A 72089-nucleotide genomic window follows, 5' to 3' on the forward strand; every position below is an offset into this window, starting at 1 on the left:
GTAGCTCATGGAGATATCAGTGCAAAGGAAGTGCGATGGGAGCGTGTCATGGAAGGATGGTGGGGTGCTCCCGGATACCGGGTTCCCACATGTCGACGACGGTGCCAAGCGGGGGAAACAACTAACGTTTGGAAATATGCCCTAGAGGCAATAATAAAAGGATTATTATTATATTTCCTTGTTCATGATAATTGTCTTTTATTCATGCTATAATTGTGTTATCCGGAAATCGTAATACATGTGTGAATACATAGACACCAACATGTCCCTAGTAAGCCTCTAGTTGACTAGCTCGTTGATCAACAGATAGTCATGGTTTCCTGACTATGGACATTGGATGTCATTGATAACGAGATCACATCATTAGGAGAATGATGTGATGGACAAGACCCAATCCTAAACATAGCACAAGATCGTATATTTCGTTTGCTAGAGCTTTTCCAATGTCAAGTATCTTTTCCTTAGACCATGAGATCGTGTAACTCCCGGATGCCGTAGGAGTGCTTTGGGTGTACCAAACGTCACAACGTAACTGGGTGACTATAAATGTATACTACGGGTATCTCCGAAAGTGTCTGTTGGGTTGACACGGATCAAGACTGGGATTTGTCACTCCGTATAACGGAGAGGTATCTCTGGGCCCACTCGGTAATGCATCATCATAATGAGCTCAAAGTGACCAAGTGTCTGGTCACGGGATCATGCATTACGGTACGAGTAAAGTGACTTGCCGGTAACGAGATTGAATGAGGTATTGGGATACCGACGATCGAATCTCGGGCAAGTAACATACCGATTGACAAAGGGAATTGTATACGGGGTTGCTTGAATCCTCGACATCGTGGTTCATCCAATGAGATCATCGAGGAGCATGTGGGAGCCAACATGGGTATCCAGATCCCGTTGTTGGTTATTGACCGGAGAGCCATCTCGGTCATGTCTACATGTCTCCCGAACCCGTAGGGTCTACACACTTAAGGTTCGGTGACGCTAGGGTTGTAGAGATATGAATATCCAGTAACCCGAAAGTTGTTCGGAGTCCCGGATGAGATCCCGGACGTCACGAGGAATTCCGAAATGGTCCAGAGGTGAAGAATTATATATAGGAAGTGCAGTTTCGGCCATCGGGAGAGTTTCGGGGGTCACCGGTATTGTACCGGGACAACCGGAAGGGTCCCGGGGGTCCACCGGGTGGGGCCACCCATCCCGGAGGGCCCCATGGGCAAAAGTGGGGAGGGGAACCAGCCCATAGTGGGCTGGTGCGCCTAGGGTTGGGAACCCTAGGGTGGGGGGGTGCCCCACCTAGCTTGGGGGGCACTCCACCCCTTGGCCGCCGCCCCCCCTAGGAGATCCCATCTCCTAGGGCCGGCGCCCCCCTAGGGGAGCCTATATAAAGGGGGGAGGGAGGGGCAGCCGCACCCTTGAGTCTTGGCGCCTCCCTCTCCCCTGCTACACCTCTCCCTCTCGTAGTAGAACGGCGAAGCCCTGCTGCGGTGACCCCTGCATCCACCGCCACGCCGTCGTGCTGCTGGATCTTCATCAACCTCTCCTCCCCCCCTTGTTGGATCAAGAAGGAGGAGACGTCACGCTGACCGTACGTGTGTTGAACACGGAGGTGCCGTCCGTTCGGTGCTAGGATCTCCGGTGATTTGGATCACGTCGAGTACGACTTCCTCATCCCCGTTCTTTGAACGCTTGCGCGCGTGATCTACAAAGGTATGTAGATGCAATCCGATCACTCGTTGCTAGATGAACTCATAGATGGATCTTGGTGAAACCGTAGGAAAATTTTGTTTTCTGCAACGTTCCCCAACAGTGGCATCATGAGCTAGGTCTATGCGTAGTTCTCTTTGCACGAGTAGAACACAATTTGTTGTGGGCGTAGATGTTGTCAACTTTCTTGCCGCTACTAGTCTTATTTTGCTTCAGCAGTATCGTGGGATGAAGCGGCCCGGACCAACCTTACACGTACGCTTACGTGAGACCGGTTCCACCAACTGACATGCACTAGTTGCATAAGGTGGCTGGCGGGTGTCTGTCTCTCCCACTTTAGTTGAAGCGGATTCGATGAAAAGGGTCCTTATGAAGGGTAAATAGAAGTTGACAAATCACGTTGTGGCTTTCACGTAGGTAAGAAAACGTTCTTGCTAGAACCCTATTGCAGCCACGTAAAACTTGCAACAACAATTAGAGGACGTCTAACTTGTTTTTGCAGCAAGTGTTTTGTGATGTGATATGGCCAAAGTTGTGATGAATGATGAATGATATATATGTGATGTATGAGATGTTCATGCTATTGTAATAGGAATCACGACTTGCATGTCGATGAGTATGACAACCGGCAGGAGCCATAGGAGTTGTCTTTATTTTTTGTATGACCTGCGTGTCATTGAGAAACGCCATGTAAATTACTTTACTTTATTGCTAAATGTGTTAGCCATAGTAGTAGAAGTAATAGTTGGCGAGCAACTTCATGGAGACACGATGATGGAGATCATGATGATGGAGATCATGGTGTCATGCCGGTGACAAGATGATCATGGAGCCCCAAGATGGAGATCAAAGGAGCTATGTGATATTGGCCATATCATGTCACTATTATTATTTGATTGCATGTGATGTTTATCATGTTTTTGCATCTTGTTTACTTAGAACGACGGTAGTAAATAAGATGATCCCTCATAATAATTTCAAGAAAGTGTTCCCCCTAATTGTGCACCGTTGCGACAGTTCGTTGTTTCGAAGCACCACGTGATGATCGGGTGTGATAGATTCCAACGTTCACATACAACGGGTGTAAGACAGATTTACACATGCAAACACTTAGGTTGACTTGACGAGCCTAGCATGTACAGACATGGCCTTGGAACACAGAAGACCAAAAGGTTGAGCATGAGTCGTATAGAAGATACGATCAACATGAAGATGTTCACCGATGTTGGCTAGTCCATCTCATGTGATGACCGGACACGGCCTAGTTAACTCGGATCATGTTATACTTAGATAACTGGGGGGATGTCTATCTGAGTGGGAGTTCATTGAATAATTTGATTTAGATGAACTTAATTATCATGAACTTAGTCTAAAATCTTTACAACATGTATTGTAGATCAAATGGCCAACGTTGTCCTCAACTTCAATGCGTTCCTAGAGAAAACCAAGCTGAAAGACGATGGCAGCAACTATACGGACTGGGTCCGAAACCTGAGGATCATCCTCATAGCTGCCAAGAAAGATTATGTCCTACAAGCATCGCTAGGTGAAGCACCTATTCTCCCTGCAGAACAAGACATTATGAACGCTTGGCAGACACGTACCGATGATTACTCCCTCGTTCAGTGCGGCATGCTTTACAGCTTAGAACCGGGGCTCCAAAAGCGTTTTGAGAGACACGGAGCATATGAAATGTTCGAAGAGCTGAAAATGGTTTTTCAAGCTCATGCCCGGGTCGAGAGATATGAAGTCTCCGACAAGTTCTTCAGCTGTAAGATGGAGGAAAACAGTTCTGTCAGTGAGCACATACTCACTATGTCTGGGTTACATAACCGCTTGACTCAGCTGGGAGTTAATCTCCCGGATGACGCGGTCATTGACAGAATCCTTCAGTCGCTTCCACCGAGCTACAAGAGCTTTGTGATGAACTTCAATATGTAGGGGATGGAAAAGACCATTCCTGAAGTATTTGCAATGCTGAAATCAGCAGAGGTAGAAGTCAAAAAGGAACATCAAGTGTTGATGGTGAATAAAACCACTAAGTTCAAAAAGGGAAAGGGTAAGAAGAACTTCAAGAAGGACAGCAAGGGAGTTGCCGCGCCCGGTAAGCAAGCTGCCGGGAAGAAGCCAAAGAATGGACCCAAGCCCGAGACTGAGTGCTTTTATTGCAAGGAAAGTGGTCACTGGAAGCGGAACTGCCCCAAATACATAGCGGACAAGAAGGCCGGCAAAACGAAAGGTATATGTGATATACATGTAATTGATGTGTACTGTAGGATCGAAAGTATGTCTAGAGGGGGGGTGATTAGACTACTTGACCAAATAAAAACTTAACCTTTTCCCAATTTTAGTTCTTGGCAGATTTTAGCTATTGTAGGACAAGTCAAGCAATCATCACACAATTCAATCAAGCATGCAAAGAGTATATTGGCAGCGGAAAGTAAAGCATGCAACTTGCAAGAATGTAAAGGGAAGGGTTTGGATAATTCAAACGCAATTGGAGACACGGATGTTTTTCCCGTGGTTCGGATAGGTGGTGCTATCCTACATCCATGTTGATGGAGACTTCAACCCACGAAGGGTAACGGTTGCGCGAGTCCACGGAGGGCTCCACCCACGAAGGGTCCACAAAGAAGCAACCACCCACGAAGGGTCCACGAAGAAGCAACCTTGTCTATCCCACCATGGCCATCGCCCACGAAGGACTTGCCTCACTAGCGGTAGATCTTCACGAAGTAGGCGATCTCCTTGCCCTTACAAACTCCTTGGTTCAACTCCACAATCTTGTCGGAGGCTCCCAAGTGACACCTAGCCAATCTAGGAGACACCACTCTCCAAGAAGTAACAAATGGTGTGTTGATGATGAACTCCTTGCTCTTGTGCTTCAAATGATAGTCTCCCCAACACTCAACTCTCTCTCATAGGATTTGGATTTTGTGGAAAGAAGATTTGAGTGGAAAGCAACTTGGGGAAGGCTAGAGATCAAGATTCATATGGTAGGAATGGAATATCTTGGTCTCAACACATGAGTAGGTGGTTCTCTCTCAGAACATATGAGTTGGAATTGTGTATGTGTTCTGATGGCTCTCTCCATGAATGAAGAGGAGGTGGAGGGGTATATATAGCCTCCACATAAAATCCAACCGTTACACACAGTTTTCCAATCTCGGTGGGACCGAATCAACAAACTCGGTCGGACCGAAAAGGTAAACCTAGTGACCGTTAGAGATTTTTGGTGGGACTGACATGCAACTCGGTAGGACCGATATGGTTAGGGTTTGGGCATAACGTAATCTCGGTGAGACCGATTACACAAACTCGGTGAGATCGAGTTTGGTAATAAGCTAACCAGAGAGTTGGTCAGGCAAACTCGGTGGGACCTATTTGCTCTTTCGGTGAGACCGAAAAGTTACAAAAGGGAAACATAGAGTTTATATTGCAATCTCGGTGGGACCGATTCGCTCTTTCGGTGAGACCGAAGTTACAAAAGGGAAACAGAGAGTTTGCAATCCCATCTCGGTGAGACCGAGATCCCTATCGGTAGAACCGAATTGCTAGGGTTTGGCAGTGGCTTATGACAAGTGAAACTCGGTGGCGCCGGATAGAAAGAATCGGTAGGACCGAGTTTGGCTTAGGGTTTAGGTCATATGTGGATATGGGAAAGTAGTTGAGGGTTTTGGAGCATATCACTAAGCACATGAAGCAAGAGGCTCATTAAGCAACACCTCATCCCTCCTTGATAGTATTGGCTTTTCCTAAAGACTCAATGTGATCTTGGATCACTAAAATATAAAATGAAGAGTCTTGAGCTTTTGAGCTTGAGCCAATCCTTTGTCCTTAGCATTTTGTGGGTTCCACTTTCACATCCATGCCATGCCAATCATTGAGCTTTCCTGAAATAGTCATCTTGGAATAGCATTAGCTCAATGAGCTATATGTTGTTATGAATTACCAAAACCACCTAGGGATAGTTGCACTTTCAATCTCCCCCTTTTTGGTAATTGATGACAACATATAGATCAAAGCTTCGACAAATGATAATAAGCATGAAATATATCGTCGCTTTGAGAAGTATGTGACAAGTAAGAGCTCCCCCTAAATTTGTGCATATTTAAAATTTGCTTTGGACTGCAAATGCACAAAGAGTTAGAGTCATGGGTTACTCTTCCATGTCACATACATCTTGGTGGAGCGCTTAAAATGATAAGAATGAAATACATGCACTCATCACCAAGAATAGTGAATGATCACATAAGATAGATAAGATGATAATATTAAGCAAACATTAAGTGTAGCTTATGATCAAACACATGATCATCAATATCTCACGAGCAATGACATAGTATCTCACACAAAAGCAAACAAAGTTCGAAAATCCACCAAATAAAACAAGAGAGAATAAAAGCAACACTCTCTCTCGAAGCCTATGATCTATACATTTTCTCCCCCTTTGGCAACAAGTTACCGAAAAGTTTCTAGAGAATGCATAGTGCTAAGTCGACACTCAGGCTTGATCTTCAGGTAGTGGTGGAGTCCAGAGCACTCCAAGGACGAAGCCTTCTGTAGACGTGGTCGGAGTCGAGGCTGAAGTGGACGCTGGAGCTGGTGGAACTGAGGCTGTAGCTGGTGCAGACGTGGTGGCTCTGGGGTCAGCGACTGGCACTGCAGACGACCTCGGACCTCGTGACACTCTGGCAAAGGCATCAGTTGTAGTCTTGCCTCTCCTCTCCTGCATGTCATCCTGGAGCTGCTCCACTGCAGTCTGAATCTCTGTCACTTTGACATCCAAGTCATAGAACTTTTGTTCCATGATCCTCTCTAAGCTTGCCTGGTTCTGAGTTAGGGTGGCTAGTCCTTGCTCAATCCGCAGGGTGGATGCAATCAAGTAACCAAGCTGCTCTTGTTTGGTTTTCAGGAAATATTCAGATGCCTCCTCTTGAGTAGGCATCTTGGCAGCTTTCTCCTTCCTCGCCTTCTCCTTCTTGCCTTGTGCTTGGGCAGATGATGGCTCATTCTCTGTCATGACCACTTGATTTTCTTCAAAGTCTGGATGGATGGGCAGGTGTTCCTTGTCCAATAAGTATATGCCCGTGCCCATCTTAGAGTTGATGAGCTCCTGAATCTGTGGGGCATATCCACAGCTCCTCTTCTGGTCTGCTGCTGTCCTCTTGATTGTTTCAATCATAAGGCTCGTGACTTTGAATTTCTGTGGCACGTCAAAGATATGAAGCAAGTTGATCGCGTGGCCCCTGATCATCTTGTGATCTCCAGACTTGGGCAATAGGGTGTGCCTAAGAATCCAGTTGATGGTTGGCAGCCCTGACAGAAGATAGTGTACTGAGCCAAACTTGAACGTATCAAGTGCTTCATTTGGAATCTCCTTGTACATGTTTGACATTGAGTTGTGGTCCATCTTCTTCTTGGCATAAATGTCCAAGTCATCGTCATGCTCTTCTGGGGCATTAATCAGCTGAGCCCATTCAGCAATTGTAGACTGGTACCTCGTACCCTCTGACATCCATACAATCCTGCCATCTGGATAGAAATGGGCTGTGGAGTAGAACTGCATGATGAGTTCCTCGTTCCACTTTGTGAGCCTCTGCCCAACAAAGTCCTCTACTCCACATGCCTTGAAGCTGTCCTGCACTCCAGGGTAGTACTCTTCATTGTCCTTGATGTATTGCCAATCAACCGATCTCATATCACAGACAATTGGCTTCTTGTCTAGTAGCACTGTCTCATAAAAGTCTTGCTGCTCCTTGGTGTGAAACTTGTAGTCAACTGCAGTCCTTCTCCTTGAAGCATACGGGTCTGCTTCTCTCCACTTCCGAAGCCCTGAATCTCTCCTGAGTTTCATATCCTCAGCCACAGGATGAGCATCGTTGTGGTCTGGGATCTTGGGCTTGAGCTTTCTAAGAACATTCTCTTCTTCTTCTTCTGCAGCTTCAGGCACTGGGGCCTTGTTCTTCTCAGTAGCTGGGATGCTTCTTGTGTTCCTCTTTGGCTTTGGCTTTGGAGCTGGCTTGGCCTTGGAAGCAGCTGCCCCTGTTCTTATGGCATCACCCATCATCTTGGGTGCCTTAGGTGCTGGTGCAGCTACCTCTTCTTCTTCCTCCTCATCTTCCATGATGGAAGCCTTGCCAAGCACTCTGGCTACAGTTTTCTTCACCCTTTCTTTCCTCTTCTTGCCTTCAGCAGCAACTGGCTCAATGGGAGTGGGCTTCTCGGTTGAAGCTCTGGCCTTTGACATAGGCTGCCTGCCTACTGGCCTTTTGATCTTCATCCCTGGTTTTATGCCCTGTGCTGACTCAACTCTCTTGGAAGTTGCTTCCTCTTCTGCCACATAATCCTCATCTTCTGAGTCTGAGGTTCTCCTCTTTCTCTGTCTTGTGGCAGCTTTAGGCAGATTGCTAGGGGTGCTCCTGCTGCCATCATCTGAGGAACTTGAGGGACTAGTGCCCTCACTCATCTGCACCTGCTGCTCTGACAAGTTCTGGCTATCACTTTGGTCTGACATGATGCAAACTCTGACTGCTGACCCTGTGAATAGGTTATAGATGAGATAGAGTGGATGAGCATCACAAAATGCAAAGATTTTTGCAAAAGAATAATTCAAAAACTTAGTTCTAGTTTCCCACTGAAAGCATCTCGGATCTACCGATTTCTAAACTCGGTGATACCGAAGCAGTTTTGGCACCTAAACTAGTGAACTCGGTCAGACCGAGTCACAGTTCGGTGGCACCGAGACTGCTAGGGTTTCACAAAGTTCCAAAATCGGTCACACCGATAAGTAATTCTCGGTCAGACCGAGTCTCACTTGTGCAATGGCATAAGCCAAATCGGTGGGACCGAGTTTTTCAACTCGGTGGGTCCGAGATGGTTTCGGCGGAAACCTAACCCTAAAATTTTCGAATTAAACCTAATCTACGAGTTCATTGACTGGATAGAAGTTTAACAAACGTGGCAAGAATCATGATGATCACAATGTGCTAAGAATCGGATTGGGGAATAGCACAAAGATCGAGTCCATACCCTAGTTCAGCGGAGACTCGCTACGGCGGCAACGGCGGGGTTGAATTTCCGTTGACGGTGACGGAGACCAGCGACTGGAGGCGGCTGGCGGCGAGGAGACGATCCGGAGACCAAGTTGGCAGAGCAGGCTATCGCGCGGGCGAAGGGGTTCGGAGAAATTTCCAAATTTTTGCCCGTGACTATATATAGCCCGACCCTGTCGGTGTGACCGAGTGGAACAACTCGGTGGCACCGAGATGCAAAACTGTATACAGTTGTTGCAACTCGGTGTGACCGAATGGTTCAAATCGGTTGCACCGAGATCGAAAACCTAGATCAACTTAATGATCTCGGTAGGACCGAAAGTAGGGTATCGGTCAGACCGAGAATCATAAAGAGGTTTTGGAAGTTTAAGTCTATGACGAATCGGGGACTCCGATCGCTCCTCACACAGAGTGGTTCGAATCTGACTTGATCAAATTTTGTGATGTAGCATGAATAGAGTTTGAGACGAGAAAAGCATAGATAGCTAGAGGAAGTTCTTAGGCATTCTTGTCCATCCACTTGGCAAAAGGAAATAAAACCAAACAATCAAAACAACAAGTGGATGTCCTCGAATGAGTAAAATATGCAACCAGCATGCTCACACAATAAGATGGCAAATGAAATATGTGACAAGGCATGCACAACCAATTCTAGCATCTATCAAGCAATTCGCGATGACAAGGTCATCTATATATGAGTATATTGACTTAGGAGTCAAGTGAGAACGCTTGATCATAGGTCATACTCATCGTTTAAGCTCAAGTGGGGTTACCACTTTTACATAAAGCATTGTTGTGTTCACATATTTAGAGTTGATTTAGCTCAAGTCTTAGAGTAAAGCTCCCCCTAGATGTGATATCCCCCCTTAGAGGGATGAACTAACCTCGGGTTTTGTCGATGATGACTTCATGTAGATGTTGAATATGTGGATGCTCAATGTTGATGTAGATCACTTGGAGCTATCCATTTGAGTGAATTGCACTTTCAATACCTACATGGGTTAGTCCCACAAGGAACAAACAAGGATATCCATAGACATAGAGTGATGCACACACAAGATGATGTCCATGAAAACTTTTAGGTTACCTTGTCCCTTGTCTTACCAACAAGAGGGATTGTGACTCCTTGAACTAGTGCAAGATGTGGAAGTTGATTGCACTTGTTCTTGCCAAAATGATAAGAGTGAAGTATGTTGGCAGAGTCACCCTCAAGAACTCTCTAGTTCTTCTTCTTTTGGATCCACACCATCTTGATGGGAATCTTGGAGTTGTAGTCGTACTTGATGAAGTGGAACTTGAAGTAGTCTTGGGAATCCACTTGACTAAGGTCTTAGGAGCTTCTTCAAATGCATCAATTTCCTCTTGAAGCTTGTCCTTGCCTTTTTGCTTGTAGTCTTGTGGTGGAAGATCATCTTGAGCTTGTGTCCCCTTGAAAGAAGTATCATACTTCTCTTGTTGAGGAACAAACTTTGTCTTGGGGTATTGATCTTCTTCCCACTCAACTCCATTGGCATTGAACTTTCGTTCAAAACCAACACCTTGATTCTTCCGGTGCATTCCTTGCTTGCGCACAATTTCCTCGAATTGCTTACTCCCGGCAAGGCTTTTGTACACTCCTTTCTCTATAATTCCCTTCAATAAGCTATTTTCTTGCTCAAGTGTAACTTGGCTAAGAGAATCATTAGTGGAATCAAGAGAACTACTAGAAGCAACAATATTGGATTTAGCATGATCATTGTTACTGCTAGAGGAAGAATCTTTCTTGTTCTTGTTACTAGACTTGACTTGAGGCATGTAAGTGGATAAGAGTAAATGCTTGGCAATGTAAGAAGAACTTTTCTTGCGGAGATCATCATTGATTTCTTTTAAGAACTCATGCTCTTGCTCAAGATTGAGCTTTTCAAAGCGTAATTTCTCATGAGCTCTTAAAAGTTCTCGATGATCTTCGGAGATAGTTTCATGAGCTAACTTAAGAATGTTTAGTTCTTTAGTTAGAGCCTCAATCTTCTCCTTATCATTGTCATTCGTTTTATCTTTATTAGCATGATTAATTGACGTTTCATCATAGTATTCATCACTAGAGTTGTCAACAAGCAAATCATCACCTAACAAGTCATCTTCATCACTATTGAAATCAACATACTCGGGGTGTGTTACCTTAGGACCTTTGGCCATGAAGCATCTTCCAATTCCTTCATTTGGTGAGTCAAATATGTCGTAGGAGTTGGTTGACACAAGTGCCAGACCGGCAACACCTTCATCTTGAGTATCTTCGGAGTCGGAGTGATAACTTCTCTCGGAGTGGCTGTCGGAGTCGGAGCCGGATACCCATTCACCAACATGAGCTTGATGTCTTCGTTTTGTGTAGCTCCTTGATGATTTTTCCTTCCTTTCTGAATCCTTGCTTCTCCGTGAGTATCTTCGTTCATAACGATCATCTCTACTCCTTCTCTCTCTTGGTGGTGATTCTTTGCTTCTTCTTTTTGGAGAATCTTCTCTTCTCTTGTAGGGAGCCGTACACTCATTGGAATAGTGTCCGGGTCTTCGACAACTGTAGCAGTTTCGCTCTCGACTAGAAGATCTTTTGTCATTGTAGGACCTTGACTTGAAGCTTCTATCTTTGCTTCTACTCTTGTAGAACTTGTTGAAGTTCTTCACCATTAAGCTCAATTCTTCATTGAAGTTTTGTTTCTCACTTGATGATGTAGGGGCTTCACATGAGGCTTTGTAGGCACCACTTGATTTGTTGTGAAGTTCCTCTTTATCCTTAAGTGACATCTCATGAGCAACAATTCTTCCAATCACCTCCGTTGGCTTGAGATCTTTGTAATTGGGCATCATTTGGATCAATGTGCACACGGTATCATATTTTCCATCCAAGGCTCTTAGAATCTTCTTGATGATGAATCTATCGGTCATCTCTTCACTTCCTAAGCCGGCAATCTCATTTGTGATGAGAGCAAGCCTAGAGTACATTTCAGCGACACCTTCACCATCCTTCATTTTGTACTTGTCAAGTTGACTTTGAAGCACATCCAACTTGGATTCCTTGACGGAGTCGGTACCTTCGTGCATATCAATCAAAGTGTCCCAAATTTCCTTTGCATTCTCAAGACAGCTGATTTTGTTGAATTCTTCGGGGCACAATCCGTTGAAGAGAATATCACAAGCTTGAGCATTGTATTGCAACATCTTCAACTCATCCGCGGTAGCTTCATGGTTTGGTTCTTTCCCATCAAAGAAGTCACCTTGCAAACCAACACACACAATAGCCCAAATGGCGGGGTTATGTCCAAGAATATGCATTTTCATTTTATGCTTCCAACTAGCAAAATTAGTACCATCAAAGTAAGGACCTCTACGGTGATAATTTCCCTTGCTAGACGCCATACTCTCCTAGGTTGTGAAACCAAGGCTATGACCACCAAAAGCTATGGAGATCAAAGCAAATGGAGACCAAAGCTCTGATACCACTTGTAGGATCGAAAGTATGTCTAGAGGGGGGGGTGATTAGACTACTTGACCAAATAAAAACTTAACCTTTTCCCAATTTTAGTTCTTGGCAGATTTTAGCTATTGTAGGACAAGTCAAGCAATCATCACACAATTCAAGCAAGCATGCAAAGAGTATATTGGCAGCGAAAAGTAAAGCATGCAACTTGCAAGAATGTAAAGGGAAGGGTTTGGAGAATTCAAATGCAATTGGAGACACGGATGTTTTTCCCGTGGTTCGGATAGGTGGTGCTATCCTACATCCACGTTGATGGAGACTTCAACCCACGAAGAGTAACGGTTGCGCGAGTCCACGGAGGGCTCCACCCACAAAGGGTAATGGTTGCGCGAGTCCACGGAGGGCTCCACCCACGAAGGGTCCACGAAGAAGCAACCACCCACGAAGGGTCCATGAAGAAGCAACCTTGTCTATCCCACCATGGCCATCGCCCACGAAGGACTTGCCTCACTAGCGGTAGATCTTCACGAAGTAGGCGATCTCCTTGCCCTTACAAACTCCTTGGTTCAACTCCACAATCTTGTCGGAGGCTCCCAAGTGACACCTAGCCAATCTAGGAGACACCACTCTCCAAGAAGTAACAAATGGTGTGTTGATGATGAACTCCTTGCTCTTGTGCTTCAAATGATAATCTCCCCAACACTCAACTCTCTCTCATAGGATTTGGATTTTGTGGAAAGAAGATTTGAGTGGAAAGCAACTTGGGGAAGGCTAGAGATCAAGATTCATATGGTAGGAATGGAATATCTTGGTCTCAACACATGAGTAGGTGGTTCTCTCTCAGAACATATGAGTTGGAATTGTGTATGTGTTCTGATGGCTCTCTCCACGAATGAAGAGGAGGTGGAGGGGTATATATAGCCTCCACACAAAATCCAACTGTTACACACAGTTTTCCAATCTCGGTGGGACCAAATCAACAAACTCGGTCGGACCGAAAAGGTAAACCTAGTGACCGTTAGAGATTTTCGGTGGGACTGACATGCAACTCGGTAGGACCGATATGGTTAGGGTTTGGGCATAACGTAATCTCGGTGAGACCGATTACACAAACTCGGTGAGACCGAGTTTGGTAATAAGCTAACCAGAGAGTTGGTCAGGCAAACTCGGTGGGACCTATTTGCTCTTTCGGTGAGACCGAAAAGTTACAAAAGGGAAACATAGAGTTTACATTGCAATCTCGGTGGGACCGATTCGCTCTTTCGGTGAGACTGAAAAGTTACGAAAGGGAAACAGAGAGTTTGCAATCCCATCTCGGTGAGACCGAGATCCCTATCGGTAGAACCGAATTGCTAGGGTTTGGCAGTGGCTTATGACAAGTGAAACTCGGTGGCGCCGGATAGAAAGAATCGGTAGGACCGAGTTTGGCTTAGGGTTTAGGTCATATGTGGATATGGGAAAGTAGTTGAGGGTTTTGGAGCATATCACTAAGCACATGAAGCAAGAGGCTCATTAAGCAACACCTCATCCCTCCTTGATAGTATTGGCTTTTCCTAAAGACTCAATGTGATCTTGGATCACTAAAATATAAAATGAAGAGTCTTGAGCTTTTGAGCTTGAGCCAATCCTTTGTCCTTAGCATTTTGAGGGTTCCACTTTCACATCCATGCCATGCCAATCATTGAGCTTTCCTGAAATAGTCATCTTGGAATAGCATTAGCTCAATGAGCTATATGTTGTTATGAATTACCAAAACCACCTAGGGATAGTTGCACTTTCATGTACCTTACCAGTACTCGTAGTAGCTCATGGGTATTTGATACCGGTGCAGTTGCTCACATTTGTAACTCAAAGCAGGAGTTGCAGAATAAGTGGAGACTGGCGAAGGACGAGGTGACAATGTGCGTCGGGAATGGTTCCAAGGTCGATGTGATCGCCGTCGGCACTCTACCTCTACATTTACCTACGGGATTAGTTTTGAACCTAAATAATTGTTATTTAGTGCCAAGTTTGAGCATAAACATTGTATCAGGATCTTGTTTAATACGAGATGGCTACTCATTTAAATCCGAGAATAATGGTTGTTCTATTTATATGAGAGATATGTTTTATGGTCATGCTCCAATGGTGAATGGTTTATTCTTAATGAATCTCGAGCGTAATGCTACACATATTCATAGTGTGAGTACCAAAAGATGTAAGGTTGATAATGATTGTCCCACATACTTGTGGCACTGCCGTCTTGGTCACATAGGTGTCAAACGCATGAAGAAGCTCGATGCAGATGGACTTTTAGAGTCTCTTGATTACGAATCATTTGACACATGCGAACCATGCCTCATGGGTAAAATGACCAAGACTCCATTCTCAGGAACAATGGAGCGAGCAACCAACTTATTAGAAATCATACATACTGATGTGTGCGGTCCAATGAGTGTTGAGGCTCGCAGTGGCTATCATTATGTTCTCACCCTCACTGATGACTTGAGTAGATATGGGTATGTCTACTTAATGAAACACAAGTCTGAGACCTTTGAAAGGTTCAAGGAATTTCAGAGTGAGGTTGAGAATCAACGTGACAGGAAAATCAAGTTCCTGCGATCAGATCGTGGAGGAGAATACTTGAGTCACGAATTTGGCACACACTTAAGAAAATGTGGAATAGTTTCACAACTCACGCCGCCTAGAACACCTCAGCGTAATGGTGTGTCCGAACGTCGTAATCGCACTCTATTAGATATGGTGCTATGATACGACCGGTTCTAAGTGTACCGACAACAATGACGGCACACAAGCTAATATTCAGGATCCAGTTGTCGTCGCGCCAGTAGTAGTCTCAGAGGGTGATGTATATGTTTCAACCTGGATACAGCAGAAATACGAAGACGCTGATGAGCAAGTCACCGTTACATGCGTGCATGCAACATGGTGCAACGATCAGAGCAAGTTCAAACAAATGACAATTACATTGGCCAATCAGGAAATTACACATGAGTCAACTAGAGGAGCAAACCTAGAGCTGACCGGGTGCATCATTGGGTCCATGCTAAAACAAACTAGTACATGCACGCACAGTACAAAGGGAGTTTGCTTTTATCTTTTGGAGGAAATAGATCGGCCAAGGATTGCTCATGAATTTGCATGCAAGTTACGTACTTTGATCAGAGATAATAAAACAGGAGACATATTGGCTGATTTGTTGGGATCCATCAAGTAGATAAAAGGCAGATATTTATTTCTGTTTTTGCCGCCTCCACGTAAAGAGGAAAGTGCTCAACGTGGAAAGAGTTGGAGGTTATTTTTATATGAAATAGACACGATGTGTTTTTCAGGGTAGACACCCGTATCAAGTTTTGGAGGGATCTTTAGAAAACCTCCGTGTTGCGATTTCTCTTCGTGGAAATTGTTTTGCGCGTGAGTACCTTTGTCGAGATTGGTTTTCTCGTGCTGGGCCGCAAGGTTCAAAACCTCTACTTCGTGTACATCGCGTGCGCGGGCGAGAGGTTGCTACTGCTAGTGGTGGAGTGTCGTGAAAGATTGGGCCGCAACAACATATCGAATCTTGCTATCGAGGTTCAGTTTTATCAGGTGGTATCAGAGCAAGGTTGTTCACGACACTATGGAGAAGGTGATGAGCGCATCATCATTTAGTAAGTTAAGCTATGGATTTCAGTTGGAGGAGGAAGGCCGCTGGGCCGGGCTTTTTCACACCCGTGTGGTGGTGAGAGAGAGATCGTGTGCCATGACGATCGATCACATGAGTTTGACCAACGCCGCAAGCATCGAGATGGTGGAGAAGTTGGAGCTATCAATGACACCACATCCACAACCATACTCATTTTGTTGGGGTTATGAAGAGCTCACTGTCACGCACCAGACCAAGGTACCGTTTTTTTTTGGGAAAATATTTTTGTGAGGTCTTGTGCGACGTGATTTCGGCACCGATGATTTCGTGTCACTTATTGTTGGGAGAGCCATGGTACAGAGAGCATGATGTTATGTTTGATTGTCTAACACACACATATACCCTCAAGAAGGGAAAGAAGTACGACCTCGTGCCCATGGGAGACGACCGTTTTATTGCTTGGAGGAAAGAACATCTTGAGAAAGTTAATAAGCAGAAAGAAGTAGACAATAAAAGGGTCGAAGCTGCTGAAATTGTCACTGTTGTCATTCAATCTGCAAATCAAAATATTGTTCAAGAGATCGCCTCAAAACCGAGGACGGTTTTGTTTCAAGGGGAGGAGGATGATACGACCGGTTCTAAGTGTACCGACAACAATGACGGCACACAAGCTAATATTCAGGATCCAGTTGTCGTCGCGCCAGTAGTAGTCTCAGAGGGTGATGTATATGTTTCAACCTGGATACAGCAGAAATACGAAGACGCTGATGAGCAAGTCGCCGTTACATGCGTGCATGCAACATGGTGCAACGATCAGAGCAAGTTCAGACAAATGACAATTACATTGGCCAATCAGGAAATTACACATGAGTCAACTAGAGGAGCAAACCTAGAGCTGACCGGGTGCATCATTGGGTCCATGCTAAAACAAACTAGTACATGCACGCACAGTACAAAGGGAGTTTGCTTTTATCTTTTGGAGGAAATAGATCGGCCAAGGATTGCTCATGAATTTGCATGCAAGTTACGTACTTTGATCAGAGATAATAAAACAGGAGACATATTGGCTGATTTGTTGGGATCCATCAAGAAGATAAAAGGCAGATATTTATTTCTGTTTTTGCCGCCTCCACGTAAAGAGGAAAGTGCTCAACGTGGAAAGAGTTGGAGGTTATTTTTATATGAAATAGACACGATGTGTTTTTCAGGGTAGACACCCGTATCAAGTTTTGGAGGGATCTTTAGAAAACCTCCATGTTGCGATTTCTCTTCGTGGAAATTGTTTTGCGCGTGAGTACCTTTGTCAAGATTGGTTTTCTCGTGCTGGGCTGCAAGGTTCAAACCCTCTACTTCGTGTACATCACGTGCGCGGGCGAGAGGTTGCTACTGCTGGTGGTGGAGTGTCGTGAAAGATTGGGCCGCAACAACATATCGAATCTCGCTATCGAGGTTCAGTTTTATCATGCGATCTATGATGTCTCTTACCGATTTACCGCTATCTTTTTGGGGCTATGCTTTAGAGACTGCCGCATTCACTTTAAATAGGGCTCCGTCAAAATCCGTTGAGACGACACCGTATGAGTTATGGTTTGGGAAGAAACCTAAGCTGTCATTTCTAAAAGTTTGGGGATGCGATGCTTATGTCAAGAAACTTCAACCTGAAAAGCTCGAACCCAAGTCGGAAAAATGCGTCTTCATAGGATACCCTAAAGAAACTATTGGGTATACCTTCTACCTCAGATCCGAAGGCAAGATCTTTGTTGCCAAGAATGGATCCTTTCTAGAGAAGGAGTTTCTCTCGAAAGAAGTAAGTGGGAGGAAAGTAGAACTTGATGAAGTATTACCTCTTGAACCGGAAAATGGCGCAACTCAAGAAAATGTTCCTGAGGTGCCTGCACCGACTAGAGAGGAAGTTAATGATGATGATCATGAAACTTCAGATCAAGTTGCTACTGAACTTTGTAGGTCCACAAGGACACGTTCCGCACCAGAGTGGTACGGCAACCCTGTCTTGGAAATCATGTTGTTAGACAACGGTGAACCTTCGAAGTATGAAGAAGCAATGGCGGGCCCGAATTCCGACAAATGGCTGGAAGCCATGAAACCTGAGATAGGATCCATGTATGAAAACGAAGTATGGACTTTGACTGACTTGCCCGTTGAGCGGCGAGCCATAGAAAATAAATGGATCTTTAAGAAGAAGACAGACGCGGATGGTAATTTGACCATCTATAAAGCTCGGCTTGTCGCTAAGGGTTATCGACAAGTTCAAGGGATTGACTACGATGAGACTTTCTCACCGGTAGCGAAGTTGAAGTCCGTCCGAATCATGTTAGCAATTGCCGCATTCTATGATTATGAGATATGGCAAATGGACATCAAAACGGCATTCCTTAATGGTTTCCTTAAGGAAGAATTGTATATGATGCAGCCGGAAGGTTTTGTCGATCCTAAGAATGCTGACAAGGTGTGCAAGCTCCAACGCTCGATTTATGGGCTGGTGCAAGCATCTCGGAGTTGGAACATTCGCTTTGATGAGATGATCAAAGCGTTTGGGTTTACGCAAACTTATGGAGAAGCCTGCGTTTACAAGAAAGTGAGTGGGAGCTCTGTAGCATTTCTCGTATTATATGTAGATGACATACTTTTGATGGGAAATGATATAGAGCTTTTGGACAGCATTAAGGCCTACTTGAATAAGAGTTTTTCAACGAAGGACCTTGGAGAAGCTGCTTATATATTAGGCATCAAGATCTATAGAGATAGATCAAGACGCCTCATAGGTCTTTCACAAAGCACATACCTTGATAAGATATTGAAGAAGTTCAATATGGATCAGTCAAAGAAGGGGTTCTTACCTGTGTTGCAAGGTGTGAAATTGAGGTCAGCTCAATGTCCGACCACGGCAGAAGATATAGAAGAGATGAGTGTCATCCCCTATGCCTCAGCCATAGGTTCTATTATGTATGCCATGCTGTGTACCAGACCTGATGTAAACCTTGCCGTAAATTTGGTAGGTAGATACCAAAGTAATCCCGGCAAGGAACACTGGACAGCGGTCAAGAATATCCTGAAGTACCTGAAAAGGACTAAGGAAATGTTTCTCGTTTATGGAGGTGACGAAGAGCTCGTCGTAAAGGGTTACGTCGACGCTAGCTTCGACACATATCTGGATGACTCTAAGTCACAAACCGGATACGTGTATATTTTGAATGGTGGGGCAGTAAGCTGGTGCACCAGCAAGCAGAGCGTCGTGGCGGGATCTACATGTGAAGCGGAGTACATGGCAGCCTCGGAGGCAGCGCATGAAGCAATTTGGGTGAAGGAGTTCATCACCGACCTAGGAGTCATACCCAATGCGTCAGGGCCGATCAAACTCTTCTGTGACAACACTGGAGCTATCGCACTTGCCAAGGAGCCCAGGTTTCACAAGAAGACCAGGCACATCAAGCGTCGCTTCAACTCCATTTGTGAAAATGTTCAAGATGGAGACATAGATATTTGTAAAGTACATACGGACCTGAATGTAGCAGATCCGTTGACTAAACCTCTCCCTAGAGCAAAACATGATCAACACCAAAATTCCATGGGTGTTCGATTCATCACAATGTAACTAGATTATTGACTCTAGTGCAAGTGGGAGACTGTTGGAAATATGCCCTAGAGGCAATAATAAAAGGATTATTATTATATTTCCTTGTTCATGATAATTGTCTTTTATTCATGCTATAATTGTGTTATCCGGAAATCGTAATACATGTGTGAATACATAGACACCAACATGTCCCTAGTAAGCCTCTAGTTGACTAGCTCGTTGATCAACAGATAGTCATGGTTTCCTGACTATGGACATTGGATGTCATTGATAACGAGATCACATCATTAGGAGAATGATGTGATGGACAAGACCCAATCCTAAACATTGCACAAGATCGTATAGTTCGTTTGCTAGAGTTTTTCCAATGTCAAGTATCTTTTCCTTAGACCATGAGATCGTGTAACTCCCGGATGCCGTAGGAGTGCTTTGGGTGTACCAAACGTCACAACGTAACTGGGTGACTATAAAGGTATACTACGGGTATCTCCAAAAGTGTCTGTTGGGTTGACACGGATCAAGACTGGGATTTGTCACTCCGTATAACGGAGAGGTATCTCTGGGCCCACTCGGTAATGCATCATCATAATGAGCTCAAAGTGACCAAGTGTCTGGTCACAGGATCATGCATTACGGTACGAGTAAAGTGACTTGCCGGTAACGAGATTGAACGAGGTATTGGGATACCGACGATTGAATCTCGGGCAAGTAACATACCGATTGACAAAGGGAATTGTATACGGGGTTGCTTGAATCCTCGACATCGTGGTTCATCCGATGAGATCATCAAGGAGGATGTGGGAGCCAACATGGGTATCCAGATTCCGCTGTTGGTTATTGACCGGAGAGCCATCTCGGTCATGTCTACATGTCTCCCGAACCCGTAGGGTCTACACACTTAAGGTTCGGTGACGCTAGGGTCGTAGAGATATGAATATGCAGTAACCCGAAAGTTGTTCGGAGTCCCGGATGAGATCCCGGACGTCACAAGGAGTTCCGGAATGGTCCGGAGGTGAAGAATTATATATAGGAAGTGCAGTTTGGGCCATCGGGAGAGTTTCGGGGGTCACCGGTATTGTACCAGGACCACCGGAAGGGTCCCGGGGGTCCACCGGGTGGGGCCACCCATCTCGGAGGGGCCCATGGGCCAAAGTGGGGAGGGGAACCAGCCCATAGTGGGCTGGTGCGCCCCCCTTGGCCCACCCCATGCGCCTAGGGTTGGGAACCCTAGGGTGGGGGGGCGCCCCACTTGGCTTGGGGGGCACTCCACCCCTTGGCCGCCGCCCCCCAGGAGATCCCATCTCCTAGGGCCGGCGCCCCCCTAGGGGAGCCTATATAAAGGGGGGAGGGAGGGGCAGCCGCACCCTTGAGTCTTGGCGCCTCCCTCTCCCCTGCTACACCTCTCCCTCTCGTAGTAGAACGACGAAGCCCTGTTGCGGTGACCCCTGCATCCACCACCACACCGTCGTGCTGCTGGATCTTCATCAACCTCTCCTCCCCCCTTGCTGGATCAAGAAGGAGGAGACGTCACGCTGACCGTACGTGTGTTGAACACGGAGGTGCCGTCCGTTCGGCGCTAGGATCTCCGGTGATTTGGATCACGTCGAGTACGACTTCCTCATCCCCGTTCTTTGAACGCTTGCGCGCGTGATCTACAAAGGTATGTAGATGCAATCCGATCACTCGTTGCTAGATGAACTCATAGATGGATCTTGGTGAAACAGTAGGAAAATTTTTGTTTTCTGCAACGTTCCCCAACATAACGTTCGCGGGAGGATACAACATCCAAACATGCATCTCATACCACACAAGCATTTGTTCTCGGACGGTCATCTCGGGGTTATACCTTTGAAGCGTGCATTATCGGAACGGGTCGAGTTCGGCGGTAGGGGTACACGTGTCGAAGGGGAAGTAGTTGTTCACGGGGTCGTTGTGGGAAGTAGCGGTTCACGCGACGGTAGTTGAACTTGACATTTGCATTACACGGGTCTTCGGCGACGGTCGTCGTACATGGTTCAGAGTGGTACTTGCATCTTCGGACTTGTCGGTCTCGATTCTTGCGACGGTAGCGGTATACGTTTCGTTTTCGGTGAGGTACTTAACGAATCCAACGTCCTCGAGGCGACGGTAGTTGTACATAGTCCACGAGTCGTCGATCGTTCGGGTCCGACTTGCGGGTCTTGCCGACATGAGGGGTACTTGGCGTTTCCGTGTGGTGTAGGGGTACATGTCGATGGTCGTCGTGGTACTTGGTGTTTCACACTTGCCGATCCCGTCAACTCGAAGGGGGTACTTGGTACAATCTGCATAGTCATGCACTTGTCGTCGAGGGACTTGACGGATCCGAGGCTTCCGGAGGCGACGGTAGTGGGACTTGTATCAATGTGGTGTAGTTGTACTTGCTGGTGGTGGTGCTTGGCGAAAACCGAGATGGTCTTGACGTTAACAGCCACAAGCGGGGGTGCACGGAGGATGCGTCTTGCGTTCCTCGCGGAGGTGGTCTTGACCATGGCGTTCCTGCGGTAGCCGGAGAACTCATGGCCTGCAGCAGCAGCAGCAAGGCACGGAACGGAGTCGCCGGGCACTGATGGTGGAGGAGAGATGGCCGTTGATGCACGACTGCTTGGTGGCGGGGCGCCACGTAGCTGCGGCTGCTCCCAGCCGAAGCTCGGGCCTCCGTGTTGTCGAGGCGCGGCACAGGGAGATGGACGGATGGATGGCGCGACGGAGGGCAGCAGCCGGCAACGGCTCCGGTGGCCGGCGTGGTTGAGGAAGGAGGCGAACGGGACGGAGGAAGGAGAGGCCGGCCGGGGACGAAGGCAAGGGCGCCGTCCCTCTATGTGTGCGCGGGAGGCCGGTCCGGGCGCCATGGCGAGACGGCGGCGCAGAGGCGCAAGGCGAGCAGCTAGAGTGGCAGCAGAGGGAGGCGCGACGAGGTGCAGGTGGAAGAGGCGCTCGGCGGGTCAAGGTTGAGCTCGCGCGTGAGGGTAGAGTGTGAGGGCTCGGGGCACCTCCCTGGAGCGTGAGGAAGAGAGCGAGAGGAGGGGGGTTCGAGCAAAGCGCTGGAGGGAGATGGGGATCGAGATCCCCTCTTGACGGCACTAGTGGGAATGAGAGGGAGAGGACCAGGGGATCGGGGAGATGGGGGTTCGCTCGGGCCTAGGGTTAGGATTAGGTGGGCCTGGTGCGGGAAGTTGGGCGGCCCAGGTGCAGTTGGCCTAGGGATTAGGCAGGGGCGCGTCTGGGCCTAGGGATGGGCCCTAGAGGCCGGCCTGCTGGGCTCTCCTCTCTCTCTCTTATTTCTAAGCAGAAAACAAAAGTGGAGAAGAAAAGAAAGAGGGAGAGGTTAGGGAAAGAATTAGCGCATGCAGATAATATTCCCGGACTCGCAAAAATGTGTACGATCCAAAAAAAATGGAGTGGGCATTTTTCAAAGTTTAAATTCAAACTCATTTGATTTAAAATCAAATGGTTCGGATAGGAAGTGAGCGTTAGGAAGGTCCAAAAATGTTCGGATTTTTGGTGGAGCTCCGAAAAATGACGAAAGAATTTACGGACAAAGTTCGAGGTCAAGAAGCGAGATAACAAAGGCATGGGGAAATTTTGCAAATGTGTTTTAGGTGATTCCATAAGAATGGATTATTTATCATAGCTCCCTAATATTGGGAGGGTATGTTATAAAGAGAACTCACCATGTGAATTCCCTCGGTTTAAATGGATCGAAGATCCATACGGTTTATTTGGTTGAGTTTTAAAACGGGTTGCATGAAGACATGATGCAATGCACATGATGCAATGATGAATGCAACGAACCAAACAAAACACCAAGGAATCTCGGAACTCATGGAAGGCATCTGAAGCTCCGGTCTTGGGGCGTTACATAACTAGTATACAACTTTTTGATTTGGGGTTCTATACATGTCTAATCATTGAGTCGATATGCTTTGCTATTCATGTTGATTTCAAAGAGTTCATACAGCTCGAGCATCTACACTATGGAGGGAGCCATGGGCAGGAGATCCCAGACTTGTGGGTATTAGTTAAAATCCTCTAGACTTTGTTACTTTGTATTACATTAGTTCTATGTGTATATTTATGCAATTTCTTCGAAGATTTAATCGGGTATAAGTGTATTCATTACATGTATACATGTATGTATTCTATAGGTTTTGGTTCGTCCAATGGCAAACTTCAATAAGGAGATGCAGTCAAGTGTCGCGCGCAGCAAGTCAGCAAAAAAATCAGTACACCATTTTTTCTTATATTTAATTAATTAAAGATACGATAATTAATATATTTTATGCTAGTTTGAAATGGAAAAAAAGGAAATTGTACCAGTTTCAAATGGTTGCATTGTTGGCAGCCCATTTAGCTACCAGTGAGCGGACGAGCTAAATCCTATTAGTGCACCGAATACAGTGCACTTGGGGAGGTCCTATTCAACGCAGCAAGTGCTGGTTAGCGCTGCCGGTGCTCGCAAGGGAAGCGTAGAGGGCTGGCCAGCAACCTACTGAAGAAAAGCAAACGCGAAGAGAAAAACTGCAAAATAGTTCTAATCGGTATATGGGATAACCAGGATTCAAACTCCGCACGACACCAATAACAACCTGGGGTAATAACCACCAAGACTGAGCTCACATGCTTGTCCACTATCAACAAAGTATATGAAATCCTTTCGTGGTGCTCCCCGACAACCACTCCGCCGGGCGGGAACGCCGGCTACTTTGCTTGGCTCTCTGAAGCCACTCTCCTCCTCCCGGCTGCACGGAGCCGAGGCCTCGCCACCATCGCCTCCCTCACTGCATGGTCCCTTTGGCGACACCGGAACGCGATCATCTTCTACAAGATTACCCCCTCTTCCTCCTCCCTGATCGCCGCGATCAAAGATGAAGCTCGCTCTTGGGCCACCGCGGGAGCTCGAGGACTCGCTGCGCGTACTTTTGTAACCTGAACTTGTAATCTTTGGGGCTGAGCAATCCCCTGCCCTATGCTCTCATTGGGATCATGGGCTCGCCATTAGTGCGCACGAGGCTATGATTCTCAATCATGTACTTTGTTCTTTCCTTCTATCAATGCAATGATACGCTAGCTTAGCGTATTCGAGAAAAAATATATTTGAAAAAATAAAAAAATGAATTTTGAAAAAGTTCAAAACATGAAAAGGTTTGCAAAAAATGAAAAAAATGTTCATGCATTTTGAAAAAAAGTTCATGATTTTTTCAAAAGTTCATTGGTTTTAAAAAAACAGCAAATTTGAGAAAAGTTCATGAATTAATTTTTATTGATTTTGAAAAAAGTTCATCAAATTTTGAAAATGTTCATGAATTTGAAAAACAGTCCATTGATTTTGAAAAATAGTTCACAAATTTGAAGACAATTCATCGATTTTGAGTAGAATGTTCACTATTTTGAAAAAAGTTCATCCATTTTAAATATATATTTTTAATTTTTTTATCTATTTGGAAAAAGGAGAAAACAAAGTTCATTGAAAAATAATACAACGAAGAAAATAGCAGAAGAAATAGTAAAAGAAAGAAAAACCAAACAAAACCGATCCAGAAAAAACCAGTGCGTAAAAAGGAAAAAAGGCTGGTAAGCTTCTTGAAGCTTCCCAAAAGTAGTAATACAACTCCCTCATATACCTTTTAATGGGCCGGCCCATGTAGATTCAATGTGTGGAGGAAGGGGGTGCGAGCGTTAGCTCCGGTGCGTGTAAATGGCGGAACGGTCGCCATATAGGAAATGTTGTACACTTGGTACAACGTGCACACACCCATCGAGCAGCTTTAGGTTGTAGGCCAGCTTATGCAGGAGAGTATTGTTGAACCCCCCATCTAGTTTACATTTTTTTCTTTTTCTTTCATTTTTTCATTTTTTAATATTTATGAAATTTTTAAATCCATGTATACCTTTTAAAATTCATGAACATTTTTAAATTCACACTCATTCTTTAAAGTTATGATTGTTTTCAAAAATTCATGAATATTTTATAAATTCATTAGAAAAACAAAACACCTTATTTTTAAATATTTTTACGAATTCATTAACATTTTTAAATATGTGAAAAAACAAATACTTGAATTTATTTTTAATTCTGTTAACATTTTTTGTTCACCGTTTTTAATTAACAAAAAACGAGACGAGATCACCAGCAGCAAAAGGCGATCGAAAAAATCAAACAAACCATAGCAAGTTATTTTGGGTCGGCCCATGTTGCTCGACCTGTGCGCTGTAGTGACATTAAGGTCAAATAGGCCTATAGTGACCTGTCCCAACATATTCCAAACTTGGTGAAACAAATTTCATGGAACAGAAAACCAACACGGAAGAGCCATGCTCAAATAGATGTTAAACTCAGATGTAAATTAACTAAGAAACTCAGGAATAAATTAATGAAGTTATCACATATAGGATTCCGACCAATATACAAAAGCAGACTTGAATTTCATAGGTTAATGCAAACTTACCCTTGAAGGTCTATAGATGTCAACTCCTTTTCGAGTCCTCCAACCTTTCTGAACAAACCTCCAAGTCTCAAAAATATGAACATCGTACAAGGCAGACAATGTGCACAAGAACCAATGTTCTTTCTGGTCATAGACTAAAATATGTGCATATGAACAGTTGCAGAAAATATATAGAAAATAAGCATATGGGATATCAGTCGTTCGTTACCGAGAAAAATCAGTAGGAATATTTGTGTTGGTGTCGTTGCTGAAGACTTTGCAAATCTCTAACATGAGGCACTCAAGACCATAAGAGGAACGAATGACCTCAAAATGGGGAAAACACAAAACCTATGTGATACCTTATTCATAGTTGAGATATTTCACCATTTCTCTCACTCGGGTGGGTAGCATGCGGTGATGAAAATATATCCAATCGACGCATCAAACCAGACGTAGAACACCTAAACACATTCATCACATGGACGGACATTAATATAAACATATAGAGAGATAAATTTTCCCAATGAATCTCTGCGTGCTCAGATGGAAAACCTTATCCTCGTACTTCTTGTGTGGGACAGGACACCCCATTTCAAATCTCTGGTGATATTTTTTGTTGAAAATGAGGATTGCCCCGATCACTGCATCGCGTGATGCACACAATCATCTTTATTGCATTATTTAACAAGGTCGTACAAAATAAATACATAGATCAATGCATTGCGAAAACTCTCACCCTACCTACAAGATTGATGATGTGCCCTGACCTCGTGCCCACGCACACCAAAAATTCTGGTGGCCTCACCAAGCCGGCCGCCGGCTAGTCGGGAGCACCAACCAGTATAGCACACCCTCAGCATGCGCGACATGCGCACACTGTAGAATCCGTCGCCGCCTTGTTTCGCAGTCCCATCTTCAGGACAATCAATGCACTGAACTTGTCAGAACCTTCTGTCGTCGTCGACGCCGCTACGACGATGGACAACGTCAGCCTCCAGCACGCACCCATCAAATGGTATCCAATGCCGAGACCCATGTATCCATGGGAGGGAAATAACATCACTACCATTAGCTGTATGACGTTGGTGAAATCTGTGTTTTCCTCTCATGTGATCTACTACATCACGCCAGACATTCTCCCCCAGAGCACCACATGCCTTCTAGCAACCACTCTAAATGCTTACCATGATGTGTTTCTCCCGCCTCTCTAGCAAGCCCCACAAGCCCTTTAGAAGATATATATTCACATTTATCTCTATTTTTACATAATAATCACATGCAAGAGAAGAGGTATGTAATCGTCATGAATTGCATTAGAAGATACCCTCAATTGTATCCGAGAATCAATTAGAGAATAATTTCGGCCAATAGATACTTAAACTGGAGGGGACTCATCAAGAACATCAATTCCCACTAAGCGATGTTGAAACTGGAGTTGATTCATTAACAAAAAGAGTATCTAGAGCCTGATTATATATTGACCATAAATATACAATTCAATGTCTCATTTTGTCCGTCTACCCCTCGACTCCGCCAGGCTCCTCCATCTGCTGGCTCGCCTAACCACTTTTGTCGTTGCCTCCACTGGCTATGACCAGAGCAAGATTTTTAATATTCCAACATTTTGACACACGACTAAGGAAATTGGATGAAGTAAAAAAAGACCTTTTAATGTCTTCAATAGATGGAGTCAACGATACAACAAAGGGGCGGCAATTTACCGATAAAATCATGAAGGACATAATAACACGTTGTAAAAAAACCATTTCCTCTTGTCATTTGCGCAAGTATATCGCCAGGGTAAGTAAGTGTAGATGAGAAGCACAAGGTCTCTAAACCTGTAGTCAGGGACAAATCTGCCAGCAAACAACAATTTTATGAAAAGAATGTGAATATGAAACTGCAACAGTTGCACTGAATATTGTAATTTTTGAATTATGATATTGTACAGGCCACGGGTTATCTAGCTTCCTATTAGTATAACATCTAATATGTCAACTACAAAAGCGCCTAGCTGAGAATTGGCACACCCTCATTGAAGCATCTCTTTGCACTCTAACTAGTAGTTGGGGCGCCACCCGGTGGCGCCGCCTAAGAGGAAGTTGAGACGGTGCCGGGTTGGAAAGGCGCCCCATCCACTTTCTTGTTTGTATCAGGGGTGTTATTCCATCATGCTCAAAGTACATGCATATTTGCAAGTATCTAAAACTTTAAGATAAAGATGTGCAAAAGCAATACACGTAAAGAATGTATTCTTACAAGCAAAAATATCTGTTTGCGTGCCTCAACTTGTTCCTTGTGGTTTTTTTTTCATATTGATTGTGTGTATTGTAGTTTTATCGAGGCCAGAGGTATATTTGTTGTGTCTAAATCCAGAAATCACCAGTCAATAAAAGAGCGTTAATTTCTGAATCAAAGCACTCATGTTAACCATCAGAGCATTTCTCGATCTCTGAATCATAAGAGCATTTCTCGATCTCTGAATCAGAAGATTTTTCTGCTGCTAGAAACTCAAGTTCTGTATGACCTTGATCATTTCTCACCTTGCATTATACAGCTTTTGTAAAATTTGATTGTTGCATCGGGTTGTAATTCTTACCGACTTTGCAAATTTTGATTGTCGATTTTGCTGGCGTTTCCTTGGTAATTTTCATCTGTTTCTATTTTACACACAGAAATGCAAGGTACTCTGTATAAACTTACTTCATTACTTGTCATATCGAACTGTTTTTGGCCTGTTGCCCGTCACTGATTCAGTGGAAAAAAATGGTTTGTAATGTTCAATATCATCCAATGAACTTGTAATGTTCGGATATCATCTAAAGGAATCTTGCTGCACCAGTGCACCATTGCTACACAATTTCAATCCAGGTTCTTCTATTTCTATAGAAACCTGTCCGCAGACCGCAGACCGCAGCCCATCAAGTGGAAGCAGAGAGCACGCTCTTGACAAACTCCCGGGGCGGCAGCCATTGGCATTGTCAGCCCGCCACCTTCGGCCATGTCAATGGTGTCGCCTTCACCAACATCCCACTCAAAGCACTGCACGGGTGCTGCCACAGACAAGCTGACAAGGCGCATCGCCAGCCCTTCCCCGCGGCATCGCCTCCGACCAAGCCCGAACGGCAGCATGGGCGTGGTGACCGTGTCTCTTTCCAAGAACCGCTCCGGCCGGAACTCCTCTGGCGCATCCCAGATATTGACATCCCGGTGGATCGCCCATCCATTCACGAGAATCATCGTGCCGCGCTGGACATGAAAGCCACCCACCGTGCAGTCCTACATGGCCTCGTGCGCTGGGATGATTGGGCCGACGGGCACAGCTGAAGGGTCTCCTTGACAACGCACTACAGGTAAGGTAGGTTGGTGATGTCCGACTCCTCAACCAGTCGGCCCATGCCGACGTTGGCGTCTATCTCAGCCCTCACCTTCCGCATCACCTCTGGGTGCTTCACAAGCAGCGCCATCGCCCACTCCGTGGTCAGCGCCGATGTGTCGGTGCCGGCAGTGAGCAGTACCTGAATGTCAGCATAGGCATAGCAACCATGTTGTCACAGACTCACACTCTCACTCTCACAGATCGCCAAAATGGCACACATCGTGGTGCTGGTGTCAGGCAGGCAGTTTTGCAAAATATGCTAGTACTCACCAAGACGATGCCTTTGACGACGGTGTCAGTGTAATACCCGGGATCGGTTTCTTGGTGCTCCAAGAGCACGGCGATTGCGCCCTTCTTCTCCACGTCTCGGCCACCGGCATTTGCGCGCTCATCGATGACCATCGATGAGGGCACCGACGAACGCGTCATGCCTTGTCTGAAGACTTACAAGCGCCGCCTGCGGAGACGGTCGACCCAGCGAAGCGCCGGGAAGAAGTCCCCGATGCTGGGCGCGCCGCTCACTGCAAACGTCTCCTCGACGATCTCTTGGATCCTACGCACGCCGTCGGCAAGCCATCGCGTTAAGCACCAGCTCGAAGAGCCTGGGCCGGAGGGTAACAATCCCACCCCCGGTGCATGCGCTGGCGTCGTGGAGCAGGTTCTGGACGAGGGACGCGACCCCGGCGCGGCGGTCACCGGCGAGCGCGGCGAGGCGGGAGGTCGAGAAGAGCTAGACGGCGAGAAACCGGCGCAGGCCGCGCCAGTGGCCCCCGTGGGAGGCCCACACGGCGGTGGTCCGCCCGTAAATGACCCCTAGGTGCTCCGCAGGGAGCATCCGCAGCCGGCCCGCCAGCGCGGCGTCGTGCGCCGTGAAGCCTCCTCGGCCGCCGCGTATGTGGACACGACCAGCGCCCGCCGCGCGCCCAGACGCAGCGACAGGAGCGGCGGCACCCCGGCGAGCGCGGACAGCGAGCTATGCAGCGGCTTCTTGAGCAGGTGCAGCCGTGCAGGTGCCCGAGCAGATGGAGCGCCGGCGGGCTCGGCGCGCTGCTGGTCCCGTACCCTGCCGTCGCCTCGGCCGAACAAAGACGGCGACGACACCGGAGACGAGGAGGAGAGGGGCCGAGCGAGACGCGGCATCGACCGGCGCATCACGAACCTTGGCGGCCGCGGCGGCCCCCGCGCCCATGTCGACGTCCTCGTCGTCGACGGGAATCTCCTGGCCGTGCACCTCCTCCATGGCCGCCGCGTGCTGAGCTCGAATCTTCTCGCCTCGGCCAACCTAATTCCCGGCCTGATCAGCTCCCGGTGGCGCTTCTCCATGGGCTCGCCTTCTACCTCTCCCTCCTCTGATCCTCTCTTCATCTCACCCTCCCCTCCCCTTCTCTCTGCTGCGGACGACGCCGCGGACGGCCATCTCCGTGGCCAACCCGCTCCTGCCGCTCTGCCTCCTCCTCGGCGCCATCGACTTTAGGCCCCTTCGAGCCACCTCCGCGGAACTGGATTCATAGATTTTTTTTGGGGGGGGGGGGGGGGGGGGGGGGGGCAACCCTAGCTGGGAGTGGGAGGACGAGAAGAAAGAGGATGCAGCAGGAAGAGAGAGGGATGGCCGCGTGAGGAAGAGGAGAAGGTGGGCGCAGGGGACGGCGGCATCTGGGGGAGCTCTCTCTTTCTTTCCCGGCCAATCCCTTTCTCTGTTTCTTTCCCAGCCAATCCTTTTCTCTGTTAATTCCTCTTTCCCCTCCCGAAGCGAGCATTTTGTCGCATAGTTAATCCTACGTGGACAGTACGAGGGCACGACCATGATGTACACCTTATTGTTTTGGATAACTTTTTTTTTGAGCATCAGTACAGACACAAGCGTTTATATACACGAGCACCTATGAGCACTTTCGAAAGACTGAGCCGACATAAATCCTGAAATAAATTCAGAAATAATGCGAGCACCAGGATTTGAACCCTGATGGGTTGAGGATACCACTGTCCACCTAACCAACTCAACCACAGGTTGATTCGCATTGTTTTGGATAACTAACCTAACATGGACCTTCTCAGTTAAATAATGGTGCATCTAATTGGATACCAAACTGCAGTAAAAATCCAAATTCAGTTACTACAGAGAAAATGTTAGGATAATCCTAGGCCAAAATGTTTTCAGTTGAAAAACATGAATGCTGTTGAACCAACAATGTTTACTGTGACCAATCTGATTCACTTATACCAAAAAAAAATATGTATTCTATAGCAGAACAAAATTACATTACTACTAACCAGAATGCCTGTAGAGGAAACAGATCAGAAAATGCAAATTATGTATTGATCATTGCCATAGCTGCAAGTGGATGAAATGTAAATATTGTACAACTCAAAAGGATGCACCTCCACACAGTATCTACCCTGAATGATGGATAATTTCACAAAAGGAGTCTGGCGCTATACTAGCATAAAGCAGCGTGCTATGAAAAATTAGATGTCAACGCATTATGCATGAATTACGTTGAGAACTGGAAGAAGCGAATTGCAGGAGCTACATGGTGTCCCTCTGGTCACTGTCCTCCCGGTTGAATTATTCACTGTCTCATCCAAATCCTAGACCGCAGTATCTACAAAAAAAATGCCAGTCTTGTTTTTTTGAATAGTGTTTATATAAATAGAGCAAGTAGTCACGCGTAATGTAACTTGTGCTTAGTGCGCAGGGCAACATGTACTCAGGGCCGTCTCCAGAAATTTGGGGGCCCAGTGCGAAAAGCAAAATGGGGCCCTAATTTTCTTTAAAAAGCTTATAGTATAACTCAAGCAGAATCTCATTTGATTATATAACCTAAATGTATGTTATTTCTTACAATATTTAGGAGTATACCAAATACCGATGCAAAAGACAAATGGTATAAGTAAAACAATAAGCTAACCTCGTGTTATCAAAATGTGGCATCCTTCTTGTATTCTTTCGTCTTGTGTTCTTTGAAATGACTTCTTTAATTATATCTTCTTAATTAATCTTCTCCAAGGCATCATTTTCAAGTGCTATTGTCGCCAATCCATTGAATCTTTCATGTGTCATAGTAGAACGCACATAGAATACCAAGAATGCATGAGTGTTTCTATTTATGGACCGAAACAAAAATAATATCAATGCATTGGAACTCCATGCCTTATAGGCTTGCAAAGAATTCAAGATAGTACCCCGCAAAAATAAAAGGAATTCAAAATAGTAGTAGAACAGAAGAAGATAAAACCTTGAATTATAGGCTTGTTTCTTCCTTCTCGAATACTAAATTATAGGCTTGTCAAGAACTCAGAGATAGATGAATTAATGGGGTAGCCGATCGCTGGCCGCAGGGCACCGATTACTCCTTCAACCTGCTAGCCTTCTCCCTTCTGTTCGTTTGTGGGTGCGAGGCAGCGAGGGTGTCGTCAGGACCGGCGCCTCCAATTCCTGTGCCGTTGTGATGCCGCAGTGCTGCTTGCCGTCTGACGGCCCTATGAGGCTGGTCATAGTGGGGAGTAACTTATACTAGTGTCATGCATATGACACTAGTCTAAGTTACTACTTTTATAGTGCAAAGTAACATACTAATAGTGTCATATGTAACTTCATTGATGACTTGTAGACTCATATTGTCTTGGGAAGCGCTATGTTACAGTAACATATTATGTTATCGCTTTTCATTAACTACATGTCACATAAGCAAAAAAATTTTAAAATGTGCTATGTTACTATCTAAGTTATTCCCACTATGACTAGCCTGACTTAGCTGATCTGACTGCTAAAGTGAGAAAGATCCCAAGTCGCCCAGGATACGTATACACATACGTGCGCTTCCGTTTGTCTTTCGATCGATCGACTTCCGAATGATGGACTAGCGATCAGCGGGAGCTGACCAGCAGCCCCAAGAGGCCCAAACTGTGAGCTTCAGCGATCAGGCAGACGTAGGCCCAAAACTAAAAGGTGCACGTTTCAGATTAGTACATGAATTTGGACCCAAATTGGGGGCCTCTGACTTTTTGGGGCCCTGTGGCCTGTAGACGGATGTACTTTGCATGTGATACAATGGTGCGGTACGCAAGAAACGAGAAAAAAAAGCTGGAGTAAAAAATCCATAGAAAAGGCAAGTCTTTAGACTCGTTTCTCCGTCCCACAATATAAAAACATTTTTCAAGCTATAATAAAGCTTGAAAAATATTTTCATGTTATGGGACGAAGGGAGTAACATTCAACAGCCTGTGTTCGTCACTTGCCCTTTAGCCGCATGACATTTCCGGCCTGTATGGTGTTGGAATTTGCTAGTGGGCTTTTGGCCCAAAGCCGAATAAAATTCTGAAATTATCTTGGCCAATTCATGCACACATGTGAGTTGTGTGAGTGAGACTAAAGTTTAGTCTCATCCCGGAAATTGAGTGAGACTTGCACCTCTTTATAAAATGAGCTGTTCTACCACTTGTATGAGCATAAAAAAAGACCTACACCTCGCTCGTCACGACGCGACGCGACGAGACGAGCGGCACTGCGCTGGGGGATTGAGCCGATGACAGAGCTATACACGTTGTCTATATTTTTGCTGCTCGAGGAAAATTAATGAGTTATTAATTACTCCCTCTGTTCCTTGATATAAGGTGTATAGATTTTTGAGAAAAAGTCTGAAATATTAGGTGTATTGCGTTGCACCACTCGTTTGGATAATGTTTTTAGGGATTTGATTACATTTTCTTATATTAGGCAAGCTCCTTTATTTTCTCATGTCAATTAGTTAGGTGTAATCTCGCCCAAAACTTGGGAAATTTTCCCTCCACATGCGTTCTTTAATTTCCGTGCCAAAAATTATACACCCTATATCAAGGAAAGGAGGGAGTAATAATTAACGGACGCATTAATTACTGAACCGTTTCCGATTCTTTTGGTCACGACTCGGACATGGGGTTTACCCCCACCCTAGCCACCGCCGCATCCTATGGTTTCGCACCACCGTTCCAGAGCATTGCGCCACTACGAAAGTCTTCTCCATCTCTCCTTCCGGCGTGCACCATGAGAAGGGAAACAGGCCTTCGGAACCCTGCCTCTCGTGATCCTGTACGGGAGAGGGGCGATCAGGTTTTTGGGGAGCGCAATCACGCGACTACTGGCAGCGACGACTTCTTCCCCGACCTCGGCAACCTCATCCTCAACGACATGGGCGACAACATCAACACCGGCGCTACTGCTCCCGCTGCACTGTATGTGATTCTATCCTTCTTATTCGAGATCGTGGTAGAATTCATGTTTCTAGTGTGTGCCCTAGATGTGATCTGTTCATCTACTATGCTAGGTCACATGATTAGTTTAATCTCTGCTACTGCTGTCATGATTTATCTGCTGTTTATTCTGATTAAATCTCGTAGTAATTCGCTCATATATTCAACAATCCAAAAACCTGATTATAGGCAATTTTCTTCGAGTGGTTTTGCTAGGCATCTGAAGCCGCCTACCTATAAGGGGGTGCAATATAAGAGGTGGCGCACGAGAGCAGTTTGCTGGTTCCAGACCATGTACTGCTATGATGCCACCAAGGGCAAGCCCGAGGGCGATCTTAATTAATCCTGCACAGGAGGAAGTTTTTGAGAAGATCGATACCCTTTTTAAAGGCGCCCTTTTGAGTGTTCTTGACGATTCCATTGTGGATTCGTATATGTCGTTTAACAATGATAAGGACATGTGAGTTGCGCCCGAGGCCAAGTTTGGGGCCTCGGACGCTGACAGCGAGTTGTATGTCATGGAGCAATTCTATGACTACAAGATGACTGATGAGTGCTCTGTTGTCCAGCAGGCTCATGAGATACAGTCGCTCGCAAAGGAACTTGAGTACTTCAAGTGTGTGTTGCTGGATAAATTTGTTGCCGGAGGCATCATTGCCAAGCTTCCACCTTTGTGGAACAATTTTGCTACTTCCCTGAAACACAAGAGACATGAGTTTTCCGTTGCGGATCTCATTGGTACTCTTGATGTTGAAGAGAAGGCGAGAGCAAATGACACACGTGCTCGAGTTGTCGAGGGAGCTTCTAGTGCCCACATGGTACAGAATAACAACTTCCAGCCCAACAAGTTCAAAAACAACAAGAATAAAACTCAGGGCAAAGGCAAGTTTGATACAAAGAACAAGCCGTCACTTTCTACCAACTTCCAAAAGAATTCTCATAACAAGGGGAAGGGACTTTGCCGTGGCTGCGGTGATCCTAATCACTGCGCTCTGAAGTGTCCTAACCGCTTTGAGGGGCGCGAACATGAGAAGAGCGGCAAGTCCGCTAATGTTGTCATCGGTGATACTGATATGAAGGAATCTGGGTACAATATTTTTCCTACCATCCTTTCAGTATTTCAATCTCCTGATTGGCTAATTGACACTGGTGCCAATGTACATGTTTGAGCTGACGCCTCCATGTTTTCTTGTTACCAGGTCACAGGGACTTCTCCCATACTGACGGGGAACGGGTCACATGCCATCGTTCGAGGTGTCGGTACGGCCGATCTGAAGTTTACTTTGGGGAAGACCGTGCATCTGAAGAACGTTCCATGTGCCGTCCATCAATAAAAATCTCGTTAGCGGTTCCTATTTATGTCGAGATGGTTTTAAGTTAGTTTCGAGTCCAATAAAGTTGTAATTTCTAAGTATGGACAATTCGTTGGAAAAGGCTATGAGAGCGGAGGCTTGTTCCGCCTGTCTTTATCAGATATTTGCACTAAAGTTATTAATAGTGTTTGCCACAATAATGAATCTGATATTTGGCATTCACGATTGTCATATTAACTTTGGGTGTATGACGCGGCTAGCCATATGAATTTAATTTCGAAAATCTCTACTGTCAAAGGCTCCAAGTGCCAAGTATGTGTGCAAGCTAAGCAACCTCGCAAGTCCCATAAAACTGCAGAGGCAAGAGACTTGGCGCCACTAGAACTTATACATTCTGATCTCTGTGAGATGAATGGCGTGTTGACAAAAGGTGGAAAGAGATATTTCATGACATTGATTGATGCCTCCACTAGATATTGTTATGTGTATCTTCTGAAATCAAAAGATGAGGCTTTAACTTTCTTTAAAAACTGTAAAGCTGAGGCAGAGAACCAACTTGATAGAAAAATTAAATGGCTTAGGTCTGATCATGGTGGAGAGTATTTTTTTAATGAATTTGATTTATTTTGTGCGGAACATGGTATAATCCATGAGAGGACGCCTCTGTAGGGGGACGTAGCAGAATTTTAAAATTTTCTACGCATCACCAAGATCAATCTATGGAGTCATCTAGCAACGAGGGAGAGGGGAGTGCATCTACATACCCTTGTAGATCGCGAGCGGAAGCGTTCAAGAGAACGGGGTTGATGGAGTCGTACTCGTCGTGATCCAAATCACCGATGACCTAGCGCCGAACGGACGACACCTCCGCGTTCAACACACGTACGGTTGGGAAGACGTCTCCTCCAACTTGATCCAGCAAGGGGGAAGGAGAGGTTGATGGAGATCCAGCAGCACGACAGCGTGGTGGTGGAAGCAACGGTGATCTCGGCAGGGCTTCGCCAAGCTCAGGGAGAGGGAGAAGTGTCACGGTAGGGAGAGGGAGGCGCCAGGGGCTAGGGTGCGGCTGTCCTCCCTCACCCCCAATATATATAGGACCCCTAGGGGGGGGCACCGGCCCTACGAGATGCAATCTCCAAGGGGGGCGGCGGCCAAGGGGGGTGGAGTGCCCCCCAAGCCAAGTGGGGCGCCCCCACCCCTAGGGTTTCCAACCCTAGGCGCAGGGGGAGGCCCAAGGGGGGGCGCACCAGCCCACTAGGGGCTGGTTCCCCTACCACTTCAGCCCATGGGGCCCTCCGGGATAGGTGGCCCCACCCGGTGGACCCCCGAGACCCTTCCGGTGGTCCCGGTACAATACCGATTACCCCCGAACCTTTCCCGATGGCCGAAACTTGACTTCCTATATATAAATCTTCACCTCCGGACCATTCCGGAACTCCTCGTGACGTCCGAGATCTCATCCGGGACTCCGAACAACTTTCGGGTTACCGTATACTAATATCTCAACAACCCTAGCGTCACCGAACCTTAAGTGTGTAGACCCTATGGGTTCGGGAGACATGCAGACATGACCGAGACGACTCTCCGGTCAATAACCAACAGCGGGATCTGGATACCCATGTTGGCTCCCACATGCTCCTCGATGATCTCATCGGATGAACCACGATGTCGAGGATTCAATCAATCCCGTATACAATTCCCTTTGTCAATCGGTACGTTACTTGCCGGAGACTCGATTGTCGGTATCCCAATACCTCGTTCAATCTCGTTGCCGGCAAGTCACTTTACTCGTACCGTAATGCATGATCCCGTGATCAACCACTTGGTCACATTGAGCTCATTATGATGATGCATTACCGAGTGGGCCCAGAGATACCTCTCCGTCATACGGAGTGACAAATCCCGGTCTTGATTCGTGCCAACCCAACAGACACTTTCGGAGATACCCGTAGTGTACCTTTATAGTCACCCAGTTATGTTGTGACGTTTGGTACACCCAAAGCACTCCTACGGTATCTGGGAGTTGCACAATCTCATGGTCTAAGGAAATGATACTTGACATTTGGAAAAGCTATAGCAAACGAACTACACGATCTTTGAGCTATGCTTAGGATTGGGTCTTGTCCATCACATCATTCTCCTAATGATGTGATCCCGTTACCAATGACATCCAATGTCCATAGTCAGGAAACCATGACTATCTTTTGATCAACGAGCTAGCCAACTAGAGGCTCACTAGGGACGTGTTGTGGTCTATGTATTCACACATGTATTACGATTTCCAGATAACACAATTATAGCATGAATAATAGAAAATTATCATGAACAAGGAAATATAATAATAACCATTTTATTATTGCCTCTAGGGCATATTTCCAACAGCCTCCCTACTCACCTCAGTCAAATGGGGTAGCCGAAAGAAATAACCGAACTCTAATTGATATGGTTAACACCATGTTGGACACATCGGGTCTCTCCAAGGAATGGTGGGGGGAGGCGCTAATGAATGCGTTTCATGTCCTAAACCGAGTTCCCACAAAGCATAAGACCATGACTCCATTTGAGGAATGGAAAAGGAAAAGGTTGAAACTCTCTTACCTACATACTTGGGGTTGTTTGGCGAAAGTCAATATACCAATTCCCAAGAAGCGCAAGCTTGGACCAAAAACCGTGGATTGTGTTCTTCTAGGCTATGCTTTTCATAACATTGGTTATAGATTTTTGATAATAAAATCTGAGGTATCCGACATGCATGTTGGTACGATTATGGAGTCGAATGATGCAACTTTCTTTGTGGACATATTTCCAATGAAGGATATGTCGAGTTCATCAAATCAGGAAATACCTACTCCATCTAGTGAGGAATTCGATGTAATTCCTGAACCCACCATTGCGATGGAACACATTGAGAATCCCGTTGAGGGTGACAATGGAACTCCTGTGAGGAGTAAGAGACAGAGGACTGCAAAGTCCTTTGGTGATGATTTTATTGTGTACTTCGTGGATGACACACCCAGGACTATTTCAGAAGCCTATGCATCTCCTGATGCTGACTACTGGAAGGAAGTTGTTCGTAGCAAGATGGGATTCCATCTTACCTGACGGAACCTGGGAGATCACTGACCGTCCTTATGGGTACAAACCTGTAGGATGTAAGTGGGTGTTCAAGAAGAAGCTTATACCTAATGGTACGCTTGAAAAGTACAAGGAATGGCTTGTGGCTAATGGTTATACCCAGAAAGAAGGTGAAGACTTCTTTGATACTTACTCACCCGTGGCTAGACTAACCACAATTCGGGTGCTACTATCACTGGCTGCCTCACATGGTCTTCTCGTTCATCAAATGGACGTTAAGATGGATTTCCTCAATGGAGAGTTGAAGGAGGAAATTTACATGGATCAGCCAGATGGTTTTGTAGTATCTGGTCAGGAAGGAAAGGTGTGCAAGTTATTAAAGTCTTTATATGGCCTTAAACAAGCTCCTAAGGAGTGGCATGAGAAGTTCGAAAGAACATTAACTACTGTCGGCTTTGTAGTAAATGATGGTGACAAGTGTGTGTACTATCGCCATGGTGGGGGTGAAGGAGTTATTCTTTGTCTGTATGTCGATGACATACTGATCTTTGGAACCAAAATTGATCTAATCAAGGAGGTTAAGGATTTCTTATCTCGCTGTTTTGAGATGAAGGATCTAGGAGTAGCTGATGTTATCTTAAGCATCAAGCTATTGAGAGATGAGAATGGTGGGATCACACTACTTCAGTCTCACTATGTGGAAAAGATCTTGAGTCGTTTTGGGTATAGCGACTGCACGCCTTCTCCAACTCCATATGATGCTAGTGTGTTGCTTCGAAAGAATCGATGGATTGCTAGAGATCAACTGAGGTATTCTTAGATTATTAGCTCGCTTATTTATTTGGCGAGTGCCATGAGGCCTGACATCTCTTTTGCTGTGAGCAAGCTGAGTCAGTTTGTGTCAAAACCGGGAGATGATCATTGATACGTCCATTTTGCATCATGCTTTTATATTGATATTTATTGCATTATGGGCTGTTATTACACATTATGTCACAATACTTATGTCTATTCTCTCTTATTTTACAAGGTTTACATAACGAGGGAGAATGTCGGCAGCTGGGATTCAGGGCTGGAAAAGGAGCAAATATTAGAGACCTATTCTGCACAGCTCCAAAAGTCCTGAAACTTCACGGAAGCTATTTCCAGAATATATTAAAAATACTGAGCGCAAGAAGTTCTAGAGGGAGGTCACACCCTGGCCATGAGGGTGGGGGCGCGCCCCTGCCTCGTGGGCCCCCTGGTGGCCCTCCGATTCCCATCTTCTACTATATGGAGTCTTTCGTTGAGAAAAAAAATCATAAGCAAGCTTTCAGGACAAGACTCCGCCGCCACAAGGCGGAACCTTGGCGGAACCAATCTAGGGCTCTGGCAGAGCTATTCTGCCGAGGAAACTTCCCTTCGGGAGGGGGAAATCATTAACATCATCATCACCAACGATCCTCTCATCGGGAGGGCGTCAATCTCCATCCACATCTTCACCAGCACCATCTCATCCCAAATCCTAGTTCATCTCTTGTATCCAAACCTCAGATTGGTACCTGTGGGTTGCTAGTAGTGTTGATTACTCCTTGTAGTTGATGCTAGTTGGTTTACTTGGTGGAAGATCATATGTTCAGATCCATTATGCATATTAATACCCCTCTGATTATGAACATGAATATGCTTTGTGGGTAGTTACGTTTGTTCCTGAGGACATGGGAGAAGTCTTGCTATTAGTAGTCATGTGAATTTGGTATTCGTTCGATATTTTGATGAGATGTATGTTGTCATCCCTCTAGTGGTGTCATGTGAACGTTGACTACATGACACTTCATCATTGTTTGGGCCTAGAGGGAGGCATTGGGAAGTAATAAGTAGATGATGGGTTGCTAGAGTGACAGAAGCTTAAACCCTAGTTTATACGTTGCTTCGTAAGGGGCTGATTTGGATCCATATGTTTGATGCTATGGTTAGGTTTACCTTAATACTTCTGTTGTAGTTGCGGATGCTTGCAATAGGGGTTAATCATAAGTGGGATACTTGTCCAAGTAAGGATAGTACCCAAGCACAGGTCCACCCACATATCAGATTATCAAAGTACCGAACGCGAATCATATGAACGTGATGAAAACTAGCTTGACGATAATTCCCAGGTGTCCTCGGGAGCGCTTTCGTTCATATAAGAGTTTGTTCAGGCTTGTCCTTTGCTAAAAAAAGGATTGGGCCATCTTGCTGCACCTTATTTACTTTTATTACTTGCTACTCATTACCAATTACCTTATCACAAAACTATCTGTTACCGATAATTTCAGTGCTTGCAGAGAATATCTTGCTAAAAACCGCTTATCATTTCCTTCTGCTCCTCGTTTGGTTCGACACTCTTACTTATCGAAAGGACTAAGATAGATCCCCTATACTTGTGGGTCATCAAGACTCTTTTCTGGCGCCGTTGCCGGGGAGTGAAGCGCCTTTGGTAGGTGGAATTTGGTAAGGAAAAATTTATATAGTGTGCTAAAATTTACTGTCACTTGTTACTATGGAAAGTAATCCTTTGAGGGGTTTGTTCGGGGTATCTTCAGCTTGTCCGGAACCACAATTAGTTATTCCTCAACCTACTGAACCTACTGAAAATGAAAATGTTTACTTCGAAATTCCTTCGGGTATGATAGAGAAACTGCTAGCTAATCATTTTGCAGGAGATGGAACATTGCATCCCGACTTATACTTAATCTATGTGGATGAAGTTTGTGGATTATTTAAGCTTGCAGGTATGCCCGATGATTTTATCAAGAAGAAGATCTTCCCTTTATCTTTGAAGGGAGATGCATTGACATGGTATAGGCTATGCGATGATATGGGATCATGGGACTACAAACGGTTGAAATTGGAATTCCATCAGAAGTTTTATCCTATGCATCTTGTTCATCGTGATCGTAATTATATATATAATTTTTGGCCTCGTGAAGGAAAAGCATCGCTCAAGATTGGGGGAGGCTTAAGTCATTGTTATATTCATGTCCCAATCATGAGCTCTCAAGAGAAATGATTATTCAAAAATTTTATGCTCGGCTTTCTGAAAACAATCGCTCCATGCTCGATACTTCTTGTACTGGTTCCTTTATGATGAAGACTATTGAATACAAATGGAATGTATTGGAGAGAATTAAACACAACTTTGAAGATTGGGATCTCGATGAAGGTAAAGAGTCAGGTATAACACCTAAGTTTGATTGTGTTAAATCTTTTATGGATACCGATGTTTTCCGTAAATTTAGCACTAAATATGGACTTGACTCTGAGATAGTAGCTTCTTTCTGTGAATCCTTTTCTACTCATGTTGATCTCCCTAAGGAGAAGTGGTTTAAATATAATCCTCCCATTGAAGTAAAAGTAGTTGAACCTATTAAAGTTGAAGAAAAGACTATCACTTATAATGATCCTATTGTTCCTACTGCTTATGTTGAGAAACCACCTTTCCCTGTTAGAATAAAGAATCATGCTAACGCTTCAACTGTGGTCAACAAAAGTAATATTAAGACACCTAAACCCCTTGAGCAAGTTAAAGTTGAACCTAATGTTGCTATGGTTAAAGATCTCTTGGCCGATAATATTGATGGGCATGTTATTTACTTCTGTGATGAGACTGCTAGAATTGCTAAACCTGATGCTAAAGATAAACATAGACCTGTGGTAGGCATGCCTGTTATTTCTGTTAAAATAGGAGATCATTGTTATCATGGCTTGTGTGATATGGGTGCTAGTGCTAGTGCAATACCTATTTCCTTATACAAAGAAATTATGCATGATATTGCACCAGCTGCGATAGAAGGTATTGATGTTACCATTAAGCTTGCTAATAGAGATACTATTTCACCAATTGGGATTGTTAGAGACATTGAAGTCTTGTGTGGGAAGGCTAAATACCCTGCTGATTTTCTTGTTCTTGGTTCCCCTCAAGATAGCTTTTGTCCCATTATATTTGGTAGACCCTTCTTGAATACTGTTAATGCTAAGATAGACTGCAATAAGGATATTGTTTCTGTTGGTTTAGGGGATATGTCTCATGAGTTTAATTTTGCTAAATTTCATAGACAACCCCATGATAAAGAATTGCCTAGTAAAGATGAAATTATTGGTCTTGCTTCTATTGCTGTGCCTCCTACTGATCCATTAGAACAATATTTGCTAGACCATGAAAATGATATGTTCATGAATGAAAGAAGGGAAATAGATGAAGTATTCTTTAAACAGGGACCTATTCTGAAACATAATTTGCCTGTTGAAATCCTAGGGGGTCCTGCTCCACCCAAGGGTGATCCCGTGTTTGAGCTTAAACCATTACCTGATACTCTTAAATATGCTTATCTTGATGAAAAGAAAATATATCCTGTTATTATTAGTGCTAACCTTCCAGAGAAGGAGGAAGAGAGATTCTTGAAAACTCTGAAGAAGCACCGTGTTGCTATTGGATATACTCTTGATGATCTTAAGGGCATTAGTCCCACTCTATGTCAACACAAAATAAATTTGGAGGAAGACGCCAAACCAGTTATTGATCATCAACGACGGCTGATGTCTACTACACAACCTTCTTCTTGTAGACGTTGTTGGGCCTCCAAGTGCAGAGGTTTGTAGGACAGTAGCAAATTTCTCTCAAGTGGATGACCTAAGGTTTATCAATCCGTAGGAGGCATAGGATGAAGATGGTTTCTCTCAAGCAACCCTGCAACCAAATAACAAAGAGTCTCTTGTGTCCCCAACACACCCAATACAAAGGTAAATTGTATAGGTGCACTAGTTCGGCGAAGAGATGGTGATACAAGTGGTATATGGATGGTAGATAAAGGTTTTTGTAATCTGAAAATATAAAAACAGCAAGGTAACTAATGATAAAAGTGAGCACAAATGGTATTGCAATGCGTTGAAACAAGGCCTTGGGTTCATACTTTCACTAGTGCAAGTTCTCTCAACAATAATAACATAATTGGATCATATAACTATCCCCCAACATGCAATAAAGAGTCACTCCAAAGTCACTAATAGAGGAGAACAAACGAAGAAATTATGGTAGGGTACGAAACCACCTCAAAGTTACCCTTTCTGATCGATCTATTCAAGAGTCTGTAGTAAAATAACACTAAGCTATTCTTTCCATTCAATCTATCCTAGAGTTCGTACTAGAATAACACCTTAAGACACAAATCAACCAACGCCCTAATGTCACCTAGATACTCCAATGTCACCTCAAGTATCCGTGGGTATGATTATACGATATGCATCACACAATCTTAGATTCATCTATTCAAACCAACACAAAGTACTTCAAAGAGTGCCCCAAAGATTCTACCAGAGAGTCAAGACGAAAACGTGTGCCAACCCCTATGCATAGGTTCATGGGCGGAACCCGCAAGTTGATCACCAAAACATACGTCAAGTGGATCACGTGATATCCCATTGTCACCACAGATAAGCACGACAAGACATACATCAAGTGTTCTCAAATCCTTAAAGACTCAATCCAATAAGATAACTTCAAAGGGAAAACTCAATCCATTACAAGAGAGTAGAGGGGGAGAAACATCATAAGATCCAACTATAATAGCAAAGCTCGCGATACATCAAGATCGTACCATCTCAAGAACACGAGAGAGAGAGATCAAACACATAGCTACTGGTACATACCCTCAGCCCCGAGGGAGAACTACTCCCTCCTCGTCATGGAGAGCGCCGGGATGATGAAGATGGCCACCGGAGAGGGATTCCCCCTCCGGCAGGGTGCCAGAACGTGTCTAGATTGGTTTTCGGTGGCTACTGTAACACCCACGATGCGGCTATATCTCCCACATGTCAGGGCACGACTTAGAGGCATAACCGCATGGTAGGCATGTCGCAAGAGGGGTAATCTTTACACATCGCATGTACTGAATAAGAAAGGGATAATGAGTCGGCTTACAATCGCCACTTCACACAATACATAAATATATCATACATCATCCAGAATACAATCAAGGTCCGACTACGGAACCAAAATAAAGAAAGACAACCCTAAATGCTAGATCCCCGATCGCCCCAACTGGGATCCTCTACTGATCATCCAGAAAAGAAACATAGTAACGACCCGAATCCTCGTCGAACTCCCACTTGAGTTCGGTCGCGTCCCCTGCACTGGCATTATCGGCACCTGGATCTGTTTGGAAGTATCTGTGAGTCATGGGGACTTAGCAATCTCACACCCGCGAGATCAAGACTATTTAAGCTTAAGGGTAGGAAAGGGTAGTGAGGTGGAGCTGCAGTAAGCACTAGCATATATGGTGGCTAACTTACGCAAAAGAGAGCGAGAAGAGAAGCAACACAACGGACGTGAACTAGAAGTGATCAAGAAGTGATCCTGAAACTACTTACGTTCAAACATAACACAAGAACTGTCGTGGAATTGTCACGACAGATGTCCTAGCGAAAGGACTTAGTCGTAGGGCTATCACAACTAGGAAGCTTAAAGGGGTTAATTGGGACAAAGGACACGAGAGGTTTATACTAGTTCGGCCCCTTACGGTGAAGGTAAGACCTAGTCCAGTTGATGTTGTATTGCTAGGTTTCGATGACCAAGGAGCGAATCCGCTAGCTTGGCTATCGATCTGTTGTTTTCTTGTCCTAAGTCGCCACCGGGTCGTCCCCTTATATACACGGGTTGACGCCTGGCGGCCTACAGAGTCCCGGCCGGTTCATAAAACGTGTCCGGCTCGATGACTTTTTTTTATATGCCTTTCTTTACAAGTCTTTCTCTACATATGGCGGTTCACAATATTGGGCCTTAAGCCGCCTCCGGGCTTAAGCCTTCTACAAGTCTTAATAAACTATCACCTTGAACGTTTACTAGGCTTCTTCTCGTAACCCGCCATTGGGGTTGACCCGGCCCCTCCTGGGCTGGTCATACCTGGTAGCTATATCCCCAACATTAGGCCCCAGGTTGACTTGAACTTTGTTCTTTGTCAATCTTCAACACTTAGACGAAATCCATCTTCCTCTCTCTGTAAAAACTCTGTAACCCACCATGACGTCATCTTCCGAAAACACGAAATCCTGCTATGACGCCATCTTCAACGGATCTTTATATCTTTTACTGTCTTCCGAGAATCGAGGCGTCCGTTTAGCTGGATAATCATTATTTTGGTCTTCCTCAATTTTCGCGCCCGCCTGTTCACCTATCCCCTTATAAATAGGCTTGGCCGGTCCTTCCCCTTTCTTCTTCTTCTTCCTTCCATCTTCTCACTACCTCTCTGCCTCTCAAGCTCCGCCGTCGCCGCAGTGCCCACCGTCGCCTCTCATAGTCGGCCGCTGCATCACCCCGAGCTCATCCCGAAAACCGCGGCGACCCTTCGTAGAAGCTCTGCATTCGTAAGTTCCTATCTTTCCGCGCCCTTAGATCTGTTTAGGGTTACGAGTTCATCGGCGTTCTTCGCCATTCATCACAGACCTCCTTGAAGTTCCTTCTCCGCACCCTCTTTTGATCCAGAAGAAAAGTAGAACTTATGCGGTAGCAGTTTTACGCCCATTTTAGATGCTAGTAGATCCCTTTCCTTTGTACAGATACCTTCTTAAAGCTGATGAACTCCCCCGCACTCGTCTTTTAGGTCTAAATTTATTTTTCTTTTCTGACCCATTTTGATCCAGAATACCAGTGATAGCTTTGGGAAATCTGTTTGTCTCAACACTTAGCCAATTCTGTTTCTGGTTTCCTTCAAATGTCTTTAGTCATGGCGGCTTATCACGCCGCTCACTTTTACCTTATATGACATTAGCCCTTACTTAAGCCGCCATTACTCATTTGCACTATCATCATTTAACTTTTAATTTCACCATTGAATTGAACCGACACATTACTTTCTTTTCAGTTTGTCCTTTGATCATCATGCCGTCAAAAAGCACCGACTGTCTGCAATTGGGTCCCTTCCACAGTTACTGAAGATACTTTGAAGGAATTTTTGACCATATGATTTTTGCCACGGAAAAATGTTATGTCTTATCGTGCACCTGACCCGGACGAGGAACGGCCTAATCCTAAAGACAGCAAAGTTATTATCTTCACTGACCACATGAATCGGGATTTTTCACCACTTGGCTCAAAGTTCTTCAGAGACATTCTTCATTTTTCAAACTTCACCCTCAAGATCTTGGACCCGATTCCATATCCAACATCTGCAATTTTCAAGTTCTCTATGAAGTGTATCTTTAAGAAGAGCCGACTATGGGACTCTTCAGAGAGTATTTTTATTTGAACCACCAGAATGAGTGTACCAACGGCCCTAGCTTGGAACTCGGCGGAATCTCAATTCAACGCCGACAGGTCGCCATCTTTCCCTTAATAGTCTTACCGAGTCATCCCAAAGATTGGAATTAGACCTGGTTCTATTGCCAAGATACGTCACCAGCCAATGAAAAACCACTGTCGGGTTATCACGCGGAGCGTCTGGATTCCAAGTTTGTGCTCCCTGATAAGCTTACTGCTGCTGAACGCAAGAAACCTATTCCATCTATTAAAAGGATTAATGCCTTATTGGGGAATGGCTTAACCGAAGTTGACTTGATCCGTTGCTGGATCTCATGGTGGGTCATCCCTCTAAGCCACCGATCCAAATTGATGTATGAATATGGCGGAGGCCCAAATGACTCTCTGCGTCACATCTCTGTACAACAAACTGAAGAAGACATTGTTGCAATGTCAACCATCCTTGTGAACGACAAATATGAGGACTGCAGTAAGGTTGGGTTAAACCCCTTCTGCAAACTTAACCCGGCACCAGAGGTGAAAAACCCCTGACTTCTTTCTCTTTTGTTCTTTCCTCAGTAGTTTTAAATACTTGCACGACCTGTTTATTTGTTTACAGGCCAAATCTGACTTCTGGAAGGCCAAGTATGACCATGAAGCTGCCAAGAAGGCTAGAGCCGCCGCCATAGCCGCCAGGAAGACGACACGGAGGTCCAAGAAGAAAAGGAGCACTACTTCGGACCTGTTAAAGCTTGACGATGATACTGAGTCGGAGGTAGCCCTTGACTCCCTTGGCCAGTTTTTTAATAACCTTATTGACACTGACTATTGCCAGGACGACACGGGGGCCAGTCAGGCCATAGAAGAAGAGGTAACTATTTCCTCCGACTCAACCCATTTGCCAAGACAGAAACTTCGACTGGTAACCCAGAAAGTAAGGTTTTCGCACCCTTTGGCTTATTTGGACCCTCATTTTGTTTTGAAAAAGCAGCAACATGAGAGCCGCCGTCAGGCCCGAAATAATGACGACGATGAACCGCCTTCGGTTTTACAACAAACTCCTCGAAAATGCCAGAATGAAGTTTCTTTCATCTTCATCTTTTGTGTTCATTAATGAATCTATTCCCTTGCATCACTGACTTTATTTTACCTTTTGCAGGAGGTTTCTCGCTCTTCTGGCGACTCATCTCAGACTCAGTTTCCGGCTTTCAAAACTGCTCCTGGGTAAGGAAAAATCAGCTTTCCTCTGTATCTTTGAAAATTGCATCTTTACACTAACTGTCTCATAAAACTTTTCTTAGCGGGCAAGCCAAATCCAAGAAGGCCAAGGTGATTAAGCCGTCAGAAGACCTGAAGGTTCCTGCACCTGAACCGGCCATGCCAACTCCTCCCTCTGAAACTGAAGCACCTGAAGACCCGACTGCTGATACTCAATTGGATCCTCCTGAGTTGTCAGCCGATGAGATCACCCTTAATCTGACTATCACTGAACCATCTAGTTCAGCTAACCCGCCAACAACTTCTGATACTGACGTGTTGATTACTAGTAGCCGATTTGTTGAACCGGGGACCCCCACTGTATTAGCCCGGCACACTGCTAAGCAAGAAGCCTTGGAGAAGCAGAAAGTGCGTTTTGATATCTCTCACTACACTCATCTGAATGCTAGTGACATACTGTCCGGCTATCTCAGTCATGTGCATTCCAGCCGTGAGTCGGAAATTGAGATGGTTAAGCAATTGCAGCTAAAATATGAGGTATGTTCTCCGGTTTACTTATACTCTGCCAACCCCCAAGTCTTCAGATGATGAACCTGAATGATCTGTAGACTTTATAATATAGGTTGATACTTTGTCTCTAAGCTTTTCAAAAGTCCAACAAAGTAGCGTAAACTTCACCTGTAGTCCCAAGGGCCGGCTCAATTTATCATAAATGAACCGGTACTTAACTTCATAACTGTCTTTTACTAGTTCCAATAAGTATTGAATCCGGCTTACTCTTGAGAAACTTTCTGAATATCATGCATTAGCCCCCAAGTGCCAAGTGCTATTACTTTGTAAAACACTTGGGACTTGAAATATATAAGAGTCATAAAAAATTGCTTTGGCAGACATTAGCCCCCAAGTGTCAAGTGGTATTGCGGTGCATAGTACTTGAGACTTGAACCCTTATAACTTTTAGTTTAAGCCTTGACACACCTGTGTATGTTTTGTAGAATGCCCTATCTGAATTGAGCTCCCAATTAACTGATGCAAAGACCCGGCTGATGGATCAAGAGGCAGAAATCAAGACTGCTGACTCTAAACTCCAATTGAGTCTTTCTGAGACAGAAAAATTGAAGACCAGCTTGACTGCAAAGAAGAAATCCTGGGCCAAAGAAAAGACGCTGCTGATACAAAGTGCTGAAACAGCTCAGGCGGCTCTTGAGGAGGTTACCACGGAGCTCACCGGCTTAAAGAACCGGGTGTCTCAAATGGTCTCCGCCATCTTTGGTAAGTCATCTGTATTAATCACTTTATACCTTCTTTTGACCCGGAATATAAGCCGCCTGCTGAGCCTTTGTTTAAAAAAAACTTGCAGGTCCACCAAGCAAAAATCTGAGCTAAGACAGTGTGACCAAATTGAAGGCGGTTTATACTTTGGTGGAGCAATTGTATACTGGCGCTCAACGAGCACTTGCCACCATCTCCCCTGCCAACCAAGGACCCAATCGGTTGAGCGATGTCTTGAAGAAGTTATCAAGTTTACCCGCCAGGTTTCAAGAGGTCAAACGATCCTGTGCCAGAGCCGGAGCCCTGACTGCCCTAAGCCACTCCAAAGCCTGGGTGCCAGATCTAGACCCGGCGGATGTGGCTAAGGGGTACCCTACCGTGAAGGAAGATGGGACTCTATTTGAGCAAGATGACTTCATTGCCTGTGTGAGGGGAGTTCGACCTCAAGCTACCATTCTTGGAGAGGAGACCAACATTGATAAATATCAGCCGGGTTTTGATATGGAGAATAAGAAGATGGCGACTCCCTCTTATAAGGTGACAGATCTTATCCCGCCGGTTCGTCAACACACTTTTGCTCCGGAAGTTGATCCAACCGGCCTGATTGATGATGAAGCAGAGTTCATTGCTCTGAATGGCTTTGACTGGTCCAATCCCAGCTTCCAATCAGTAGAAGGAGGTGAACCGGCGAGGGGAGAGTCATAACCAGCTTGTGGTCTCTCAAAGCCTTGTAATAGACTAGTTTGAAAACTACATATTTTTCCTATGCCATCGTGCATAAGATATTGCAGATGACTCTTTGCCCATGATGTCAATGTATGTTATGCGTTACATCAGTGGTTACATCTGTAATGTTTTAACTCTTTTCCTGTAAAAAATGAAAGAGCTGGCCTGGTGGTTTAGCACCGGACGGGTCAAAAAACACCCGGTATATGACTAATGAAATTACAAAAAGCTAGAACCAGATGTAAAATAAACAAGGCTGAAAACACAGAGAAACCTGTTTATGAATGACACTGTCATACCTGTGCTCTTTGAATCTGGACTGCCGATTTACATGACCCGGATGATGAGGTTGATGACCCAATCTTTTTGAGAAGTCAATGCTTCCATATACCTGATGACTATCATACCTTGGCGGTTTATTGTCAAATAGTCAAGCCGGCTTAAATAAAAACCATACTGATAGTTTAAATTTGAGACAATAAAAACCAGTAAGACAAAATAGCAGATTTCAAAGAACATAAATTTGGGGGTTTCTGATTCGAATACAATCAGTAAACCGGACCAAAGGGGTTAAGCTAAGATTCGAATACGATCATATAGCCCCAGTGGCTTTGGCATTGCGCCGATCAAGAGGGTACCGATAGCTATGTTCTCTTTGGTTCGAATACGACCTATGTTTGAACAGGAAGCCCCCAAATGACCTCAAGAGGTTTTTAGCGACCCTAATTCGAATATGATCCAAGTCGGACCCAAAAGGGGTTAAGCTATGATTCGGATACGATCAAGAAGCCCCCTAGTGAGTTTGGCTCTGAGCCGATCAAGAGGGTTACGACAGCTATGTTCTCTTCGGTTCGAATACGACCTATGTTTGAACAGGAAGCCCCCAAGTGACCATGAGGTTTACAGCTAGATTCGAATACGATCATAAGCCGGACCAAAAAGGTTAAGCTTGATTCAGATACGATCAGCTCCTTAATAGTCATTTAAATAATGAAAATAGTAAAGATATATGATCTTTGAAGAGGAAAAGGACAGAGGTCCTGCTTCATTACTTATCATAATATATAGAACGTCAAAGTATGTACATGACGAGAGCCGGTAGCTCAGGTGTAGTATGGCTGAAGCTGAGCAATGTTCCACGGCCGGCGGGTCTCCTCATCCGACTTACGTGAGTCTTTGTGTTCTCAAATGTCAATGAGGTAATATGACCCGTTGTTTAAATTCTTGCTGACCACAAAGGGTCCTTCCCAAGGTGGGGATAGTTTGTGTGCATCAAACAGATCCTGGATGAGCTGGAGCACCAGGTCACCTTCTTGAAAGGTCCTGGACCTAACCCGATGGCTGTGATACTGGCGTAGGTCCTGTTGATAAATTGCTGATCGAGCCACCGCCAAGTCCCTCTCCTCATCTAACAAGTCAAGTGCATCCTGTCGGGCTTGTTCATTATCAGCTTCAACGTAAGCCGCCACGCGAGGCGAGTCATGACGGATGTCACTAGGTAGCACAACTTCCGCTCCATAAACCATGAAGAAAGGTGTATAACCTGTAGATCTGTTAGGAGTGGTGTTGATACTCCACAGCACCGAGGGTTATTCCTCTACCGAACAGCCCCGCGTTCGTTTAAGGGAACCATAAGCCGGGGCTTGAGACCTTTTAAGATTTCCTGATTTGCTCTCTCAGCTTGACCATTGTATTGAGGGTGAGCTACTTAAGAAACATCAAGCCAGATATGCTCACGTTGAGAAAACTCCTCCATAGCCCCTTGGGACAAATTAGTGCCATTATCGGTGATAATGCTGTGTGGAAAACCAAAGTGGAAAATCACCTTTTTCATGAACTGAACCTTCATGGCTGCATCACACTTGCTCACTGGCTCTGCCTCAACCCATTTTGTGAATTTGTCAACTGCCACTAAAAGATGTGTCTTTTTATCTTTGGACCTTTTGAAAGGTCCAACCATGTCAAGCCCCCAAACTGCAAACGGCCAAGTGATTGGAATCATCCGCAACTCTTGAGCCGGCACATGCGCTCGTCGAGCAAATTTTTGACATCCATCACACCTACTGACCAGATCCTCCGCATCAGCATGAGCCGTTAGCCAGTAAAAACCATGAAGAAATGCTTTGGCCACAAGAGATTTTGACCCGGCGTGATGGCCACAATCCCCTTCATGGATCTCGCGAAGTATTTCTTGACCTTCTTCAGGAGAAACACAATGTTGAAACGCTCCAGTGACACTGCGATGATACAACTCTCCATCAGAAATCATCATTGACTTGGACCGCCGAGTTATCTGTCGGGCCAGGGTCTCGTCCTCTAGCAACTTGCCCTGGGTCATGTAAGCCAGGAACGGTATTGTGCAATCTGGAATAACATGGAGAGCCGCCACCAACTGTACCTCCGGGTCAGGAATGGCCAAATCTTCCTCTGTAGGCAACTTAACAGACAGGTTATGTAAAACATCTAAAAAGGTGTTCGGCGGCACCGGCTTACGCTGAGATCCCAACCGGCTTAAGGCATCGGCCGCTTCGTTCTTTCTGCGGTCAATCTGTTCCACTTGATAACCTTTGAAATACCCAGCCACAGCGTCGACCTCACGGCGATAAGCCGCCATGAGAGGATCCTTAGAATCCCACTTGCCTGATACTTGTTGAGCTACCAGATCCGAGTCACCCAGACACTGTACCCGGCTCAAACTCATTTCCTTAGCCATTCGAAGACCATGAAGCAAGGCCTCGTACTCAGCTGCGTTGTTAGTGCACGAAAACATCAATCGTAACACATAACAAAATTTGTCACCTCGAGGAGAGGTTAAAACAACTCCAGCCCCGAGCCTTCCAATTGTCTGGACCCGTGAAAGTGAATTGTCCAATATGTGTTGTCTGGCTTCTCCTCCGGTATCTACAACTCTGTCCAGTCATTAATGAAGTCAACCAGTGCTTGAGACTTGATCGTAGTATGTGGCACATATTTTAAACCATGAGATCCAAGTTCAATGGCCCACTTGGCGACTCGTCCTTAGGCTTCTCTATTTTGAATAATGTCTCCCAAAGGAGCAGAGCTAACCACAGTAATTGGGTACCCTGAAAATAATGCTTGAGCTTCCGGCTTGCTATGAACACCCCATAAACAAGCTTCTGCCAATGTGGATATCTCTGTTTAGACTCAATGAGCACCTCACTGATGTAGTAAACCTCCGTTGAACCGGATGTTCTTTGCCAGCCTCCTTACGCTCCACAACAATGGCCGCACTGACAGCACGTGAGTTAGCAGCCACATACAACAACAATGGCTCCTTCTCAACCGGAGCAGCAAGAACCGGTGGCTCGACGAGCTGTTTCTTCAGATCCTCAAAGGCAGAGTTAGCAGCATCACTCCAGACAAAGTCATCCGCCTTTTTCATCATTTGATACAAAGGCATCGCCTTCTCCCCTAACCGGCTTATGAACCGGCTTAAGGCCGCGACGCGACCCGCCAACCGCTGAACGTCATTGCTGCACATCGGTTTGGCCAGAGAGGTAATTGCCTTAATCTTCTTTGGGTTAGCCTCAATACCTCTGTTAGACACCAAAAAACCCAAGAGCTTGCCAGCTGGGACTCCAAAAACACACTTGGCCAGGTTGAGCATCATCTTGTAGACCCAGAGGTTATCAAAGGTTTCCTTAGATCAGTTACCAAGGTTTCCTTCTCTCTGGATTTCACCACTATATCGTCCACATAAGCATGAACATTGCGCCCAATCTGAATGTGAAGGCAGTTCTGCACACACCGCTGATAAGTCGCCTAGGCACTCTTAAGCCCAAAAGGCATAGACACATAGCAGAGGGCTCCAAACGGAGTGATGAAAGTTGTCTTCTCCTGGTCCTTAACTGCCATCTTGATCTGATGATAACCCGAATAGGCATCCAAAAAACTCAAACGCTCACAACCCGCCGTAGCATCAATGATCTGATCAATACGAGGGAGAGCAAAAGGGTCGGCCGGACAAGCCTTGTTCAAATCGGTGTAATCCACACACATACGCCAGGTGCCATTCTTCTTGAGTACAAGCACCGGGTTAGCCAACCACTCTGGGTGAAAAACTTCAACTATGAACCCGGCCGCCAAGAGCCGGGCCACCTCTTCTCCAATGGCCTTGCGCCTTTCCTCGTTAAACCATCGAAGAAACTGCCCGACTAGCTTAAACTTCGGATCAATATTAAGAGTGTGCTCAGCGAGTTCTCTCGGGACACTCGGCATGTCAGAAGGTTTCCATGCAAAGAAGTCCCGGTTCTCATGGATGAACTCGATGAGCGTGCTTTCCTATTTTGGATCCAAGTTGGCACTGATGATGAACTATTTGGATGAGTCGCCAGGCACAAAATCAACCATCTTGGTGTCATCAGCTAACTTGAATTTCAACACCGGTCCATGCTCCGTAGTTGGCTTCTTCAAAGACGTCATGTATGCCGGGTCAACGTTATCTTTATAAAACTTTAACTCCTCTGTCGCACAAACAGACTCAGCATAAGCGGCATCACCTTCTTCACATTCTAGGGCTATTTTCCAGCTTCCATGTACTGTGATGGTGCCTTTATAACCCGTCATCTTGAGCTGCAGATACACATAACACGGCCGAGCCATGAACTTGGCATAAGCCGGCCGTCCAAACAGAGCATGATATTGGCTTTTGATCTTAACCACCTCAAAAGTTAACTTCTCAGCCTTGGAAACATATTCATCCCCAAAGGCTACTTCCAGTTCAATCTTACCAACTGGGTATGCCGACTTACCAGGCACAACACCATGAAAAACAGTGTTGGATTGTTTAAGACTCTTATCAGTCAACCCATCTGACGAAACGTCTCATAATAGAGGATGTTGATGCTACTGCCTCCGTCTATGAGCACCTTAGTGAACTTATATCCACCAACATGAGGTGCCACCACCAAGGCCAAGTGACCCGGATTATCAACCTGGGGAGGGTGATCTTCCCTACTCCACACAATAGGCTGTTCTGACCACCTCAAATAACGTGGAATCGCCGGCTCAACAGCATTAACAACCCTCTTATGAAGCTTCTGGTCCCTCTTGCATAAACTAGTGGTAAATACGTGGTACTGCCCACTATTCAATTGTTTTGGGTTACTCTGATACCCGGACTATTGCTGCTGTTGCTGCTGATTACTTTGGCCGGCTTGCTGATTATAGCCACCCTGGTTACCCGGATGGCCTTGACCGTGAAAACCGCCTCCGCTTGAGCCGGCGCTCGAGCCATGAAAACCACCTCTGCCTGAACCGCCGCCAGGTCCGTGGCTACCATCAAACATGTTGGAATTTTTAAATCCCTTCATGATCGTGTAGTCCTTCCACAGATGGGTAGCTGGCTTCTCCCGGGTGCCGTGTCTTGGACAAGGTTCATTCAGTAGTTGCTCGAGGGTGGGACCTGACCCGCCTGACCGAGGAGGTGGCCTACCCTTGCGCCGATGGTTGTTGCCCTGTGCATTGGTGTTAGCCACAAACTCGCCAGCCTTACGTTTGTTACCTCCTTGATTCGCCGGGTTATGCTGATGACCCTTGCCGTCGCCGTTCTTCTTTCCCTTCCCTGTCTTCTCTTCATCCGACGTGGGATCCTTGGTACTGTCAGAATCAACATATTTGACCAGGGCTGCCATCAACTGGCCCATGTCATTACAATCATGCTTGAGCCGCCCCAACTTCTGTTTTAGAGGTTCAAAACGACAATTTTTCTCCAACATTAAGACCGTAGAGCCGGCATCCATCTTATCAGATGAATGTATTATCTCCTTGACTCAGCGCACCCAATGGGTCGTGGACTCACCTTCCTCTTGCTTACAATTAGTCAGGTCCACGATTGACATAGGTTGTTTACATGTGTCCTTGAAGTTCTGAATGAACCAGACTTTTAACTCCGCCCATGAGCCGATGGAATTGGGCGGCAACCCTTTCAACCAAGTGCGAGCTGTTCCATCCAACATCATAGTGAAATACTTAGCCATTGCTGCACCGCAGACCTCCAATAGCTCCATCGCCATCTCATAACTTTCAATCCAGGCCCCAGGCTACAAGTCGGCTGTGTAATTAGGCACCTTACGAGGCCCTTTAAAGTCCTTTGGGAAGCGCTCATTATGTAGAGCCGGCACCAGGCAAGGGACACCTCCTGTTCTTGTGGCCACTCCTGCCTCCACAGAGGTTGCCGGATAAACCGGAAAAGCCTGATGAGCCGCCTACTCAGCTGCCAGTTGAACCGCCCGCTCAGCCTCTTGACAAATCCTCTCCTGATCCGCCAAGTTAAGGGTTCCACCCTGCACCGGCTCATGCCTGCGCGGTTGGTTATGGCGTTGAGCATTGCTCGATATAGCGGCTGAGTCCATATGCCTGCTATAGCTCGGGCTCCGGCTTGGGCAAGGGGTTGAATGGATTCTGTCTCGACTGTAAGAGTACGCATCCTGCTGCGCCAGAGCCGTCTGAAGTTCTCTCACCCTTCGTGTTTCAGTTGCTATCGGAGAGTCGCCTTCCATCGGGAGAGCCGTCAAACGAGCCGACGCATCGATGAGATTCTCCAAAGGGTTAGAAAAGTGGCCCGGTGGTATTGGTGTGTAATGAGGTGGAGCAGTATTCATACGGGGTGGCTCCATGGCCCGCGGTTGAACCGGCGCCCTAGCCCCGGGTGTCGTGATCTGGTTTGCCTCCGGCGGGTTACTTGGACCAGCCCCGGGTGTGTGGAAGAGATTCCTAGGGTCATAAGTTAGAGGCAAATGTGACTGAGTTTTCTGGTGCCTTCTCCTCATGACCTCGTTTGACGCGTTCAGATCCACCGAGAACCGGAAAGTCTCCGCTTGAAGCTGCTGAGCACGAGAATCCAAAGCCGCCCGCTCCGCGGCCATCCTGACCTCTTCTGCTGCTAAATTTTCCTTGGCCTGTGCCATCTCTTCGCGTAGTCGTGCCACCTCCGCGTCATGTTGAGCCTTATCCGCCGGCTCCACTACATCAGTCAACAGAGCTGTCAACTTATCCATGAGGTCCATTAGCACCTGAGCCGGGGGGCGCGCGGGGTCTCCTGACCCGGCTGCTGTCGACCCGGTGGTTATTGCTACCGCAGCCGTAGAGTTCTGCCCGGGTTGAGTGCCAGCCATGAAAACTCTGGCTCGATTCGGCGGCTCAGAGAGGTACGGAATACTGCTGCCATCGGAACAGCCCCCAAGCACGCCATCTTGTAGCTGATACAAAGAATCTGTCTCGCCTGAGGACGACTCACCGTCAGAACAGATGGCCGTCTCACCGCCATCCACTGATCCTTCAGAGAATTCACCTCCATGGATGCAACCCATGAAGGCATGCCTCACGAGAGGTTGAGTCTGGGAGGATCTCGCGCGCTGAGCCGTCTCGATGAGGTTGGTGCAGACGTCCGGCTCAGGGCCCGACTCGCCGATCCGGCCGATGAAGACATGGATTCCGCCAAAGGGGACCCGGTACCCGTACTCAATTCAGCCGGCCTCGGGGCCCCAGCCTTCGTCATCGATGTAGAGCTTGCCGCGATGACTCTTGGTTATCCGGCCCACAGCGTATCCCTTGAGCCCTTCGAAGTTTCCCTTCAAGAACTCAAATCCACTGTGCGCTGGCCCCATGGTGGGCGCCAACTGTCGTGGAATTGTCACGGCAGATGTCCTAGCGAAAGGAATTAGTCGTAGGGCCATCGCAACTAGGAAGCTTAAAGGGGTTAATCGGGACAAAGGACACAAGAGGTTTATAGTGGTTCGGCCCCTTACGGTGAAGGTAAGGCCTAGTCCAGTTGATGTTGTATTGCTAGGTTTCGATGACCAAGGAGCGAATCCGCTAGCTTGGCTATCAATCTGTTGTTTTCTTGTCCTAAGCCGCCGTCGGGTCATCCCCTTATATACATGGGTTGACGCCTGACGGCCTACAGAGTCCCAGCCGGTTCATAAAATGTGTCCGACTCGGTGACTTCTTTTATATGCCTTTCTTTACAAGTCTTTCTCTACATATGGTGGTTCAAAATATTGGGCCTTAAGCCGCCTCTGGGCTTAAGCCTTCTACAAGTCTTAATAAACTATCACCTTGAATGTTTACTGGGCTTCTTCTCGTAACCCGCCATTGGGGTTGACCCGGCCCCTCTTGGGCGGGTCATACCTGGTAGCTATATCCCCAACAAGAACCATGTTCACTTCCCGGACTCCGCCGAGAAGAGACCATCACGGCTTCACACGCGGTTGATTCATTTTAATTAAGTTAAGTGTCAAGTTCTCTACAACCGGACATTAACAAATTCCCATCTGCTCATAACCGCGGGCACGGCTTTCGAAAGTTCAAAACCCTGCAGGGGTGTCCCAACTTAGCCCATCACAAGCTCTCACGGTCAACGAAGGATATCCCTTCTCCCGGGAAGACCCGATCAGTCTCGGAATCCTGGTTACAAGACATTTCGACAATGGTAAAACAAGACCAGCAAAGCCGCTCGATGTGCCGACAAATCCTGATAGGAGTCGCACGTATCTCGTTCTCAGGGCACACCGGATAGGTCAAGCTACGAGTAAAACCAACCCTCGAGTTACCCCGAGGTGGCCCCGCAGGCTTCCCGTTTCGGACCAACACTCAGAGGAGCACTGGCCCGGGGGGGGGGGGGTTTAAAATAAAGATGACCCTTGAGTCTGCAGAACCCAAGGGAAAAGGCTTAGGTGGCAAATGGTAAAACCAAGGTTGGTCCTTGCTGGAGGAGTTTTATTCAAGGCGAACTATCAAGGGGTTCCCATAACACCCAACCGCGTAAGGAATGCAAATTCAAGGAACATAACACCGGTATGACGGAAACTAGGGCGGCAAGAGTGGAACAAAACACCAGGCATAAGGCCTAGCCTTCCACCCTTTACCAAGTATATAGGTGCATTAAAATAAACAAGATATAATAATGATATCCCAACAATATCCATGTACCAACAAGGAACAAACTTCAACTTCACCTGCAACTAGCAACGCTATAAGAGGGGCTGAGCAAAAGCGGTAACATAGCCAAACAACGGTTTGCTAGGAAAGGTGGGTTAGAGGCTTGACATGGAAATATGTGAGGCATAATAAAGCAAGTGGTAGGTATCACGGCATAGCAAAAGAGCGAGCAACTAGCAAGCAAAGATAGAAGTGATTTCGAGGGTATGGTCATCTTGCCTGCAAAGTTCTCAGAGTTGACGAAAGCTTGATCCTCGTTAGCGTAACTCAACAGGTTCCTTGATCACGTACTCGTCTCCTGGCTCTACCCAAAGCAAGAACACAAGCAAATGACCAACAATCAATCATGGTGCAATGCACAAACAACATGATGCAAAACATGGCATGATATGCGAGATGTGATATGCAATGCATATGCGTGCTTCGGAAGGGAAAGATTGAACCAGGGCTCAACTTGGCAAACCAATTGTACCACTGTAAAGATGAGATGATTTCGGTCAAAATCGATATAAAGATCACCGGAAACGGATGCACGGTTTGCAAATGGCAAGCAAAACAAGAATGGCACAATTCTGCGATTAACAGCACGATGCCATCTAGAATGTCACAAGAAACTAAGCTACTGCACTCCAACATAAGAACAAAGCACATGGAAGTGATGTACTCAAGATGCTTGACAAAATATGAACGCTGAGCTATGGCTAAATCACAAAAGAGCAGGTTCAAACAAGCATGGCAAAAGTGCAAAAGATATCAGCTTCACAGACTTTGTGAAAATACTAACATGCCAGGAATAACATCAGGAAGCAATGTTTAGAGCAAGCTAACAACATGCTACAGGAACATATCATAGCAAACAAAGGCATGGAATGAATCTACTAAATACATAGAACAAAAGTCCCTTAATTATCACGAGCCAAAAAGGCACATAAGATATGATGGCACCCATGTAAATGAAGGAAATATGCCCTAGAGGCAATAATAAAGTTATTATTTATTTCCTTATATCATGATAAATGTTTATTATTCATGCTAGAATTGTATTAACCGGAAACGTAATACTTCTGTGAATACATAGACAAATAAAGTGTCACTAGTATGCCTCCACTTGACTAGCTCGTTAATCGAAGATGGTTATGTTTCCTAACCATAGACATGAGTTGTCATTTAATTAACGGGATCACATCATTAGGAGAATGATGTGATTGACATGACCCATTCCATTAGCTTAGCACCCGATTGTTTAGTATGTTGCTATTGCTTTCTTCATGACTTATACATGTTCCTATGACTATGAGATTATGCAACTCCCGTTTACCGGAGGAACACTTTGTGTGCTACCAAACGTCACAACATAACTGGGTGATCATAAAGGTGCTCTACAGGTGTCTCCAAAGGTACATGTTGGGTTGGCGTATTTCGAGATTAGGATTTGTCGCTCCGATTGTCGAAGAGGTATCTCTGGGCCCTCTCGGTAATGCACATCACTTAAGCCTTGCAAGCAATGCAACTAATAATTTAGTTGCAAGATGATGTATTATGGAACGAGTAAAGAGACTTGCCGGTAACGAGATTGAACTAGGTATTGAGATACCGACGATCGAATCTTGGGCAAGTAACATACCGATGACAAAGGGAACAACGTATGTTGTTATGCGGTCTGACCGATAAAGATCTTCATAGAATATGTAGGAGCCAATATGAGCATCCAGGTTCCGCTATTGGTTATTGACCGGAGATGTGTCTCGGTCATGTCTACATTGTTCTCGAACCCGTAGGGTCCGCACGCTTAACGTTACGATGACAGTTTCATTATGAGTTTATATATTTTTATGTACCGAAGGTTGTTCGGAGTCCCGGATGTGATCACGGACTTGACGAGGAGTCTCGAAATGGTCGAGACATAAAGATCGATATATTGGACGACTATATTTGGACACCGGAAAGGTTCCGGGTGAGATTGGGACAATACCGGATCACCGGGAGGTTATCGGAACCCCCCGGGAGGTATATGGGCTTTATTGGGCCTTAGTGAAAAGGAGGGGAAAGGAGCAAGGGAGGGGGCGCGCCCCCAAGCCCAATCCAAATTGGGAGGGGGGCCGCCCCCCCTTTCCTTCCTTCCTCCTTCCTCTTCCTTCCCTCTCCTACTCCTAATAGGAAAAAGGGGAGTCCTACTCCCGGTGGGAGTTGGACTCCCCCCCTTGGGCGCGCCACCCTCCTTGGCCGGCCCCCTCCTCCACTCCTTTATATACGGGGGCAGGGGGCACCCCATAGACACAACAATTGATCATTGATCTCTTAGCCGTGTGCGGTGCCCCCCTCCACCATAATCCTCGATAATATTGTAGCGGTGCTTAGGCGAAGCCCTGCGACGGTAGAACATCAAGATCGTCACCACGCCGTCGTGCTGACGAAACTCATCCCCGACACTTTGCTGGATCGGAGTCCGGGGATCGTCATCGAGCTGAACGTGTGCTAGAACTCGGAGGTGTTGTAGTTTCGGTGCTTGATCGGTCGGGCCGTGAAGACGTATGACTACATCAACCGCGCTGTGCTAACGCTTCCGCTTCCGGTCTACGAGGGTACGTAGACAACACTCTCCCTTCTCATTGCTATGCATCACCATGATCTTGCGTGTGCGTAGGGAGTTTTTTGAGATTACTACATTCCCCAACGGTGGTATCAGAGTCAGGTTTTATGTGTTGATGTTATATGCACGAGTAGAACACAAGTGAGTTGTGGGCGATATAAGTCATACTGCTTACCAGCATGTCATACTTTGGTTCGGCGGTATTGTTGGATGAAGCGGCCCGGACCGACATTACGCGTACGCTGACGCGAGACTGGTTCTACCGACGTGCTTTGCACACAGGTGGCTGGAGGGTGTCAGTTTCTCCAACTTTAGTTGAACCAAGTGTGGCTACGCCCGGTCCTTGCGAAGGTTAAAACATCACCAACTTGACAAACTATCTTTGTGGTTTTTGATGCGTAGGTAAGATTGGTTCTTGCTAAGCCCGTAGCAGCCACATAAAACTTGCAACTAACAAAGTAGAGGACGTCTAACTTGTTTTTGCAGGGCATGTTGTGATGTGATATGGTCAAGGCATGATGCTAAATTTTATTGTATGAGATGATCATATTTTGTAACCAAGTTATCGGCAACTGGCAGGAGCCATATGGTTGTCGCTTTATTGTATGCAATGCAATCGCCCTATAATGCTTTACTTTATCACTAAGCGGTAGCGATAGTCGTAGGAGCATAAGATTGGCGAGACGACAACGATGCTACGATGGAGATCAAGGTGTCGCGCCGGTGACGATGGTGATCATGACGATGCTTCAGAGATGGAGATCACAAGCACAAGATGATGATGGCCATATCATATCACTTATATTGATTGCATTTGATGTTTATCTTTTATGCATCTTATCTTGCTTTGATTGACGGTAGCATTATAAGATGATCTCTCACTAAATTTCAAGATAAAAGTGTTCTCCCTGAGTATGCACCGTTGCCAAAGTTCGTCGTGCCTAGACACCACGTGATGATCGGGTGTGATAAGCTCTACGTCCATCTACAACGGGTGCAAGCCAGTTTTGCACACGCAGAATACTCAGGTTAAACTTGATGAGCCTAGCATATGCAGATATGGCCTCGGAACACTGAGACCGAAAGGTCGAGCGTGAATTATATAGTAGATATGATCAACATAGTGATGTTCACCATTGAAAACTACTCCATTTCACGTGATGATCGGTTATGGTTTAGTTGATTTGGATCACGTGATCACTTAGAAGATTAGATGGATGTCTTTCTAAGTGGGAGTTCTTAAGTAATATGATTAATTGAACTTAAATTTATCATGAAGTTAGTACCTGATAGTATCTTGCTTGTTTATGTTTGATTGTAGATAGATGGCCCGTGCTGTTGTTCTTTTGAATTTTAATGCGTTCCTTGAGAAAGCAAAGTTGAAAGATGATGGTAGCAATTATACGGACTGGGTCCATAACTTGAGGATTATCCTCATTGCTGCACAGAAGAATTACATCCTGGAAGCACCGCTGGGTGCCAGGCCTGCTGCTGATGCAACTGACGACGTTAAGAACGTCTGGTAGAGCAAAGCTAATGACTACTCGATAGTTCAATGTGCCATGCTTTACGGCTTAGAACCGGGTCTTCAACGACGTTTTGAACGTCATGGAGCATATGAGATGTTCCAGGTGTTGAAGCTAATATTTCAAGCAAATGCCCGGATTGAGAGATATGAAGTCTCCAATAAGTTCTATAGCTGCAAGATGGAGGAGAACAGTTCTGTCAGTGAGCATATACTCAAAAATGTCTGGGTATAATAATCACTTGATTCAACTGGGAGTTAATCTTCCAGATGATTGCGTCATTGACAGAATTCTCCAATCACTTCCACCTAGCTACAAGAGCTTCGTGATGAACTATAATATGCAAGGGATGGATAAGACAATTCCCGAGCTCTTCGCAATGCTAAAACCTGCGGAGGTAGAAATCAAGAAGGAGCATCAAGTGTTGATGGTCAACAAGACCACTAGTTTCAAGAAAAAGGGCAAGGGGAAGAAGAAGGGGAACTTCAAGAAGAACAACAAGCAAGTTGCTGCTCAGGAGAAGAAACCCAAGTCTGGACCTAAGCCTGAAACTGAGTGCTTCTACTGCAAGCGGACTGGTCACTGGAAGCGGAACTGCCCCAAGTATTTGGCGGATAAGAAGGATGGCAAGGTGAACAAAGGTATATGTGATATACATGTTATTGATGTGTACCTTACTAGAGCTCGCAGTAGCACCTGGGTATTTGATACTGGTTCTGTTGCTAATATTTGCAACTCGAAACAGGGACTACGGATTAAGCGAACACCGGCGAAGGACGAGGTGACGATGCGCGTGGGAAATGGTTCCAAAGTCGATGTGATCGCGGTCGGCACGCTACCTCTACATCTACCATCGGGATTAGTATTAGACCTAAATAATTGTTATTTGGTGCCAGCGTTAAGCATGAACATTATATCTGGATCTTGTTTGATGCGAGACAGTTATTCATTTAAATCATAGAATAATGGTTGTTCTATTTATATGAGTAATATCTTTTATGGTCATGCACCCTTGAAGAGTGGTCTAGTTTTGATGAATCTCGATAGTAGTGATATATATATTCATAATGTTGAAGCCAAAAGATGCAGAGTTGATAATGATAGTGCAACTTATTTGTGGCACTGGCGTTTAGGTCATATCGGTGTAAAGCGCATGAAGAAACTCCATACTGATGGAGTTTTGGAACCACTTGATTATGAATCACTTGGTACTTGCGAACCGTGTCTCATGGGCAAGATGACTAAAACGCCGTTCTCCGGTACTATGGAGAGAGCAACAGATTTGTTGGAAATCATACATACAGATGTATGTGGTCCAATGAATGTTGAAGCTCGTGGCGGATATCGTTATTTTCTCACCTTCACAGATGATTTAAGCAGATATGGGTATATCTACTTAATGAAACATAAGTCTGAAACATTTGAAAAGTTCAAAGAATTTCCGAGTGAAGTTGAAAATCATCGTAACAAGAAAATAAAGTTTCTACGATCTGATCATGGAGGAGAATATTTGAGTTACGAGTTTGGTTTACATTTGAAACAATGCGGAATAGTTTCGCAACTCACGCCACCTGGAACACCACAGCGTAATGGTGTGTCCGAACATCGTAATCGTACTTTACTTGATATGGTGTGATCTATGATGTCTCTTACAGATTTACCGCTATCGTTTTGGGGTTATGCTTTAGAGACGGCCACATTCACGTTAAATAGGGCACCATCAAAATCCGTTGAGACGACGCCTTATGAACTATGGTTTGGAAAGAAACCAAAGTAGTCGTTTCTGAAAGTTTGGGGCTGCGATGCTTATGTGAAAAAAGCTTCAACCTGATAAGCTCGAACCCAAATAGGAGAAATGTGTCTTCATAGGATACCCGAAGGAGACTGTTGAGTACACCTTCTATCACAGATCCGAAGGCAAGACATTTGTTGCTAAGAATGGATCCTTTCTAGAGAAGGAGTTTCTCTCGAAAGAAGTGAGTGGGAGGAAAGTAGAACTTGATGAGGTAACTGTACCTGCTCCCTTATTGGAAAGTAGTACATCACAGAAACCGGTTTCTGTGACACCTACACAAATTAGTGAGGAAGCTAATGATGATGATCAAGAAACTTCAGAACAAGTTACTACTGAACCTCGTAGATCAACCAGAGTAAGATCCGCACCAGAGTGGTATGGTAATCCTGTTCTGGAAGTCATGCTACTAGATCATGATGAACCTACGAACTATGAAGAAGCAATGGTGAGCCCAGATTCCACAAAATGGCTTGAAGCCATGAAATCTGAGATGGGATCCATGTATGAGAACAAAGTGTGGACTTTGGTTGACTTGCCCCATGATCGGCAAGCAATTGATAATAAATGGATCTTCAAGAAGAAGACTGACGCTGACGGTAATGTTACTATCTACAAAGCTCGACTTGTCGCAAAAGGTTTTCGACAACTTCAAGGGATTGACTACGATGAGACCTTCTCACCTGTAGCGATGCTTAAGTCTGTCCGAATCATGTTAGCAATTGCTGCATTTTATGATTATGAAATTTGGCAGATGGATGTCAAAACTGCATTCCTGAATGGATTTCTGGAAGAAGAGTTGTATATGATACAGCCGGAAGGTTTTGTCGATCCAAAGGGAGCTAACAAAGTGTGCAAGCTCCAGCGATCCATTTATGGACTGGTGCAAGCATCTCGGAGTTGGAATAAACGCTTTGATAGTGTGATCAAAGCATTTGGTTTTGTACAGACTTTTGGAGAAGCCTGTATTTACAAGAAAGTGAGTGGGAGCTCTGTAGCATTTCTGATATTATATGTGGATGACATATTGCTAATTGGAAATGATATAGAATTTTTGGATAGCATAAAGGGATACTTGAATAAGAGTTTTTCAATGAAAGACCTTGGTGAAGCTGCTTACATATTGGGCATTAAGATCTATAGAGATACATCAAGACGCTTAATTGGACTTTCACAAAGCACATACCTTGACAAAGTTTTGAAGAAGTTCAAAATGGATCAAGCAAAGAAAGGATTCTTGCCTGTGTTACAAGGTGTGAAGTTGAGGAAGACTCAATGCCCGACCACTGCAGAAGATAGAGAGAGAATGAAAGATGTTCCCTATGCTTCAGCCATAGGCTCTATCATGTATGAAATGCTGTGTACCAGACCTGATGTGTGCCTTGCTATAAGTCTAGCAGGGAGGTACCAAAGTAATCCAGGAGTGGATCACTGGACAGCGGTCAAGAACATCCTGAAATACCTGAAAAGGACTAAGGATATGTTTCTCGTATATGGAGGTGACAAAGAGCTCATCGTAAATGGTTACGTTGATGCAAGCTTTGACACTGATCCGGACGATTCTAAATCACAAACCGGATACGTATTTACATTAAATGGTGGAGCTGTCAGTTGGTGCAGTTCTAAACAAAGCATCATGGCGGGATCTACATGTGAAGCGGAGTATATAGCTGCTTCGGAAGCAGCAAATGAAGGAGTCTGGATGAAGGAGTTCATATCCGATCTAGGTGTCATACCTAGTGCATCGGGTCCAATGAAAATCATTTGTGACAATACTGGTGCAATTGCCTTGGCAAAGGAATCCAGATTTCACAAGAGAACCAAGCACATCAAGAGACGCTTCAATTCCATCCGGGATCTAGTCCAGGTGGGAGACATAGAGATTTGCAAGATACATACAGATCTGAATGTAGCAGACCCATTGACTAAGCCTCTTCCACGAGCAAAACATGATCAGCACCAAGGCTCCATGGGTGTTAGAATCATTACTGTGTAATCTAGATTATTGACTCTAGTGCAAGTGGGAGACTGAAGGAAATGTGCCCTAGAGGCAATAATAAAGTTATTATTTATTTCCTTATATCATGATAAATGTTTATTATTCATGCTAGAATTGTATTAACCGGAAACGTAATACTTCTGTGAATACATAGACAAACAAAGTGTCACTAGTATGCCTCTACTTGACTAGCTCGTTAATCGAAGATGGTTATGTTTCCTAACCATAGACAAGAGTTGTCATTTAATTAACGGGATCACATCATTAGGAGAATGATGTGATTGACATGACCCATTCCATTAGCTTAGCACCCGATCGTTTAGTATGTTGCTGTTGCTTTCTTCATGACTTATACATGTTCCTATGACTATGAGATTATGCAACTCCCGTTTACCAGAGGAACACTTTGTGTGCTACCAAACGTCACAACGTAACTGGGTGATTATAAAGGTGCTCTACAGGTGTCTCCAAAGGTACATGTTGGGTTGGCGTATTTCGAGATTAGGATTTGTCGCTCCGATTGTCGGAGAGGTATCTCTGGGCCCTCTCGGTAATGCACATCACTTAAGCCTTGCAAGCAATGCAACTAATAAGTTAGTTGCAAGATGATGTATTACGGAATGAGTAAAGAGACTTGCTGGTAACGAGATTGAACTAGGTATTGAGATACCGACGATCGAATCTTGGGCAAGTAACATACCGATGACAAAGGGAACAACGTATGTTGTTATGCGGTCTGACCGATAAAGATCTTCGTAGAATATGTAGGAGCCAATATGAGAATCCAGGTTCCGCTATTGGTTATTGACCGGAGACGTGTCTCGGTCATGTCTACATTGTTCTCGAACCCGTAGGGTCCGCACGCTTAATGTTACGATGACAGTTTCATTATGAGTTTATATATTTTGATGTACCGAAGGTTGTTCGGAGTCCCGGATGTGATCACGGACTTGACGAGGAGTCTCGAAATGGTCGAGACATAAAGATCGATATACTGGACGACTATATTTGGACACCGGAAAGGTTCCGGGTGAGATTGGGACAATACCGGATCACCGGGAGGTTATCGGAACCCCCCGGGAGGTATATGGGCCTTATTGGGCCTTAGTGAAAAGGAGGGGAAAGGAGCGAGAGAGGGGCGCACCCCCCAAGCCCAATCCGAATTGGGAGGGGGGCCGCCGCCCTTTCCTTCCTCCCTCCTTCCTCTTCCTTCCCTCTCCTACTCCTAATAGGAAAAAGGGGAGTCCTACTCCCGGTGGGAGTTGGACTCCCCCCCTTGGGCGCGCCACCCTCCTTGGCCGGCCCCCTCCTCCACTCCTTTATATACGAGGACAGGGGGAACCCCATAGACACAACAATTGATCATTGATCTCTTAGCCGTGTGCAGTGCCCCCTCCACCACAATCCTCGATAATATTGTAGCGGTGCTTAGGCGAAGCCCTGCGACGGTAGAACATCAAGATCGTCACCACGCCGTCGTGCTGACGGAACTCATCCCCGACACTTTGCTGTATCGGAGTCTGGGGATCGTCATCGAGCTGAACGTGTGCTAGAACTCGGAGGTGCTGTAGTTTCGGTGCTTGATCGGTTGGGCCGTGAAGACGTACGACTACATCAACCGCGCTGTGCTAACGCTTCCGCTTCCGGTCTATGAGGGTACGTAGACAACACTCTCCCCTCTCATTGCTATGCATCACCATGATCTTGCGTGTGCGTAGGAATTTTTTTGAGATTACTACGTTCCCCAACAGTAAACATATCAAGTTTTATTAACAAATTGACATAAACAGAGTTATGAAGGCATCTTTGCGAGCTCAAATCACTCATCACAAAGCCTTGCATGACAAAATAAGCATTGCATCAGCAAGAACACATGTTCATGAAGCTAAACATGTCAAGAGCAAGTTCATAGCATGCATGGATCCACTACTACAACCATGGAAAAATTGATTAACATGTAAACAATCTGCCAGGAACATTTTATAGCAAAAGTAGAGCAAGATTAAAACATGCTAGGGCACTCCATAATTGGAAACAGGGACATGGATGGTTATAGAACAACCATATGTCCAAAATATACTTACTGAAGGTACTCAAAACAAGTATGGATCTCACTGTAGCATCATGTTTACATGGCATAAAAATAACAACAGGAAAAGGACTTTGTAAAATCATGTCCCTGAAATCAGCAATAACACGAAGGCTACTTTGCATGCTTGTGCTAGTCACCACATTGATCACAAAAATACATGGCAAGCACCCCCGTAAAGATAGCATGGCATAGACCAAAACACATGTAGAGCTCATGCCCATATGATGCACACAACAAATGTGACAAAATGAAAATCCTCATATTCTGATAAGTAACAGGACCTAACATTTTATAAAACTTTTGCATCAGTGATTTGGGCATCAAGATGAGATCAAACAAGCATGTCAAAATGGAATGAAATTAAGAGCATCTCCCAATGAACATTTCGGTATATCATGCGCATGAAACGGAGCTACGGTCACACAGTTATGACGCAAAGAACAGGGGCATAATATGTTGCAGAATAAAAGACTTAGAGAAAAACCGACCTCTGAAATCCCAGATCTAGGGTTTCGGGCGCGTGGTTCGAGGCTCGCCAGGATCTTCGTCGGAGTTGGGGAAGAAGGGGGCCAGAGCGGAGGAGATGGCCGGACTCGGTCGGAGAGGAGGCCGGAGAGGGACTCGGCGTCCGGCGCTCCTCGGGTGAAGCAGCAGCACGACGCGCGGTGACGACCAGCGGAGCAGGGCGGCGAGGCGCGTGGAGGAGGCGGCGCGACGGAGCAGCGAAGACGGCGGCCGGCGCGGCGGAGGACGAAGCGACACGGGCGCTCGGGCACGGTTGGCGGCGGCGGGCGGCGACCCGGGCCGCGAGGGCCCCGCCTGGGCCCCGGCGGGCTGACGCGGGCGGCGGTGCGAGGAAGTGGGCACGGGCGTCTCGGCGAATCGGGAGGTGACACGTGGCAGCGAGGGCCTTGGACACGTCCGGCCGGTGGGGAGAAACGTCCGGCGGCGCGAGGAGAGTGAGAGCTAGGGTTTCGACCTGAATTTGAGGAGGGGTGCACATATTTATACCTAGGAGGAGGTAGGAGTGTCCAAATGGAGTGTAGTTTTTGCCCACGCGATCGTGATCCGACGGCGGAGGACATGGAAGAGTTTTGGATGGGTTATTGGGCCATTTTGGAGGGGTATTGGGCTGGAACACACACGAGGCCTTTATGGTTCCCCGGTTAACCGTTGGAGTATCAAACGGACTCCAAATGGCACGAAATTTGACAGGCGGTCTACCGGTGGTGTACCAAGGCCACTTGGCAAATCTCGGTCCATTCCGAGAAAGTTTAACACCCGCTGACGAAAAGAGACAAGAGGGGGACGCCGGTGCACGTAGGAGTGTCGGATTGCAAAACGGACAACGGGGAAAATGCTCGGATGCATGAGACGAACACGTATGCAAATGAGATGCACATGATGACATGATATGGAATGCATGACATGGACAAAATGCAAAACGAAGACAAAACCCAACCACGAGGGAAATATCGTATCACATCTCCAAAAAAGGCAAGAGTCAGAGTTACAAATATGGAAAGTTGTATCCGGGGTGTTACAGCTACAGAGGCTTCTGGCGACGGAACTCCTGATCTATTCTGCTCCTCGAAGTTTTTAGGGTATATGGGTATATATGGGAGGAAGAAGTACGTTGGTGGATCTCCGGGCTGTCCACGAGGCAGGGGGCGCCCCCAGGGGGGGTGGGCGCGCCCCCCCACCCTCGTGGGCAACCCGAGACTCTCCTGGTACATCTCCGATACTCCGTGGGCTTCTTCTGGTCCAAAAATAAGTTCCATGAAGTTTTAGGTCAATTGGACTCCGTTTGATTTTCCTTTTCTGTGATACTCTAAAACAAGGAAAAAACAGAAACTGGCACTGGGCTCTGGGTTAATAGGTTAGTCCCAAAAATAATATAGAAGTGCATAATAAAGCCCATAAACATCCAAAACAGATAATATAATAGCATGGAACAATCAAAAATTATATATACATTGGAGACGTATCAGCATCCCCAAGCTTAATTCTTGCTCCTCCTCGAGTAGGTAAATGATAAAAACATAATTTTTGATGTGGAATGCTACCTACCATATTTCCCTAAGTAATTCTCTTCATTTTGGCATGAATGTTCAGATCCATAAGATTCAACACAAAATTTTAATATTTACATAAAAATAATAATACTTCAAGCATACTAACTAAGCAATCATGTCTTTTCAAAATAACATGGCCAAAGAAAGTTCATCCCTACAAAATCATATAGTTTGGTCATGCTCCATTTTCGTCACACAAGAATGCTCTCATCATGCACAACTTTGATGACAAGCCAAGCAATTGTTTCATACTTTAGTAATCTTAAACCTTTTTCAACTTTCACGCAATACATGAGCGTGAGCCATGGATATAGCACTATGGGTGGAATAGAATATAATGAGGGGGTTATGTGGAGAAGACAAAAAGGAGAAAGTCTCACATCGACGCGGCTAATCAATGTGCTAGGGAGATGCCCATCAATTGATGTCAATGCAAGGAGTAGGGATTGCCATGCAACGGATGCACTAGAGCTATAAATGTATGAAAGCTCAACAAAAGAAACTAAGTGGGTGTGCATCCAACTTGCTTGCTCACGAAGACCTAGGGCACTTGAGGAGGCCCATTGTTGGAATATACAAGCCTAGTTCTATAATGAAAATTTCCCACTAGTATATGAAAGTGACCAAACAAGAGACTCTCTATCATTAAGATCATGGTGCTACATTGAAGCACAAGTGTGGAAAAAAGGATAGTAGCATTGTCCCT

The 72089-nt window shown here is 45.6% G+C and overlaps 1 protein-coding gene and 1 pseudogene across 2 annotated transcripts; both read right to left on the reverse strand.

Annotated features, from left to right (window-relative positions):
* Positions 1–21197: 21197 nt before the first annotated feature.
* On the reverse strand, positions 21198–22521 carry LOC147959064 (uncharacterized). Its single transcript, XM_087537259.1, has one exon. The coding sequence runs from the start codon at positions 22307–22309 to the stop codon at positions 21455–21457; it is 855 nt and encodes a 284-aa protein (XP_087393385.1). The 5' UTR covers positions 22310–22521; the 3' UTR covers positions 21198–21454.
* Positions 22522–28578: 6057 nt separating this feature from the next.
* LOC125523435 (cytochrome P450 81Q32-like) lies at positions 28579–30932 on the reverse strand (annotated as a pseudogene). The gene is made up of 2 exons (XR_015610912.1): positions 29538–30932; positions 28579–29406 (listed from the first exon to the last, which is right to left on the reverse strand). The product of XR_015610912.1 is annotated as a cytochrome P450 81Q32-like (transcript).
* Positions 30933–72089: the final 41157 nt, after the last annotated feature.

This window comes from Triticum urartu, chromosome 7A (assembly GCF_056163025.1).
Source record: "Triticum urartu cultivar PI428250 chromosome 7A, HENAU_Tu73, whole genome shotgun sequence".
Lineage (NCBI taxonomy): Eukaryota > Viridiplantae > Streptophyta > Magnoliopsida > Poales > Poaceae > Triticum > Triticum urartu.

What these genes read in the sequence shown, in the direction of transcription:
- LOC147959064 (XM_087537259.1), bottom strand. Translation starts at nt 22,309, where the DNA reads ATGGCGCCCGGACCGGCCTCCCGCGCACACATAGAGGGACGGCGCCCT.